The 68267-nt window shown below is 55.5% G+C and overlaps 4 protein-coding genes across 8 annotated transcripts; 2 read left to right on the plus strand and 2 right to left on the minus strand.

Annotated features, from left to right (window-relative positions):
• The first annotated feature begins 405 nt into the window (after nt 1-405).
• Nucleotides 406-10897, plus strand: FANCE (FA complementation group E). 5 transcript variants are annotated; one of them, XM_081140353.1, is made up of 10 exons: nt 406-887; nt 3539-4157; nt 4733-4777; nt 5081-5149; nt 5432-5575; nt 5953-6076; nt 6256-6334; nt 7565-7631; nt 8720-8845; nt 10351-10897. In XM_081140353.1, exons 1-10 carry the CDS (start codon nt 640-642, stop codon nt 10450-10452), a joined length of 1623 nt encoding a protein of 540 aa, XP_080996479.1. In that variant the 5' UTR covers nt 406-639; the 3' UTR covers nt 10453-10897. The 5 variants fall into 5 exon arrangements, 4 of the variants coding, with proteins under 4 accessions (XP_080996479.1, XP_080996480.1, XP_080996482.1 ...); XM_081140354.1 differs by having other exon boundaries at nt 5090-5149; XR_013999026.1 differs by lacking the exon at nt 7565-7631.
• A 707-nt stretch (nt 10898-11604) lies between these two features.
• RPL10A (ribosomal protein L10a) lies at nt 11605-14316 on the plus strand. The gene is made up of 6 exons (XM_081141617.1): nt 11605-11987; nt 12298-12372; nt 12470-12550; nt 12893-13041; nt 13647-13819; nt 14117-14316. Exons 1-6 carry the CDS (start codon nt 11983-11985, stop codon nt 14285-14287), a joined length of 654 nt encoding a protein of 217 aa, XP_080997743.1. The 5' UTR covers nt 11605-11982; the 3' UTR covers nt 14288-14316.
• Nucleotides 14317-18395: 4079 nt separating this feature from the next.
• On the minus strand, nt 18396-38726 carry TEAD3 (TEA domain transcription factor 3). The gene is made up of 14 exons (XM_081141608.1): nt 38704-38726; nt 29886-30136; nt 27901-27965; nt 24455-24517; nt 24192-24254; nt 23395-23406; nt 22680-22817; nt 22520-22569; nt 21872-21933; nt 20977-21110; nt 20666-20839; nt 20324-20464; nt 20090-20242; nt 18396-19913 (listed from the first exon to the last, which is right to left on the minus strand). Exons 2-14 carry the CDS (start codon nt 29890-29892, stop codon nt 19800-19802), a joined length of 1176 nt encoding a protein of 391 aa, XP_080997734.1. The 5' UTR covers nt 29893-30136; nt 38704-38726; the 3' UTR covers nt 18396-19799.
• Nucleotides 38727-40896: 2170 nt separating this feature from the next.
• TULP1 (TUB like protein 1) lies at nt 40897-53074 on the minus strand (the record flags this gene model as incomplete). Its single annotated transcript, XM_081140600.1, has 14 exons — nt 40897-41099; nt 42612-42783; nt 45229-45327; nt 45396-45510; nt 46079-46191; nt 46338-46508; nt 49532-49650; nt 49927-50043; nt 50119-50270; nt 50734-50836; nt 52011-52151; nt 52344-52467; nt 52814-52862; nt 53028-53074. 14 exons carry the CDS (start codon nt 53072-53074, stop codon nt 40966-40968), a joined length of 1656 nt encoding a protein of 551 aa, XP_080996726.1. The 3' UTR covers nt 40897-40965.
• Between the last annotated feature and the right edge of the window lie 15193 nt (nt 53075-68267).

The following is a 68267-nucleotide window of genomic DNA, read 5'->3' on the forward strand; positions in this document are numbered from 1 at the left end:
TAAAGTTAAAATTGCTAACCAGAGATGGAAGTGCCTGGAAATGTTTCAAGTCAATGTTTCTCTCCCTCTCCCTTCCTCTCTCTCTAAAATCAAAGGAAAACATGTCCTCGGGTGAGGAGTAACAAAAAACCGAAAAACAAATAAATGATGGGTTCGGTCCTGAAGTTCAACAGGACCCCTGACATCCATCCTGCGCCCTGTTTCCCAAAGCAGTGCCGGGAGGTGAGGGGCGGCAGCCGAGGACCCGCCCCTCCATCAAGCCCCGCCCCCGCCTCGATCTCGGATATGACCCCGCCCACAAAACGCCCGCGGGTTGTGGCCCCGCCCCGTCCAGGATTACGCGCCGGGCCTCACGCTCGCCTACTCCAATCCGCCGACTGCGGCTGGCCCCGCCCCTTCCGCCCCGCCCCGCCCCGCACCCACGCGCCGCGCGCGCCTTTCCCTTTGGGACCGCGGGCGTCTCTCCCGCCGCCGGGGCTCTGGGCGTGTTTTGAGCGCCGAGGCGGGAATGTGGCGGGCGCGGGGGGGTGCCCGCCGCGGCGACCGGGCGAGTACTGGAGTCCGCCTCCCTTTCTCCCGGCCTCGGAGCTGAGGCCCGAAACCCAGCGGGGGTGCGGTGGGGCGACGCGGGCCCGGGGCATGGCAGCCCGGGAGGCGGCGCCCGCTGCGGCGGAGAGCGCGGACCCCGCGCCCTGGGCCGGGCTGGAGGCCCCCGCGCGCCTCCTGCTGCAGGCGCTGCAGGCGGGGCCGGACGGGGCGCGGCGCGGCCTGGGGGTGCTGCGCGCGCTGGGCCGCCGCGCGGGGGAGCCTTTCCCCTGGGGCCGCGTCCTGGAGGCGCTGTGCCGCGAGGAGCCGGTCACCGAGGGCCCGCACTCTCGGCTGCAGCTGTAAGTAGCACCGGCGCCGCCTTGCTCGTCACCCTCGCTGCCCGCCTCACTGGGGGAGATGAAGGGCGTGCCCCGCGGCGGGGGGTCCCTGTCGCCCCCGCGTGGCACCTGCTGTGTGCCGGCCGGGCCGAGTCCCAGGGCGGGTGACGCGCCTTCGGCTGCGTGTAAATAAGTAATTGTAAGTCAGTGGACTCAATCGATTTTTTAAAAATCCTCACCCGAGGGTATGTTCATTGGTTTTAGAGAGAGGGAAGCATCAACCCATCGCCTCCCACACACGCCCCCGGATCGGGATCCGCCGGCAGCCTAGGCGTCTGCCCTGGTCAGGACTCGAACCCGCAACCTTCTCGGTGTGCGAGACGACGCTCCAGCCAACTGAGCCTCCCGGCCCGGGCGGCTCAAATAGATTTTTATTGCCTATTCTATATCCAAAAATATCGAACTGTGCCTTCAATATAGGCATACTTAGGTACAAAGTGTACCCATGTGTTAAAATATTTACATTATAAAGTACACAAAAATTAAAATTTAAGATGAGATAAATGCCAATAAACATCTGATTGTGGTGGCTTTATATTACCAAATTTTCAAAGCATAACACTTTTCTGGCGAGATCACTTTCCTTAAGGATGGTGTTCTTGATCATTTCTAGTTTTTTGGGTGAATTTGAACTTTTTTTTTTTTTTCCCCCCTCTTTCTGTGGCTGACAATTCCTACTAGGAGCAGAGATGTCAGCCCTGCCATTTTCTTGTTTCTTGGTTGTGCTTCTGGTAATGGTGTTCAGCTTCTTTTCAGGTGTCCTGTAAAGCCACGTGTCCGTTTTGTTAGGGTTCTGTTTTCTTAAAAAAATAATACCGCCCTGTCTGGTGTGGCTCAGTAGTTAAGCGTCGACGTATGGACTTGGAAGTCAGGGTTTAATTCCTGGTCAGGGCACATGCCGGGGTTTCAGGCTGGATCCCCAGTGCAGGGCATGCAGAAGGCAGCCAGTCGATTCTCTCTCATCATTGATGTTTCTGTCTCTCCCTCTCCCTTCCTCTCTCTGAAATCAATAAAAATATATTTTAAAAAAGAGATAATACTGTATTCATAAATGTACTTTACTATCATAATTAATTAAAATACACAGTAAAAAAAAGTGAGCGAGGTGCCATCTGCAGCCTAGAGGTCTGAAGAGCCTGCCTTCCACTCTCTTGGAAACCCCTAACTCAGAATTAGGCCAGAGACTGGAATATGGGGGGGCCAACCCATATATTAAAAAATTGTAATACTTAATATCTTGTGTTTTAGATAAGTAGAAACAGAAGTTGTTAACTTTTTTCCCCACACTCCACTTTGAACTTATTTCATGAGATGGGTCAGGAGAACTTTCAAAACTCCCAAATTGGAGGTTATAGAAATATTTTCCAGCTGCCTGGCTTTTTCTGGACAGAGTGTGTGTGGGGGGGGACTCAACCTAAGGTCTCTGAATAGAACTGGGCTTCAGAATCATTGGTTTCTTTTGTAATCCTATGTATTTTATTTTTAATATATATTTGAAGGTTTTTTGTTTTTTTTAATATATCTTTATTGATTTCAGAGACAAAGGGAGAGGGAAAGAGAGAGAAACATCAATGATGAGAGAGAGTCATCGATCGACTGCCTCCTGCACTCCCCCGATTGGGGATCCAGCCCGCAACCCAGGCATGTGCCCTGACCAGGAATCGAACCATGATCTTCTGGATCATAGGTTGATGCTCAGCCACGGAGCCATGCCCGGCTGCGCTAATCCTATGTATTTTATACATTTAACACATTCTGATAAGGGGGGGTTCTTGCACCAAAAAGAAAGCTAAAAGCCTTTAAATAGAGTCTTCCCCATCTCTTAGTGTTTGTTTTCCACAAAGAAAAGTTGCTTTCTTTTTTTCTCTCACACACATCCCAAGTCCCTCTGTGTGATGTTGAACAGCTCTGCAAAGTTGTATATAGAGAAGAGCAGAGGCGTGATGGGTGGTGGGCTAGATGTACCCAGGACTTGCTTGCCACCTGGACAAGCCTGAGGTCACACAGCATCTGTATTTGTGCCCTCACAACATTACACACAGCTACATTGCTCTCTCCACAGCAGCCCTTGCAGATATCTGGACACTTATTCTCAGAGTTAAGTCATTCAATAAATGTGCACCATGTGCCTGCTAGGGCTGGTGCTGTGCTGGGTACTGGGACACCAGGAGAAGACATACTGGCTTTGCCTCTCAGGAACTCATTTGGGTGACAGGAACATCTGAGCTGGACAGATGTCACCCTGTAACTTCCAGGGGAATGCCAAGTGGAGCACAGGGCCTCAGACAGCATTGCACAGCATCTTGGAGTATTTTTACGTAAAGTTTGGGAAAGAACTTTTTTCTTTTCTTTTTTTAACGTAAAACAAGGTTCCAGCATAAATTTTTGAGCCGAAGTAGGAAATGTCAAAGAGCAGGGCCCAGCTGGAATAGATGCTCAGTGAACACTTGTTGAATGACCCTCATGCTGTCTCCCTGTCCATCCACACTAACTCACAGGTGCTGCCTCCCAGCCCCCCATCTGTCCATTGCCATCTAGCCTCTAGCTCTCCTGGTCTGCCCGATGTTCCTCTCAATAGAACCCTTAACTGCTTGCCTCCCTCTGCTACCCAGGAAACCACTGCTGCTGCATTTGCCCCGGTTATGCCAGCGGAACCTGATGTCCCTGTTGATGGCTGTTAGGCCATCTCTGCCTGAAAACAGGCTGCTCCCTCTACTGCAGATCGCTCGGCAGGACCCAAGCCCTGACCCTGATGCCTGGCTCCAGGCCCTGGGGGAATTGCTGCGAAGGGATCTGGGTGTTGGGGTCTCCATTGAGGGAGCGTCCCCACTGTCTAAAAGGTGCCAGACACAGCTCCGAGACCTGTGTAGGCAGCTGGGCCCAGGAGGCAGGAAGCTGAAGTTGACCCTGTCTCCGGACCCTGAAAAGGAAAGAGAGGAGGAGGAGGACTCCCAGCAGCCTAGGAAACGTAGAAAGGAGCCGGAGGAAGAGCCTGCCAGTCCTGAGGGGGAGAGGGCCCCCAAAAGGTTCCGGTGTTCGTCAAGGGAAGAAGAGGAAAGTCATGAGGAAGAGAGAGCTGAACGTGAATGTCTGGAAACCCTGGCAGATGGAGGAGGCACATCACCCATTGAGAACCAGCCTGTGGTGGGGGTTGAGCCCATTGAGACTGGTCAGAGTCTGGAGGATGCTAAGGGATCGGCTGAGAGTTTGGAGTTGCCCAAAGCTGTCCAGGTACTAGGGTGAGGGCTGGGTTTAGAGTGATCCTTCAGGAGTGGGTGGTTTATTGGACAAAAGCCTGTTGGGACACTCTTTCCCAGTTGGGATGACTGTAGCCAGTGGAGCAAGGGGCAGAAGGGTGGGGTTAAGGGAATATAGTCTCTGCTCTACAGACTCTGGGGAAGGGAGTTATGGGAGGTGGGAAACCCTTGACCTAATGATCTATAGCATGAGGTTCAAGGGTACCAGTCAAGAGGAGAGGCTCCAGAGCCACCCCACCCCACCCCACCATCATATGGGAGGGTGGGGAGTGATGCCAGTATCCAGTCTGCCCTCCTAGCCCAAGGCTGGGTCTTCCCCCATCAGGGTAGATGCAGAGAAGACAAGTCAAGACAGCTGGATTTGCATGGCCCTTGCCTAGTTTGAGTTCTTAAGCTCTTCAAGGTTTAGGCTTTGTGTTCTTGGCACTTTTGAATCATCTTTGCCCAGCTCCCTCTGACTTGGGGCCTTCTCAGGAGAGGGAGCGGGGACTGGGCTTGGGGCCACGCTGTGGGGTAGGGACTTGGCAGTGATGGAGCTCTCCTCTGCAGGACCAGGTTCCCAGACTGCAGCAGCTGCTCAAGACCTTCGGGGAGGTGATTGCCCTGCCCTGCTCACCATAGCCCTTCTTCCACCTTCCTGGACCTCAGCTGTGCTCAGGGGCGCCCCGTGCAGTGAGGCACAAGCTGTTTGGGTGACGGGGGGGTTGCAATGAAGACCTGAAAAGTCACTACAGGGTATCTCTGGGCCCAAGTACAGATATGTCATCTAACCTAGACGAGTTCCTCTTCTGAAAGCACTTTCCAGTGTCCTCAGCCACCCACTCCAGTTGAAGGGATGGCCTCAGTGACTTGTCACCAAGCACTGTGCCAGCCCTGACATGGGATTTGCCTTCCCAGGGGTTGGAGGGGTTGGAGGATGCCCCCCCAGTTGAGCTGCAGCTTCTCCATGAGTGCAGCCCCAGCCAGGTGAGTCCAGAAAGAGTGGTTGGCCCCGAGCTTACATCCCTCTCCCCAGCCGTTTTCCATTTAACTGTGTTTCCCTGCTTCATGTGGCATTTTGGGAGCGGGTTTTGTTTTTGTCTCTTGGGCAAGGGTCACCCTGGATTTTTTTTCAGCCCTTGACTCTACCCCATAGGGCAGCTCTCCCAGCCTCACCTTCCCCTGGCGTGTCCTTGCCCTACCCCTCTGCTTGAGACAGCCTAGCAGAGACAAACCGAGTGTCCCTCTGTCTTCCCTCCTACTCGGTAGATGGACCTGCTCTGTGCCCAGCTGCAGCTCCCCCAGCTCTCAGACACAGGTCTCCTGCAGCTCTGTACCTGGCTGCTGTCCCTTTCGCCAGATCTTAGCCTCAGCAATGCTACTGTGCTGGCCAGGAGCCTCTTTCTTGGACGGGTAGGTGCATTGGGATAGGTGGACTCAGACTGCCAGGCACAATGGGGGAGCGTCTGAGCCCTCACAAGGGTGGTTGTTGGGAGGGGGTGTTCCCAGCCTCGCAGGCATCTGGCTTTCAGGCAGCCTGGGGCAAGGACCCCCAGGCCATCCACCCACTTGGCATCTAATTCCTCCTTCAACCTCAGGCCATTCCAGAAGGATCTGGGAGCTGGGGAAGGGAGCTGTGTCTTTTCCAGTGGCTGGGTCCATATGAGTGATGGAGAAAAGAACTTTTGTTCCCTTTATAACATATATCACTATCTGAAATATGTGTCTGATAAACATTTTTTGAAGGGAAGAAATTAATTAAATAGCATTTTCCTCCCCATCGGCTGTAGATTCTCTCCCTGACTTCCTCAGCCTCCCGCCTGCTCACAGCTTCCCTGACTTCCTTCTGTGCCAAGTATACCTACCCCGTCTGCAGAGCCCTCCTTGGCCCCGTGCTCCGGGCCCCAGAAACAGGTAATTCTGGAGCCAGCCTTCACCCCCGGGTGGCCCCGGCAGGAGTTGGGTATTCAGTGAGTAAAACCTGTTACTTCCCTGATGATGCCCCTGTAATGAACTGAGCATTCTGTTCCCTGCAGTCCTGTCCTCTCCTCCCGTTATCCCCAGACTTGTCCCCTCCATTGTCCCCTACCCAGGTCCAGCTCAAACAGAATTACTGTGTTGCCTTATGAAGGACGAGGCCCTGGAGCCAGATGCACAGGTTCTGATGCTGGGGTGAGTATACAGGCCTCCGTGCCCCCACTCCCACCTCCCCCCGGCCCAGTCTGTTCCTGGCATTCTGGAGTTGGAGCCAACTGGGCACCAGGCCCTGTGCCCAAAAGACAGGAGGTGCCCCCTCTCACTGTTTGAACCTGACTTGTGCCTTCCCACCTGGGCCCGTGCAAGTTGCCGTCCTGTGCCCCTTCCCAAGCCCGGGGTTTCTGTCTTCTGTGCCAGGTGCCTTGAGGAATGCAGAGAAGGGGCTGGTGGTCCTGGTCCGCTGAGTAGTTCACAGCATAGTTGGAGATTGGCACTGCGGCTGATAGCATTGGCTGTAGTCAGACAGACATAGTTTCAAATCTCAACCTTGCTTTTTGAAAATGTGTAATTCAAACAGGTTGTTCCCTATGTCTGCGCCCCTCAGAGCTTCTTCATATGAAAAATGGGGATAATATTCACTCTGTAGGATTTTTCTGGATATTAAATGTCCTCAGTGCAGTATTTGGCACTTAGTAAATGCTCAGAAATTATTATGAAATTGGTATTAAAATTGGGGAGTTGAGACAGACATGTAGAAATAATGAGCAGGAAAGACCCCATTGGACACCAACATGAAATATGAAATGCTGAGTGTAATACGAGAAGGGGACAGCCTCAAAAATAATATCAGCCGTCACATTTCGGGCACTGTCTCTGCCTTAGACTCATTATCTCAGTCCTCACACAATCTGGTGAGGTAGGTGCTGCCGCCTTAAAGATGAAGAAACTGAAGCTCAGAGAAGTAAGGCATGTGGCAAAAGGTCACAGAGCAAGCAAGTAATAAAGCCTGGGATCCAAACCCAACTCTGTGCACCCCAGAAGCCACACTGTCCCATGACAGGAGGCACAGCTGGAGCAGACCTCACTGTGGGTTGTCATCCATCATCATGCTCCCTGGGTCGCCCTCACCTTTTGTACTCAGGATATATTCTTGATTCCTGGTTATTTTTAGGGGACCTTTGTACATCCCACTGCCAAATCCTTCATTGTCAGCTCCCCTTGGGTGGCGGCCTTCCCAGCACTGAGTATGGGCTCTGCAGCAATGGCTACTGGGCAGCCGGCAGCATCGGGGGGCTCTGACCCCTTCCTCTAGTGGCTGGAGATCTTGGCTGTCCCCAGGCCTTGCCCTGCCTTGGGGTAGAAGCAGTAGATACCCAGGCTTGGGTGGGAGGCCAGGCCTTACCCACCGGGCCATGTGCTTTGCAGACAGATCTTGGAGTTGCCCTGGAAGGAGCAGACTTTCCTGGTGTTGCAGTCACTCCTGGAGCGGCAGGTGAGAAGGCTGCCCTGGGGAAGAGTGGACAGAGAAGTGCTGCAGGGCTGTGGGCAGGCACGGGGCTCCCTTTCTGATCCCTTTGGTGACGGAGGGGCAAGCAGGACAGTTGCCCTACAGCAGGCTGCTCCGTGACAGTGGGAGACTACTGGGGCTTCAAGGGCTGGAGCAGAGAGCTGACTGCATGGTAAATCCCATCTCTGCCCTTACTGGCTCGGTGGCCTTGGGGGGATGGGGGGCGCTTTCTGATGTGCTTGTATAAATTTAGTTTTATTTTTGAGTAGGTAATAAATTTATTTATATGTTCACCATTTTGGAAGCTCAACAAGGAAATAGTGAAAAATAATCCCCCAGCCATCCAATTGCCTCTCCCTGGGTGAATCAGTATTAGTTTCAGGGGACCCTCCCAGAGAGATATTTGTATCTAAAAGGACACGTACTTCTACAAGGAAATATACTTTTCCTTTGCTTTTTACACAGATGGTAACACCAAGCTCAGGACTCTGTATTTTGTTTCATTCACTTAATAGTATATTTTGGCAATTTTTCCATATCAGTACCTAAAAGTCTGCCTCATCTGTTTGTAACGTAGGTGTTGTCCTAACCTCTGTATGTCTCAGTTTTCTCATCTGCTAAAGGGGAGTGATGACAGCACCTACCACATAAGACTGGGGTGAGGTTTAAATGGGATAACTGGTGTAAAGTGCTCAGAATGGTACCTGGTACATAATAGTGTTTATTAGATAATTATTATGAAGAGCTCTTGTTATGCAGGCAGTACCACTGCTGAATATCTTCAACCACGAAGCCAGGCTGGGGATCCTTGGCCGCCCTCGGTCCTTCCCTGAGCCTTTGCAATGGTAGCCACCGTTTCCTGAGACCTACGTGCCCGGCTTTATGGGCGTTATCTCATTTTATCCTTTCACAGGCTTCAGAGTTCAGTGTTACGAGCCCCATTTTACAGATATGGAAACTGAGGCTTAGTTTGGTTAAGTGATGTGCATAGGGTCACCTAGTTAAGTGGTGGAGTTGGGGATTGAATACAAGGCTTTTTCTTGTGTTACTGTCCTATTTCCCAATGTGTGCAGGTGGAGATGACCCCCGAGAAGTTCAATGTGTTGATGGAGAGGCTCTGTAAAGAGGGGCTGGCAGCCACTGCGTCCATGGCCTATGCCAAGCTCATGCTGACTGTGATGACCAAGTATCAGGCCAATGTGAGTGTTTATAGGGCCACGAGGGCTGGTCCTGCTGCTCGGAACCTGCTGTGAGGGTGTACATCTGTTGCCAAGGAGAAAACCCTGACTGTTAGCCAGGGAAGCCACAAGTTCAAGCCCAGGACTAGTTATGGGACTAGTTAGGGAATGAGACTACTTAGTTCACTCATCCAGCCAACACCGCTGTGGGCCAGGTGCCCTGTGGGGAAGCAGCAGTGAATACATCACAGTCCCTGTCCTTGACTTGACCCTCTCCCCTAACACTGGGCTATCGAGAGGAAGAGAGATGACAACCAGGTCATTGTAATATCTGGTAGGAGCCAGGTGAGAGGTGTGCATAGGGCTTTTGATGATGGGAAGAGGTGGCAACTAAACCTTGTTTGTGGTTTTTGAATTGGGACAGGCTTCCTGATAAAAGCTGAAGGGTTGTCAAGGGCTGAGGTGGAGGAAAGGGCATTCCAGGCAAAGGAAACTGTGTAAGCAGTGAATGTGCGAGGGGTCTCTGGGTAGTTCATTGTAGCTGGGGCCTAAAAACATGGGAGTTGATGGTGGTAGGGGATGAGCTGAGCTAAAATGCCAAGAGCTGATACTTGCATAGCCCCTGCTACATCTCAGGCACTGTTCTAAGCCCTTTACAAATGTTAATTCGCTAGTTGATTCCATGCATTAGCACTATGAGAAGATACGTTATTATCTCCATTTTACAGATAAGGAAATTGCAACTCAGAGAGGTTAAAGTAACTTGCCCAAGGTCACATTGCCAGGCCATGGCAGCATCTTATGAAGGGCCATGCAAGTTATGGTGAGGAGCTTGGACTTTATCTTGAAGGCCAGGTATTCTTGGCTGTTGGCTCTTTACCCCTTTTTTGGGAGTCACAGGCCCATTTGATGACTTGATGAAAGCTATAGCTCCTTCCAGAAAAATGAATATATGAACACATCAGGAGGCCTCTGGATTCTGGAAGAAGGACCTCCAATCTGAGGCCTCAGGAGTTATCCCAGGACCTTCATCTGGAGTGACTTGGTCAGATTTGCATTTTATAAACCTCTGGCCTCTTTAAGGAGTGGGGATTAGAGAGTAAAGGTACAGGGTGGAGACCTATCAGGAGGTTGTAATAAAAGGTCAGGAAAGAAAAAGTGTGGCTCAGAAGAAAGGTGGCAGTGGAGTGTCTGAACTAGTTTCCTCCTCTGTAACCGGGAGGGTTGTGAGAATTATATGAACTGATTCGTACAGTGTGCTGCCTCATAGGAAGCACTTAGTTGTCAGCTGTTACTGATGTGGCTGACTTAGTGAGTTGTGCAGTTAGTATTTGGCCCAGGTCCTCCTGAATCCAAAGACTTTGCTTCACCGCAGTGAAATAATGAGGTTCGATTGCTCAAGGGGTAATTGCCTCCTTCCATTTCCTTATGTCATGGATTCCTCTCCTTTCTGAACAGAGCCCAGGGTCAGGTGGGAAGGGAGGGGTCAGCTGCTAGAGTCCTGACATGATTCTCTTTCTCCCTAGATCACTGAGACCCAGAGACTAGGCCTGGCCACACCCCTGTCACTCAACACCACTTTCCTGAGGAAGTCCCTGCAGGCTGCCCTGAGACATCTGGCCCCCTGACCTTCCACCAAGGGACCACTCTCTTAGAGCTCCCTCACTAGCTTCCTGAAGATGCTTCTGCCCTCACCCTGACCCCTTGCTTGGGGGTAAAGGCCAAGCCTAGCCATCCCAGGCATCAACTGCCTCCCTGTTCCAGGCTGTGGAGAGGCCACCTTGACCTCCCAGCCAGCAGGGAGAGTACCAGGCTAACTGGGCTGCATGAGCTGGATTTCCAAGGGCTGCTGACCTGCCTCCCTCCTTGTCACTTCTACCTCAGCCTGTGGCAGCAAACGTCCCATAAGCCCCAGTAGGGTCAGAGTAGACCCAGAAGAGATGAATGATGCTCTGGAGGACCTGTGTGCTCAGCACAAATCTCTTGTGCTCCAGTTTTTGTTATGATCCTCTGTATTGTTCTGACTTGAATAATAATTTATCAATGGTATTTAATAAAAAGTGGAAAGTTCAATCATGTGTTATTAGAAGCAGTGCCTGCCTTCTTATTAGTTTTGGATATTTGTTGAAAATTAACTCACCACCACACACTGCCACCACTCCACCCTGCTCAGTGACAAGGGGCATCTTTTTCCCAGTGAAGGGTTCTGTGAGAGGAAGGTGGCAGGTTCTGAAGTTCGTTCATTCATGTTCTGGGCCAGATCCTGTGCGATACCCCCCACCCTAACCCTATTAGCTGTAGGTTGAGTAGGTGAGGCGGCCGCGGCCACTGGTGGAGGGGGGCTTGAAGGTGGGAGTGACAGTCCGGATTGGGGAAGGCCTTGGGGCAGAAGACATTTGAGTAGGGATAGAGGGTTCCTGGGGTTCCTGTGGGCCTGTTGAAAAGGAAAGGGCAGAAAGGGTGTGCAGTATTGTGCGCACGTCTGCTTTACATCTTCATATTCCCATAGCACCTAGCTGGGCGCCTCCTTCCTGGTAATCACTGCACAGGCAGGTGCTATTGGGAGGCGGCTGTCGGGTGCAAGCTCATTAGGGCGCCTTTCCAGCTCTTCCCGGCTGCAGGCTTTGAGGGGCCAGTACGCAACTTTCCTGACATGTCCCTTCTCACAGCCCCCTCGGAAGCCGCGAGCCCCCGTAAGAGCACGAGGAGGACCGGGAGAGATCAGGACGGAAGCCTGCTTCTGAGGCGGGTGCGGGAGGGCAGGAGGGAGTGGGCAGGGCGAGTCTGGAGCCAGGCAGGAGCTGCACTCTCAGCGGCCACGGCAATGCTTTGCCCAGTGCGTGTGATTTCTGAAGCTCAAGCCCTGGACCTGGCCCCGTCCTTACCGGCCTGGCAGCTCCTGGCGCAAAAGGGATTGCCTTGGGGTGCCGGGGGGCGTCCGGGACTGCAGCCTCCCGGGGCGTCCCGGCGTTGAGACAGCGGCTCCACACGCGGCAGCGCCCTCCAGCGGCCGCAGACGGAGGCGCTCCCGGGGATCGCGGGACAGACCGCGCTCTGGAGGAAAGCCACAAGGCTTCTCTCGCGAGAACAAGCTCCCTATTTGTGCGCGTGCGCGAATTGAGTGAGTCTTTTTCCCGGTTTTTGCGGCGCCAGGAACTATGAGGTGAGTGACATTTGGGGTGCTATCCGTACTCATCCGCACCTCTGGACGCCCCCGAGGGGAAGAAGACCCTACGGACGGAATCGGGGGTCCTTGCCTTTGCTTCACTGCGGGGCATTTCTTGCCGGTCGTCCGCCTGCGGGCCCCGCGTTCATGCGCCAAGGTGGCCGCCAGTAGCCCTCTCTCCCGGGGCCTGCATCTGGTTCTTGGACTCAAATCTTCCGACCCGGTGTCCAGACGCCCCCAGTCGCTAAGCCTGAGGCTTCGAACGACGCCGAGGGTCCTGAGCGCTGGTCTTGCTTCTCTCTCGCAGCAGCAAAGTCTCCCGCGACACCCTGTACGAGGCGGTGCGGGAGGTCCTGCACGGGAACCAGCGCAAGCGCCGCAAGTAAGCGCGGCCCCGCGGGGCGCGGGCGGGAGGCGGGCGGGAGGCGGGCGGGCGCGCGCCGGGGCCGCGGGCGGCGGCTGACTTGTTACTTTCTCAGGTTTTTGGAGACGGTGGAGTTGCAGATCAGCCTGAAGAACTATGACCCTCAGAAGGACAAACGCTTCTCGGGCACCGTCAGGTTGGCACCGCTCTGACCCCACCCAGCCCTCAGTGCCCCGGGGCCCAGCCCTCGAGCTCCCGTGGAGCCCGCGGTGGGCAGGCTCGCGCGGTCCTGAGGCGTCCGGGGAGTTCAGACGCCCTGCTCTGGGCAGGCGCGGCTGGACGGACCCCCACCCTGGGTCTTAAAACAAGAGGGGAGGCGTGGGGAGGCCTTGGCCGAGCCCGCCGGCTAGTTTGAGAAGCCAGACTAGCTGTTGGTGAACGCGGACGCTCTGGGTAAGGCTCGGCCGCAGCGGTCCCAGGCCCGTTCACCTGCCTGAGACCCAGGGCTCCGCATGACCTGTCTGTCTCCAAAACGCAGGCTCAAGTCCACTCCCCGCCCCAAGTTCTCCGTATGTGTTCTGGGGGACCAGCAGCACTGCGATGAGGCCAAGGCCGTGGATATCCCCCACATGGACATCGAGGCGCTGAAGAAACTCAACAAGAATAAGAAACTAGTCAAGAAGCTGGGTGAGTGGGGTGGGGGTGGGGCGGGCAGGCAGTGCTCGTGGCAGCGGTAGAAAAGCGGTACTTAAGCCATTTGAATTTTTAAATGATAAAGGAGGGTAGAATTGTGCAGTGGTGGGTTAACGTGAGTTAGAGTTATTTTTATATTGGCTTTGAGGATTGAATTTTAGAAGGAAAAGAGGCTAAGCGTGGTTCTCAGCAGGTGAGGTCAGTTGACTAGTCGGGTGCTGGTGTTCTGAATTGGAATTCCTACTTCAAACTCTTTTTAATCTCTGTGGTCTGAGCATTGTACAGGTAGGAAGCGGATTCCACAGTTGTCATGTAGAGAGAAAGTAGGAAGGCGGGATTAGGCAGAGTGTTTTCCATTGCAACGTGGGTTGTGGGTCACCCTGGCTTCCGATACCAGGTTTTCTGTGAATGTTGGACCAGTAGAAGTCCAAAGGGTGGAGACCACCAAACTGGAGTGAGGAAAGGAGTAAAAAGGCTTGGTACCTGGAGAGCAGTAGAGTGTGCTGGTCAGGGACCACTTCTGTGGCTCCATCGTAGGGTCCTGTTTGGAGGTCGGGCTTCAGGGTCCTAAGCATCCAGTGGCTTTCTTTCTTTACCAGCCAAGAAGTATGATGCCTTTTTGGCTTCGGAGTCTCTGATCAAGCAGATTCCACGAATCCTGGGCCCAGGCCTGAATAAGGCTGGGAAGTTCCCTTCCTTGTTGACCCACAATGAGAACATGGTGGCCAAAGTCGATGAAGTGAAATCCACAATCAAGTTCCAGATGAAGAAGGTAAGGAAGTCTGGCTGGTGGTTAGGTTAAGCCGTGGTGGTGGTGGTGGTGGTGGTGGTGGCAGGGCCCTGGCACTGGCCCACGTTCTTAAAATGGTAGCCCTCGTTTGCATGTCTATGATGCTTTGGACATGCGATTGTCACAGAACATGGTTGGAGCTTTTCAGGGCCTGGGGCCAAAGCACTGCTCACTATGTCACTGGGAGGGATGAACGGGCCGTCTGCCTTGTAGGTGTTTCACTTTTCCCATGTTCTCTTCCATCTGGCCACCATGATTTGACCTTCCTCTTCCCCACAGGTGCTGTGTCTGGCAGTGGCTGTTGGCCACGTGAAGATGACAGACGATGAGCTTGTGTACAACATCCACTTAGCTGTCAATTTCCTGGTGTCATTGCTCAAAAAGAATTGGCAGAACGTCCGGGCTTTGTACATCAAGAGCACCATGGGCAAGCCCCAGCGCCTGTACTAAGGCACAAATAAACCATACTGCTGCAGTTACCTCTGTCTCTCTCTGACTGGGGGAGGCGGGTGCCTTGTAAGTTGGCACTGCATGCCACAGCACAGTGATGGGTAGTCACTTTACCCATACTATAAACCAGGAAGGGTTCTTACTGCCCTCAAAACCATGCAGTTTTATTCCAATCTCTTGGATGTTTATAACTCGTCAAAGTGCAACAGCTAACCAGGACTGAAGCTTTTCTAATAACCCTGAGAGAGGGCAGGTCAGGACCAGGACTCCAGCCTGTGTGCTCCTGTTGCTTGCGAGTGGAGAAGCTTCACATGGGGACACTGACTCGGCACCTTGCTTAATGGAGGCCTGGGGTTGCTTCCCTTTATATCAGGTTCATAGTGTGAGCTTTTTGTTTCGGTTTTTTTAGTCCTTTAAATCATGCATCTGAGGTCTTGGTCTATAGGATCACCAGGTTGTGACAAATGAAGATTGGGTTCCTAGGTGCTGATGGGAGTAGCCCACAAACCCTGAGGGATTGGTCTAATGTTTGCTTGTCTGACCTCAAATTGAAAAACCTATGTAGGAAAATACAAGTAGAAGATCTGTGCAATATTGTAATTTGTGGGCCTTGCTGGTCTTTTGAGGGGGAGCAAATGGGTAGAATTTGGGCTGTTAAACTTGCAAGCTCTGCCCCCTTCCTTGACCTGAGGGGACTTCCCTTTTGCAGTTCTTCCAGTGCTGGGCCCTGCAACAGTGGCTGGGTATACTGGGAAACACCTGTGATTTAACCTTTAACATGAATCTGCTTCATTTAACATTGGTAAGCGAGGGAACCAGCTCATCCCACCAGTTTCAACAGCTGAAAGGCTAATCCAAAGCATAAATAAAAATGCTGCACCTCAAAACAAACTTTATCTGACCTTGAATCAAGAAGTGTACAAGGTTCTCACCATAGAGCTTGACTGGTTTCTTTGCCATTTTAGTTTTAAGTTATATTTGAGTAAAGCCTGGCAGGTGTACTCAGTAGTTAAGCATTCACCTATGAACCAGAAGGTCAGGGTTCAATTCCTGGTCAGGGTATATGCCCGGGTTGCGGGATCAAACCCCAGTGGTGAGGTGTACAAGAGGCAGCTGATCTATGGTTCACATGATTGATGTTTTTATCTCCCTCTCAAATCAATTACAAAAAACTGGGTAAAATACCTACAATAATCAGATGAGCAATGACTTGGTTCTCAAGGTACATCTGGCTTGCTTTTTTCTCCAGTCTGTTCAGTATTAGTAATAAAATAGGCTTGTTGAACAATGTTCCCTTACCTACTGGCTGTAAAATTAGGACCCAGTTTTATTGAAGTGTTTATGCATAGTAAAAACGATTGCAAGCTTACATTAAATTTGACCATGTTTAACTCGAAGTTAAATGATTTTGGGGAATTTCTGAAGTCCTATAATCTGTAATCAAGAAAAAAAGGCAAAATAGGGCAAGAAAATGTAAGGTTTGGTGACTAGGAATGTAATAGGAAAGTAACAAGTGTGAATATATTTTATGCCTTGTCTCTGCCACAAAGCTGCTTACAGGGCACTGAGTACAGTTAAGAGAAAATAGAGCCATGAGTTAAAGGCATAAAACGAACAGGTGGGGCCCAGCTGCACCTGTGGCGGCCATTCCTGAGGGCCTTGAGGGGCACCCAGGTGCAATCCACCTCTGTGAGCCTAAGGCCAGAAAGCCATCTGCACCCACAGGGGTCCTGTCGTGAGCAATGTCGTAGAGCCAAGGGGTTTTGGAGGTTTCTCGTGACCTCAGACGCGCACTCCATTTGTTGGGTGCAAGAAGACCAGCCATGTGACTGCCTGTGGGCTGAAGGTCCCCCCACTGCCCGAGTGAATCCCCAAACTGTTCACGTCTCTAAAACTCTTGTTTTGTTTGGAAGTGCAGGCGATGATGGTACCTACCTGAAAGACAGTAGTGCCAACTTAAAAAGCATTACGTGCCAGGCACTTAGTGCTCAGTTAAACAGCAGTGAAAAAATGGTAAATTCTTAGAGCCACATACATAAAGTACTGGACCTGGTACACGGTGTCCGTCGGGTGTAGGACAGTTGAGTAGGGGCAATCCACAAGGTAAAGGGGTGTGTTTTGGAACTAGGGAGCTTGAATCTTCCTCCATTATTGATATGAACACGGGATTTAAATCAAACCTCCACTTTATAAATCTGAGCCTTATGCATTGGGCTGAGTCCTTAAAAACCAACTCTCCACTAAACAGACTCACCACTTTCGGCTGGACTCGGGAATCTGTTCAGACGCGGTGGCTGCCCTTGAGAGGACCCAGCACCACAGGCAAGAAAAGATGGGAAAGCAAACACGTGGGGGGACAGACTCTATTGTAAATGAGGGTTGAGCTGTTTTCATCAAATCCCAGCCTCCAGGATGATTAGTCCAAAGCTCAGTGTGCACCTGAGTTAGAATTCAGGGTTCAGATATCTGGGGACCCCCAGTTTTCCAGCAGTTGTGCTACAGAGAAATGAGGAGCCCTCATGAACCCCCAGGACAGTGCTCTGGCTTTGACTGTGGAATTGACAAAAAGATGGTAACCCTCCCCTTCCCCAGGAAACATCAGAACAGAGAAACAGAAAAGCAGGAGACAGAACTACAGGCCCCTTCTTTGGGCTCCAGCTTTGTTGGCCCTTCCGTACAGCTTCCCAAAGAACACGAGCAGGGGAGAGCCACTTCCAGGAGAGGTCTGGGCTCGCAAGGCTCACCATCTTCTTCTTCTCTTAAATATATTTAATTTTTATTTATTGATTTGAGAGAAAAAGTATTGATTTGTTTCGCTTACTTATGCATTCATTGGTTGCCTCTTGTATGTGCCCTGACCAGGGATCGAACCCACAACCTTGGCGTAGGGGGTGACGCTCTAACCAACTGAGCTACCCGGCCAGGGTAAGCTACCTTCTTATCCTGGCTCCTTCCCTACTCCGCAACCTTAGATTTTCTGCATGAGAGAACCACATGATTCTTAAAGAAGTTACCTGAAGGCTAATCAGGAGTAGCGAAGGCAACAACCCACGTATGTGATGACGCTTGAAGCACCCAATAGATGTCATCGCTTATTAGTGCAGACATTAGGTTTTGCACCCAGCCCCAGGCCTGGCACACGGTGTGTCCTTCATAAATCAATTTCTGCCTCCAGAGCCCCTTCCCACCTGGCTGGAGCTCCAGTTACCCTCCCCATCCTACCAGTGACAGTCTGGAGTCCCTCCAATGCAGCGGTCCAAGAAAAGGCCACCTGATTATTGAAGTAGTACAGCAGGTGTATGGACTTGGAGTCAGGCAGAGCAGGTTCAAACCTGGTGTTGCCACCGACTGGCTGAGTGGGAGTAACCTCAATCTGTTTATCCCATGTCCACCGAGGATGTGGTCTCCCCACCACCACCCTGTGGTCCGTGGCGTGTGCTTTTCCAGGAGGACAGGGGCAGCTTGGAGCCTGACCTCCCCTGTTAGCCACCATCCACCTGGGAGAGCACCCACTGTCCTTGAGGCTCTTTCCTCAGGAGCAGAGGTCAGGACGGTGAGAACAGTAGCGGACACTGGAAGACTGGAGCCCATCTCAGCAGGTGTGTGACGGGCAAGTCACTTCACTTAGAGACAAAGCTATTCCACCCATTTCACTTTCACATTGATATTTCTCTCTCCCTTCCTGTGTCTCTAAAAATCAGTAATAATAATCATCATCTTTGGGGGGGAAAAAGCTATTCCATCCAAGTAACTGGTCCCCCAAAGCAGAAAAACGCCAAAGGTAGTCCTTAGTTTGAATTTTAGATCATAAGACAAAATAAATGGCTTTTCTGTAAAAAGAGAGAGTGAGAGAACAACAGGAAAGCTCAGGGCAGAGCTCGGCGCTGGGCTCAGTTCAGTGCGCAACTAATGGCAGGAGGGGTGTGGAGAACCGTCGGAGCTGGAAGCTTTCATGGGACCCCAGCATCATACCTATTTTGACTGTAGGTAGAGCTTAGGGTCCCCCAGCAAAGATGGGAGAGGGAGGTGACACACCAGGACCTAACCTAGGAGAGCCCGCCTGAAGCTGTTCCAACCCAGAGGCCTGGCACAAGACTGGTCACATGACTAACCCACAAACAAATAATTTTAATTTCTTTTTTGAGCAGGTCTTGAGGGCGCCTGCCCCAGCCCTGTGCCACATTTATGATATAACCCATCACAGCTGGATTTAAAAAATACACAAAAAATATATAATATACATTATAAAACCTAGGTTGGGTATGGAGGTGGCCTGAGCAATATGCAAACTGTGAGGACCTTCAGGAAGCTCAGGGGCGGGGCAGGGGGAGGGAAGGAAGGGAAGGGCACAGTACTTCATATGAAACTCATAAATACCCGGAGGCTGGAGGCCGAGCGGCGGGGCCTGGGTGGCGGGAAGAGGCAGCAGGCAGGGTTAACCTTCAGTCCCAGAACGGGGTCTGGGGAGCTGCTGCTCCCGCAGGGAGACTGGCGAGGGGAGGAACACAAGGTCGTGGCACCCGCGGAGGGCTCACCGAACCATAGTCTTAGGCCAGAGAAAAGATCAGAGGCTTTGCTGCCCCTTGTCCCAGGGCCACAGGTCTGCCAGAGGCTGGGACTCCACCTTCCTACCTGACCCTCCAGCCTATTTCTGAGCCTGGGCCTGCCCCCGGAGGCTGGGGGGCTTCCCCCACCAGGAGGCCGCTGGGGGACTTGGCAAAGGACCTGGGCCAGGGCAGCTGGGGAGGTGGAGCAGGAGGCTCCCAAGGCCCCGGCGAGATCGTGGGCTGACAGAGGGTGCTCAACAAGCGCCGAGTACCTGCTGCTCCCCTTCCCTGCCTGGTCAGAAGCAGCTGCTTCCCCCGTCAGGGGGCCCCACCCCAGCTGGCCCCAGCGCCTCAGTGTAGAGCCTCTCCCCACCCGCTGGGGCCGGCCTGAGGCAGGGAGGTAGTGTAAACCTGGGCCCTGGGGGAGAGCTCCAACTCTGCCCCCCGCCCACAGGTTCCTCGTCTGAGACACCGAGACCCACGCTTGCCTCGCAGGGTCAGAGGATGGCACAAGGCACACGGGGGCCTGGCACACAGCAGGTGCAGACAGTGCGGGCCCCTCTCCTCTCAGCCCAACTCCAGCTCCACATTCCTTCCTGCCTCTATACTCTGCCTCCCCTCCAGTCTTCCCTTACTTGCCTGTCACACTCCCGAGGGGCCAGTGGCCACACACACCGGGGCCCAAAGGTGTATTCCCATTCAGTTGAGGTTGGGCAGAACCGGGTGATGGTGGCTCAGCGACCCAGCCAGGCTGCCCCACCGCTGAGCCCCCCCCCGCTTCTCCCACAATTAAAGCGCAGAACAGTGGCAGGGTGTGTGTGCTGGGGGTAGGTGGGGAGGCCTCCTGGGTCCTGGGCCTGAGGCCTGGCAGGCAGATGAATCCTCAATCCTGGCCCCCAGGGGTGCCAGGCAGGTGTGTGAGAAAGATGCTCCTCCTGGATCCTGGTGGTGGGGCAGAGGGCACCCTAGTCTTTGACGAGCTTGTAGACGTGGTGCTGGGCCCCATGCTCACTGGTGGAGACTTCGAAGACAAAAGCAATGACGAGGAGGGTCTCCTGGGAGTCTCGGCTCGTGACCACCTGGAGGCCACGCAGGAAGATTCAGGGGGTCAGGCAGCACAGGGTGTGGGGGCTGAGCAGTCCCCGCTCCCCCCGGGGCTCAGTCTCTTTCTCTGAGAACTGGGTCTGGCTACCTCCCCTTTGGGTCCCCTATGCCTGGGGCCCTCCCAGGACCCCCACAGCTCTGCGCCCCTCACCTGCAGGATGGTGAAGTTCTCCAGGACGCTGTTCATCATGTACTTCTCGGGCAGGTGCTTCAGCTTGTGGATGAAGTTGATCATGTACTCACACATGGGCGAGCGGTGGATGCGGTACACGAAGCGCCCGTTCTCCAGCCTGGCGTACTCGGTCTGCAGGGAGCCGCCAGGCCTCACTCCACCGGCCTGCTCCTGGCCCCCCCACCCCCCCACGCCCCCCGGGCCCCCACTCACCTCTACCTTCTCCACCACCTGCTTGCCAAAGGAGCACACCTTGGTGGAGACGCTGATGGTCATGCTGTCGGCCGAGCTGTACTGGGAGCTGACCCCATAGAAGGCTCCCGGGCCCTCCTGGATGTTGCTGTTGAGGTCGGCCTGCAGGAGGGGCATCAGGCGGGGCATCAGGCAGGGCATTGGGTGCTGGAGGACTGAGGGAGGCTTCCTGAGTGTCCTGCCTACGCCCCATCCCAGCGCTGCCCCCAGGCCACGGGAGAGCAGTGGTCAGTGAAGTGGGCCCAGGGGCACTGCACACCTGGGGGAAGGGCTGCCGGGGAGGGAGGGGCCGGGGCAGCTCACCCAGAACTTGACAAGGAAGAAGGCATTAGGGGGGCCCTTCTCATAGAGCTCCTTCAGTCCACCCTTTTTCTCCGGGAACTTGTCGTAGATCTGACGCACATCAACTGCCTCCAGGGGCGGGTCCGAGAAGGCGGGGTTCGTCTGGCCGATGTGCACAAACAGGTGTTTGCTGTACTGTGGGGAGGGCCCAGTACCGGGTCAGGAGAGCACCTGCCAGTGCGGGCCCAGGGTGGGGGCTGCACAGGGACAGGACTGCCCACCCCCCGAGCCTGAGCCGGGGCCTCCCCTCGCCCCCACCCCGGCCACATTACCGTGTCAGGGTCTCGCTGCACCTCCATGAAGGCGGAATACTCGAGGAGCCGCAGCCGGGAGGAGGCGATGGTGCGGTCCTGCCACACGGGCACAGAGGCGGCGGCTGGGGGGAGCGGGGCCAGGGGCTCGTAACCTGGGGGAGAGGAAGACCCTTGTGGGCATGGTCACGTACAGAGCTGCCCCTTCTGGGTAGGACGCCAGGCTGGATTTCCACTCCCCTGCCAGGCGTCCTTGAACAGTGTACAGCCTGCCTGCCTGCCTAGGTGCGGTGGCCCTACTAGCAGACATCAGTGGGTTTTTCCTTTGTCATTATAACTGTTCAAACAGAAAATACAAACATGTCAAAAAGGGAAAATAAAAATTATCCAGCCCTGGCCAGTGTGGTTCAGCTGATCGAGCGTTGGCCGTGCACTGAGAGGCCTCTGTTTCAATCCCCAGGCAGGGCACATGCCCAGGTTGCGGCTGGGTCCTCAGCAGGGGGCACGTGGGAGGCCGCCGATGGATGTTTCTCTCATCCATGCTTCCTCCTCTCTCTCCCTCTCCCTCTCCCTTCTTCTCTCTCTAAAATCAATAAAAACATATTTAAAATAATTATCCAGAATCCCAACACCTAGAGAGAGTGACACTCTAAGACTTTGGTGTATTTCCTTATAAGGAACTTTACAGTCTGTAAGTGTAATACTGTTGGTGGTGTGTGCTTGTCGCAGTTGTGGATGCAACGCTGTAAAAGTTAAGGGGACTATCCTCGGTCTGTCCTGATTCCGACAGATGCCACCCACTCCCCTCTCCCAGCACAAACACACACACACACAGCTGGGCCCCAGCTCTTCTGAGCAGAGGGTGCAGGTGCCAAGGGAGGGACAGGTGGTGGTGGCAGAGTCACGGGGAACTTACTGTTGAGCGGTGGTGGCAAGGGCGGCTGGATGGGGTAGGCTGGCTGTGCAAAGGGCTTGATGCTGCGGACAGGAGCACAGCCTGGTTAGAGGGTCACCCCTCCCTACCTTCCACCTGGCCTAGCCACTTGGGGTCTCATCTGGGATCCCACAGGGAGCCCCCCAGCCTTCCCGCAGAGGCCCAGAAGTGCACGCTGCTAGGCTCACTCGCAGCTTTTGTTTCCTTCACGCTGTAACGTTTGTGAAATCCTGCCGCATCTCACAACGGACATGCCCATGTAATATAGTGTTTCAACCCCACCCTGAAGAGTGGCTCTTAAACGGAGGGCGTGTCTCGGGAAGAAAGTCATCTTAGAGTTGAGGGAACGGGTATCTCTGACTACTTGACGTGTTGACTGTGAGATGAATTCAGAGATTAACTGAGTGAAAAATAACTGAAGGACAGATGACAAGTGGATGAGTGAGGTGATGAATGAACAGACACATGAATGAACAGACAAATGCCTTAGCCCTTACTGGCGCTCTCCATCCCTCTGTCTTTGAATTAAAACTTTGCTCAGCTGTTGCTGGAACCCAGGCAAGAGGGGAAGTCTAGTGTGGCTGCCAAAGGAAAGAAGAGGGTGTGGGAAGGATGCGCCCCAATACTCACTCCTGAGAGGGTCCAGGCTGCTGTCCCAGGAGAGGGGGGCTGCTCCAGAACTGCAGAGATGGGGCAAAGCCCAGAGGCCCCTCAGTATCCATGACCCTCACCACAGCCCGGCCCTGAAGGCAGTCCCTCACCCCAGCCCCACTTCCCAGGACCCCTGTACCCGTGAGGAAGTGGAGAAGACGGCCTGGGGCAGAGGGGAGGGTGGGCTGAACTTGTTCTGTAGGACGCTGGCGGAGACAATCTGGGCAGAGGACATGGACGCCATGCTCTGGAGGGCTTTGTCCTTGGAGACTTGGTCCTAGGGAGGGGAGGGGTCACACGAGGCCTGAGCCAGGCCAGAGGCAGGACAAGGGCTTGCCCCAGGGGCCCCCTCCCAGGCAATCAGGGCTCTGGAAGCCCAGGTCTGGATTACAGCCCCAGCTCTGCTGCGTGGGCTAAGGAGAGCCTCAGCCCCTCTCTGTGCCTGTCTCCTAAGTGTACATTACCCCACTTACCACAATGCACAGTTAAGAAATACTTTTATTTTATTCTATAACCCAGTATATACCAGAATATTTCCCCTTATTTGTATCATGCACTGTCAAATTTCCAATTCTATTTCATCAGTGGTTCTCAAAGTATGGTCCTGGACCAATAGCACCAGCATCACCTGAAAGCTTGTTAGAAATGCAAATTCTCAGGCCCCAGCTCAGACCCACTGAATCTGAGAGTCTGGGGGTGAGGCCCAGAAATATGTCTTCACAAGCCCTCCAAGCGCTTCTGATGCATGCTAAAGTTTGAGAACCTGTTAAATTGACTTACAATCCATAATTTGAAAATCTTATATTAGGTGCTCTCCCTCCAAGCTCCCCTAGGGGAGGGGCAGTGCTACTTACCAGGTTCATGGCCTGTGAAGGAGAGGAAGGGAGAGGGGTTAGAAGAGGCACAAACGACGGCTGCATGGGGTGGGGGACGGGTCTTTTCACCTCCCTCCAATCAATGCCCACCTGGCTCTCAGCTTCTGAGGAGCCCAGAGAAGCTCAGAGGCAGCTGTGGACCTTACCCCCGCCCCACTGCCTCCCCCGCCACCCCACTGCCACCCAGAGGGAGTGCTTGTAAGCTGGGGGTGCCCTGGACAGGGTAGGATGATGGAGGACAGGCTGGTGCCCCTCGGGTCTGTCCACGTCCTCCACAGCTGTGCTACAGGCACGGACAGCTGGGCTGGGAGGCCCAGTCTGCTGGGCAGCTATGGGCGCAGAGAAGATGTCACAGCCTGCGGGGGCCCTGACGAGGGCCCAGGTCATGAACCCCGGGCTCTGAGATCCTCAGGCACAGAGCAGCCAGGATCGAGTGTCCAATGCAAGGAACAGCCATGCTCACCACAATAGCTCTGCCAGCCAGCACCCTCCAGTGTCCCCTCCCTGCCCCCCTGAAGTCCCCATGCAGTTAGCAAGTGGCAAGTAGGAGGAAGGAGAAGAGAGGAAAGCGGAGAAGAGCGGTGGGCCGCAGTGGCCCCCAGAGGGCCTTCCTCTCCTTCCCTGTGGGCTGGCTTCCTGGGGGGCTCCTGCCCAGTCTCCAGAGGCCCTGTGTCGCCGGCAGCGGCCTTTGGGCCTCTTGCTCCCTGCCCTGAGCTGGGGTCAGAGAGCAGCCACAGGCCTGGGCAGGGCCAGGCCAGGCGGCAGGGACCCCGTACCTTCAGCTTGGACTGAATCTCCCGAGATTTCCGCCTGGCTAGAACCTGCAAGTGGCTAGAGACCTGCAGAGAGAGAGAGAGAGAAAGAAAAAGAGCAGAGAGAGTGGAAGAAGACACAAGAACAGAGCTTCAGCCGGAAAAGAGGCACAGTGGGGCCGGAGCCGGCCGAGGCCAAGGCCTGAGCCGTGCAGATACAGTGGTGCGGGCGCCGTGGGGAAGGGGCCCAGGAGGGGCTGGAGGCCCCGGTCAGGCGCCCAACATACCTTGATGCCAACCTGGTACTCCCGCACCTTCTTCCGAGCTAGAACCTGTATGTGGCTGGACACCTAGGGGCCGCCCCGCGCCCAGCCAGAGAGGAAAACAGACAGTGAGGAGGCAGGGCACGGGCGGCCGCCGGCAAGGAGCAGCGGCCCCCATCTCTGGGGACACATGTGGGGGAGCTCAGGGGCCCCCGGGGCAGGCCCTCCGCAGCCCTGACAGCTCTGCTTCTTCCCTGGCCCTGTTTTGATCAAGAGCCTCCGGTGGCCTCTAGCACCACCAGGTGTAGTTGCACAGGTCGTCCACCCGGCCCAGCGGGAGCTAAAGTCCAGCCCAAGCTCTGCCAGCCGAGCCCTGCGCCCGCTGCAGGACTGCACCCAACCCAGAGCGAGGGGACGCGTGTCTTCCTTCTCACTGGTACCCTCAGAGGAGACATCTCTAACTGGCTCCACACGGGCCAGCAATGCCAGCGCTCCTGCTGGCCGTCAGGCTATACATTAGGCCATATTCTCCACGAAAGCTCTCCCCCTGTACCACTGTCTGTCTTCCTGTCACCCCACCAGCTCGCCGGCCTGGAGACCCGGCCTGTCCTGCTCCTGCGTGGCTCACGCAGCTTCTTGTCCTCACAGTAAACACAAACCCGCACGGTGGGTGCTCTTAATTGTGTATCTTCTCCACACCTCCTCCCTGAAGCCTCCCTCTCCGGGAAACCTGAGCTAGTCATGGTCAGGATGTGTATGCCATGGGCTTGTCCAATAGGCCCTAGACATTGTCAAGGATCTGACCCTGCGCTTCAGAGAACCTAAAGGTCACTTTCCCCTGAAACACTGGGGAACACATGGCTCCTCTGGGCCGCTTCCCACTTCCACCGTCAGCGACTGTGACTGGCTTTCTCTGCAAGTTGTTTTTATCCCCAAGAGAAACAGCTTCTTTTTCTTTTTAATCATAGCCTGTAAGTTACTATGTATGTGATGCTGGGCAGCCCCCATTCCACTTAGGACCGCGGTGGGTGCTCCTGTACTGCCTCATTGCCTCATGCCGCACAGGGACCAGACACAGGTCCAGCAAGATTACCGATCACTTCACGTCACGACAGTAAGTGACGTTCACTAGCACCCCTCCTGTGTTCTCGGCACTTCACCCACGACAACTCATCTGAGCTTTACAGCACCACTAAGAAGGCGAAACCAATATTATTTCCGATTTACAGACGATGAAACCAAAGCACAGAGGGGTTAAGCAGCTTATCCAAGGTCACACAGCCGGAGGCCAAAGCTAGGAACTGAACCCAGGTGGCCTGACTCCGGAGCCCGCTTGCTTCACCGCCAAGCTATGCTACCTGGACTCTTTCAGACCCACCTCCAATGGTCAGCTCTGTGACAGTTGAAAGTCACACAGAACTTAATCCTAATGTCATATTTAGCTGGGGTTTTTTTCAATATGAAAACATTGTACTTGCTACTAATTGCTGTAAATATCTGTAAAAACACTAAGACTGCATTTTTAAAAACTAAAACAACCTTGCCTGTTAGCTGCTTGCCCTTTGACACACAGAGAGACACGCCTTGTCCTCAACTATGGGATGGGTCCCCTTTCAAGGAGCTGTTAGATCCCGGAGTTATAAGAAAAATGAAGTTAGAGGAGTGCCACCCGAGTGGAATGACAAAGGCCAGCGGTTTTTACAATTCTCAGCTTGCCGACAGCTGGTTTTGTTTATAACTTTATTTTATAATTAAAATAAAACCTCATTGGCCATCCAGCCTTTATAGGATACCTGGCCAGGAGCAGTTATAACGCTGGGCCCAGAATGAAGAGGCTCTGCTACCCTCTCTGGGCCTCAGGTCCCTCTGCCCCTTCCTACTCTGACAGGACTCGCTGAGACAGTGCCTTTTCTTGTGTCTGGGGTGGCCTTCTGTTTGTAACGACAGTAACAATATGAGCAACAGCAGGGATAAATTCTGCACAGAGTGTCCTTTGCTCTAAGTGTCTTCACATATTAGCTAATTTAATGGCCGAGGAACAGGCTGTAGGCAAGCACCGCTCCCGGCAGGTAGGGAGCAGGTATGTGAACCTGGAGGTCTGAGCAGTCAGTGTTCCGCCTGCAGTCCCAGGCTCCAGGGAATGGGGCCCTTGACTGTCGGTTCCCTGCTGCATCCTTAGTGCCTGGAACATAGTAGTAGCTCAATAATTTGCTAAATAAATAAATCTGTGCCACATGAGCTGGCCGGGGACAGTTGTTCATAGGTGCTCCCTCATCTATGGAGCATCTATAGCGGGTGGGTGGACTCAGAATCTCCCTTTGAGACTGTGGGTGGGACAGGTCAGGCCTGTCATATGCACACGGGGGGACCTGGAGAGATGGATGCAAGGCCCAAACCCCATTCAGACGCCAGGGCCAGGGAAGTTGGGAGGGCTGAGGGTCAGAGGCCTCCAACTCCTCCAAGGACCTGCCTCCAGCCTGCCTCTCTCTCAGGTACCCCACAGGCAACCCAACCAAACCAACTCCTTTCAGATTTCCTGTGACCATACTGCTATCCTCCCAGGACAGCAAGCCACCCGATCATTTCTCAGATCATCATGTCTTCCACCCCCCACACCCCACCACTATCCTCACCATTGCCACCACCCGGCCACCATGCTGTTGACCTAGGTCCCTGCCTGGCCCTAACCCATTGCCGACAGCTCCAAGGCCAACATTCCTGCCACCTGCCACCAGCCATCCCTGCTCCAGTCCCTTCCTGCCCCCAGCTGCCCCTAGGGGAAACCATTGGCCCTCAGCTCTTCTTACCCCCCACCGCCCACAGCCTCCCCCACTGACTGAGGCTCTTCCCTGCTTAGTGGGCTGAATCCTGGATCCACCACCTACCAGCCAGGAAGTCACTTAACTTCCCCGCGCCTCGGTTTCCTCATCTGTAAAATGGAGATAATTACTATACTCCCTAGTAAGGTTGCTCTGAGGACAAAATACAGGAACATCACGTTAACTCCGTACGGATTCACACTTATTATTTGTGTGTCCAACTTCCTCAGCCTGGAGGAACCCCCTCTTTTTCCCACCGAACTCCTACTCCTTCCTGAAGATGCGTGGAGTGCCACCTCCTTTAGGGAGCCTTCCCAGCGCTCCCCTCCCTTGCCCTGCCCGCCGGGTTAGATGCTTGTCCACAGCACACGGGCGGCCCTGGGCCCGCTCTGCACTCATCGTCCGGCCGCTGGCTCCACCGGCCAGCGGGCCTCCAGGGCAGCGGCCAAGCAGCTGCCCCAGCTGTCCCGCGGGCTTATCTGTGGTCACTGAGCCAAAGGTCTTGGGCGGGGTGGTGGGTGGTCAGAGGGAACAGTGGGAAGAGTGATGAAGCCACCAGAGGGGGTGTGAAGTCACACGGAGAGGGCAGGGCGGGGCAGGAAGGGCTGAGAGCCTGCGGGCAGAGGGGCCGGGCACAAGCAGCCTCTTTACCTGCTTTCTCGTCCGAGTCTTGCCCGTCCGCAGTTTAATGTAGCGTGCGATCAGCTCATTCCGACCTACAGTGCGCGAGAGGAAAGATGATGATGGTGGCTGGAGACTGGAAACCACGCCGGCCCCTCCCCACCCTCTGCACTCCAGCCCCACCCCAGAGGCACGACCCGGGCAGCTAAGGGTGCTGGGGAGGCCCCGGGGCTGCCCACCACCTCCAGGACCTGGGGGCTGCCCCCTGGGGGAGGGGAGGAGGGGCGGCAGAGGAGGAGGGAGGTGGAACGAAGTCAGGCTGGCAGGACAGGTTTCCGGCAGACAGACAGGGGCAGGTGCGGCCCAAGGGCAGCAGGACAGCCGGGCCCCTCACTCCCAGCCCCCAGCAGCGCTTCCTTCCTCCAGGGCTGTCACCAGCTGCGAATGTCTGCGTGTACGTGTTCCTGTGAGTGCAGCCTGGCCCACGTGGCCGATGTCTCTGCGAAAGTCGCCATGTGTGGGAAAGAGCTCTGGACTGGGCCCGTCCTAGCTGTCTTTGCCATGATGGTAGACCCTGGATAAGTCCCTTCCCTTCTCTGCTAAAACAGGCAGGAAGGACCGGGTGGGCTCCAACACACCTCCTCCACTGAGAGTCTGTGCCTAGGTGTGTCACTGAGCATGTCACTGTGTCCTTGAGCCTGTCACCCCCATGTCACCCGCTACCAGTGTCTCTCCCGCCCTGTGAGAGAACCCAACTGCTTGTCAGCCTTGGTGACAAGGTGGGGGGACTACTCAGCACCATGGCCCTCTAAGGACCCAGAAGCTGGCCAGCACCTAGGGGGCTTAGCCCTGGGACAGGGGTGCTTGGGATCCATGGCTAGTTGTATGTCAGCATCTTCAGGGTATCTACTTATCCCCCAAATCCAGGACCCCTGCCCCTAACCTCACAGCCTCCCCAAAATGGTCACATTCTCCAAATTCCTTTTTGATGACAGAACCGGCCCACGGCTCCTCCCTTCCTGCCTGCTCCTCTCCACCCCACTCCCTCCACCCCATCTAAAAATACCCTGTGGGGCTGCCCCAGCCATCTGGGAGGTGGCAGTGGGGGCAGGCAGCTCCCGCCCTGTGGAAGGCGCCTGGAACATCTGCCTGCCCCGTGAGTGGCGCTCTGGTGCTAGGGATGGGTGTGGCAAGTGGGTGGGGCAGGGGACATGGGGCAGCCCTTAGCACTAGCCCAGCTGCCTCCTTCCTGCACCCGCCATGGTGCTGGATGCTGGGAGGGGACAGGCTGAGGGCCTGCCTTACTCAGCCGTAGGCTGTCAGGGAGGGTTGGAGGGAGCTGGCAAAGAGCCAGGCAAGGAGGGTTGAGTTATCCAAAAAATGCAGCTCGGGGAGAGCCCTCAGAGCTGGACAAGAGGGGGACACTCCCTTCTGGAGGCAGGAGGTGGGCAAGGTGGCAAAGAGGGGAGCCAGAGAAGGAGTAGACTTGGGAGGGGGTCTGAGGAATGAACCAGTCTCTCCAGCCCTCTTCTCAACACAGGCCCTTGTCCCAGTGTGGCTTCCCCCCACCCTGCAGGCCTCCCCTCCCCCACTGGCCGGAGGCACTGGCAAGTGGGAAACCCTGCTCTGCACTGGGATTCCCACCCTAGGCCTCACCCCTCAGGCTCCCCCACATCCTGCCAGGGGAGGGACCCTCTCCCAGGCCTAGCCTGGAGCACACTGGACTGACCCAGTTTCCTGGGCCCACTGAGTCACCCCGAAACCTCCAGGCCAGCAGTGGGGAGGAGAGAAGCAGATGAGTGTCAAGGTGTGGGCCAGGCTCCGGTGGAGGGGCAAGCCGGGCTTGTTTACGAGGTGGAGAGACACACGGGCTTGCACGCACAGACTCGCCCCTGGCGGGCTGTAGGACTTGGCCAAACCGGTTGGGTGAGGGGGCAGAGAGCAGGGGGAGGGGCTGGGGAGGGCCAGGCTGCCTCCCCACCTTGTCCAGTGTCCCTCTGTCTCCCCACACGCACCGTACATCTTGCCCTCGTCTGACAGGATGATCTTGCGGCGGCCGCAGGGTGGGTAGATGGCCAGCGCCTCCTGGAAGCTCTGCTCGATGTCCGGGCTCCACACTCCCTCGGCATCGTTGTCCAGCCCCTTGTCCAGGCCCTCGGGCCCATCCTCCCGGGCCTCCCCGGGGCTGCTGCTGGCGTTCCAGCTGTTGGACGCTATTGTGCTGGTTACTCTGGGCTCTGGGCCTGAGCCCACCGACAGCCTGTGCCTGGGGGGCAGACGCGGCGGGTGAGGGCCAGGGTCCTCCCGGGCCACAGCAATCTCCCTCCCCAGGGGCAAGTGCTCTGGGCCAGGTGGAGGTAACCAGAGGTTAACTTATTCAGCGCTGCGTGACCTTGGATGAATTACTTCACCTGCTCGACCCTCGGTCCTATAAAATGAGGAAAGGGTCTCCTTGAGGTGGTGAGGGTTGAAATTAAATGAGATCCTGACCAGTGCCAATCACAATTCCTGACTCGTAACACTGTGACAGTACTGGTAGGTGATTAATAACAATAATGCCTTCTATCTACACAGGGTGTCTGTGGGCAAGAACACTGTCATATTCATTCAATCCTCAAATCTAAGCAGGGAGGGCAAGGAGTGATGCCCATTGTTCAGGTGAGGAAAACTGAGGCTCACGAGGTCATGCGGCTGTCAAAGGCAGCGTGAGGAGCCAGGAGAGGAGGGTCACAAGGGGCAGGGCCCAGCATGTCTGCAGCTCTCAGGGGGGCTCCTGGGCTCACTCTGCCAGCTTCTCCTCCCTGTCTTCGGGATCCCCACCCGTTTCTCCCCCGCCCCAGCATCAGTACAACTCTGCTGAGGACCTGCTGTGGGATGAGGAAGGGTGAGGTTTTGCCTTCCCCAAAAGATAACCCTCGAGAACCCTGCCAAGGAACCTAAACGTGGGGCAGGTAGTGCCCCAGAAATTGCAAGAGAGAGACGCTGGCTGGCAAGGGAGCAGCCGAGAAGGTGCCTGGCCCACAGCCTTGCTCAACCCCACCCGCTCCCCCATCCCACTTCCGGTTCCCGCACCTTTGGGCCTACAGCAGCCCATAAACCACCCACACACCCGCCCCTGCCCTGCCCACACTGTGGCTGGGCCAGGGCCCTATAAACTCTGAGTTCCCTGCAAAGCCGGGCTGGGTTATTCATTTAGACCAGTCCAGTCCCCCCAACACACACAGCCCCAAGCCCCCCATCTCCCCATTGGCCTCCAAATCTGCATGCCCAGTGTATACCAGGGTGCTGGGAGCCTCAGAGCCCAAGATGGCTCGATCCTGGGACTTTGCTCTGGGCTGCAGGGCAAGCAGGGGCAGGGTAGGAAGGTGGGGGACCCCCTCGGAAACCAAGGAAGGGAATTCTTTTCCCTCAGATATGAATTCCAGGTCATGCTGAATGGGTGGAGGATCTCCCCGTGGGGACACGTGTTTGCTTAGGAAAGCTTGAAGGGGGTGGCTAGTGGCATGGAATGAAGGGCCTGGGGAGTTTAGACTTAGTATTACTACTAATGACAGCACCTGCCAAAAGGCAGGCACTGTTCTGGTATGTTACACACATTGACTCACTTAATTCTCACAATAACCTATGGGGTAGATACTATTATTATTCCCACTTTACATACGAGGAAACCAAGGAACAGAGACATTAAGCAACTTGCCTAAGAACACACAGCTAGTAAGTGCTAGAGCAGGCTGAACTCAGGCAATCTGGCTTCAGTCTCTTAACCAAGGGGATGGGGCTGGGCAGCTCCACCACCTGCGCTGGAAAGGACAACCACCCAGAGTGTGCCCAGTGGGGTCCAGACCAGGGAGCACCCTTCAGCCCAAGTGGCTGGAGCAACTTCAAGGACCCCAACACTGCTGTACCCCTTTCGGCGAGGCCTCCAAGAGCAGCAGGAACAGCTCTACTATGCCAGGGGGTAGCCACGCAGAGAGGGAGCCATGCTCCTGACCAGTCGGGGTCTGAACACCTCCACTCCCGCCCGTCTCCACCCAGGGAGCTGTATCCCCATCGCATCTTCTCCTCAACCTCCCAGACCAAGTTCTTGGAATAAAAATGTGGGGGACAGGGACTCTGGAGGAACCAGAGACTCCTATACTGAAGAAATTGGGATACAGGGCCTCCCCCCAGGTCTGACACTGTCATGAGCTGTCAGAGGGGAGGCAGAAGAGGGGCTACAGTGAGTTGAGACCCTTCCCGACAGAGTCTTCAACACGTATTCCCCCAAATCCTTGCCTGCAGCCTCCCTCTGAGCAGTGCAGGCCCAGTGCACAGGGGGCCTGGGCAGCCGGCTTTTCAAAGCAACTTTCCTGCCTCCCCCAAGTCTCTGCGCGCCTCCCCTCATCCAGGCGGCGGCCCCCCTTCCCGGGTGATGTCAGCCCCGCCCCGCCCCCCGCAGGAGCACTGTGGCCAAATATGGCGAACACAGCGGGCTTGGGAGCTGGGACAGACTGGGGGGGTGGGGCGGCCCCTGGCTGGGACCGCTGGCAGCTGGTGGGGGGGAGGGGAGCCCAGGGGGTGGCTGCAAGGACAGTCAAGGAGAGAAGGACCACCGCCCGGTCCCTTCCGCCGGCTCATGGGCACACTCAAGTCTCACTTTCTAGGAACACTGGTGTGGGCAGAGGCACCACACGGTGCACAGGTGACCCCCATGCCACACAGCCATGCACAGGAGCACACGTGCAGGTACGCTGTGTGGATGCCAGGGTGACACCCAAACGAGAATGTCTGCCCCCAGGCCGAGGCATACCCCCGGGCAGTCGTGGGCAGGCGCTGCACCAGGCTGAGCACCGGACTGGGGTTCCGTCCGAGGGGCACACCCAGGAGGGGCAGCCTGAGGGGGCTGGGCTGGCTGCTCTGCTCCTCCCAGAGGCACTGCTGTGGGATGAGGGCAGAGACTGTGTGCCCACCCTCCTCTTCTTGGACCCCCAAACACTGGGACCCAGCCGGGGGGGGGGGGGGCTACAGGCTCCTCAGACAGCTGCCCCGAGGGACCAAGGCAAATAGGAGGCCGGAGCTTGGGGCAGGGAGAGGTCCCTAGAGGGGGCTGCCGGGGTGAAAGGGTAGGCCTCCCGGGATGGGAGCCCCAACTCAGGGTAGGGTATCATCTCCCCTGCATAGGGAGGGGTGGCAGGTTCCCCACTCCCACCCCCAGCCCCCAGATCCTTGTTCACACTTGCCCAGGTGTCTGCCTTGCTGGGCTTTGCCACCAAGAGGGGAGAGAGGAAGAAAGACCCAAGTGAGGGACAAGGGGGTTGGAGCTAGAGACCGACTGGAGGGGAGAGGGGAGACAGTCCGGGGGAGGGCCGGAGGGTGGGGTAAAGAGAGGCTTGGGATTAAAGGGTCAGGAAGGGGAAAGATCAATAAACTCAGATACAGCCCTGCAGGGAGGGAAAGGGCAGGCCAGGAAGGGGATGGAGAGAGAAAGGAGAGGGGTGGGGAGGGGCGGGGCGCGGAGGGGAGGGGAGGGGAGGGGAGAGAAACAAATGAAAGAAAGACCCAGAGGCCAGGGCAGACCTAGAAAGAAGGGAAGTCAATGCTGGGGGCTGGGGTTGGGCGCAGCACCATGCCCAGGACATCCGCACTCCTGCCCCATCTCTCCACCCACCTCCTCACCGACGACCTCCCTCGGCAGAGGCCGTTATCACGAGAGGCTGCGGACCTCCTGTGGTCTCCTCTACCTTTAACCTCAGTCTGACCAGCCAGGGCCCTCCCTCAGGCTTCAGAGGGCCGAAGGTGCCTCTGGGTGGTGGCAGGGATGGGAGCTAGGAGGCCCAGTGAACAGGCTTTGGGGCCCTGAGGGAGATAAGGGGCACCTTGCTGCCCACTCCCTGTCCTGGGGCCAGGCCTGCTGGAATAACTGGCTGGACAGCTCCAGGGATGGAGGCCAGAGCTGGGCTGCTGCAGAGGCTCCAGGCCCCCACCCCCATGCTCCCCCCCTCCAGACCTGAAGCTTGGGCTCCCCCAGAGCCTCTACCCTGGTGGGTGGGGAATGTAGACAAGGCAAGTCCAGGCAGGTGTCCCCCCACTCTTATCCCTCCCCCTGCACCAGCCCCACTAGGAAGACAAACAGCCTGGAGACCCTACTGGGGCCAGTGGCCAGCAGCTGGGACCCCAGCCCCTCAAAGTGTGGGAAGATTTGTGAAGTCAGCAGTTCCATCCTGAATCCCACCCCAAACCCAGGCTGGGCCGGCTGGCCAGGGGGTTGAGGCTGGGGAGGGCAGTTGATGAAAGCTAAGGGAGCCTCCCACCCCCTTTCCCCCCTTTCTCCCCACCCGCCCCACAGCGAGGCCAGCTGTTCTCCAGCTGTCAGAGGCTCCCACCCTAGAAGTGGCCCTGCTCTGGTTGGGACCCGAGCTGGGGAGGGAGGGGGGATGGTGTCTGCCTCCCCCAGCTCCAGTCCAAGGACCCCTGAGGGACCCTGCCAAGTGGCCACACCCTCCAGGCTAGGGGGGGAGCACCTTCTACCCTGGAGCTGGGTCGGGATTTTAACAGGAGGAAGCAATTTGCAGAGTCAACTAGGAGGGAGGTGGGGGGCCTCCTCCCCTCTCCCCCGCTTATTAATGTGCTTCCAATTTGGGAATCAAGACTGTGCACCCCACACACACACACTACCCAGGGCACAGGCTTCTCAGGGAGCAGAGGGACGGGGCAGCCCCCAAGCCCCCTTCTCCAAAGCTGGCTCCCACGGTCAGCTCCCTCCCCCAGGGTACAGGCAGGTGGGAGGGTAGAGACCCCAAGACCTCAACCTCCGCAGAGAAAGGGGCCCAGTTCCTAGCGCTCCCTTCACCCCCACCCTGAGATCCTGTCCTTTCTCATCTTGGCCCGCTCCAGCCAAGGCCAGGTACCCAAGTTTAGGAGGAACAGATACAGCTAATGGGTAACTTGGGAAACTGGGTCCCACAGGTCTCAATCCACATGTCAATGTCCCCCACCTCAGCCTGCCTGCACCCAGGCCCCTAAGTCACCCACCAGCTGCCACCAGTCACCCAATCAATTCCCCACCATGAGACCCCACCGTCTTCTATAAACACGCGGCGTTCTCGCCTCCAGCCTCACAAACAATCCTCTTCACACTGTCCTGCTCATTTGCTGTTACCTGCATGTCTCTCCTTTCTGTTTTTCATTTTTTATTTTATTGTGATAAAATATATAGAACATAAAATGTACGATTTTAACCATTTTTTAAATCCCCACCTGAGAATATGTTTTTATTATTATTTCCTTTTAGAGAGAGGGGGAGGGGGAGAGAGAGAGAGAAACACTGATCAGTTGCCTCCCATGTAAGCCCCAACTGGGAATCGAACCCATGACCTTCTTGGTGTATGCGACGATGCCCCAACCGACTGAGCCATCCAGCCAGGATGGATTTAAACCATTTTTAAGTGCACAATTCAGTGGCATCTTTTGATGGTCCCCTACATAGATGCCACATGCTTTGGGATCACAGGCCCCAAATTCGTCACACACAGTCCTACGCCACGTCTGGCACAGCCCTGAAGGATGTCACCCACACTGTCCTATAGTCCCAAACAATCCCAGATAGTGACCACCCACGGAGGCAGTCTCAGTCACACCCCAGTTTCTCTCACACGCAGGGAGCAAGCCGTTTCCTTCTGGTGCTGTTTCCCTACACACCTTACCTCACACAGCTCAGCCAACAACTCCTGAGTGCACTTCCACGGTACTGGGTGCAGCCCAGTGGTCTCTGCCTTACACACCCACACCCCATACTGAGTTTTTCTCATACAGCGTCACACACAGTCACATACACAGACCAGCAGAGTTTCTATAATCCTGAGATCACCCCATACGCTGTTCACACACATACAGCGTAAGTAGCACCCCACAGGGTCGCATGTCACACTGAGTGTTATTCATTCTACTTCTGACACACACAGGATCACACAATCGCTGTGTCCCTCACACAGGTGCAGCACCAAAATCCCATCCAGTGTCAGGGCTCCCACGGATGGGCCCGTTTCATCATAAACATACCCCGTGTGAGGGCATCACAGTAACACTGAGAACGTCATTCATTCAGTTTCTCTCAAATACATGCAGCATCAGCCACGCACAATGTCAGTTTCTCTACTGCATCAGCCACACACACACAATGTCACAGTTTCTCTCACATACAAATGTTGCAAAGTCACAGGCAATGCCACATAGTTTCTCCCGTGCATCTGTCCAGCCTCGCATGCAGTCACACACACAAACTGGTTTTACCTGGTTCTCTCGCACACGCACCCACCCCACACAGGCTCGCCCACACAGAATGTCCCACTCAGTTTCTCTTGCACACATCCAGCGTCACACAGTGGCATTCTCGTTTCCCTCTATCGCTTCCTGTCCTCTCGGGCCTGGCAGGGAGTACAGGAAACAATCAGCACTCTAGGAAACCTCAAGGGCTGGGCTTCGGGGATCCCAGAGAGATAGGGTTCCCTGGCCCCTGCCTGCAGCCTCCTGTGGGACCCTGAGGGGAAAGGTAGAGCCCTCTCCCATCCAGTGTCCTCCCCAGAGGGGCAGCACCTCTCCTACAGACAATCCTAGGCTGGCACAACACTGGGAGGAAGGGAAGGGCAGGGCAAGGCCATGCGACAGAGCCGAGGTCATGTGCTGACCTCTGCTCCAGCTCTGCAGAGAAGCTCCTGTCATGGCCCCAGGGCTGCCCCAGAGGTCCTCAGAGACCTGGGTCCTCAAGGCCACCCCTGGGTCCTCAAGGCCACCCCTGGGACCTCACGGCTTCTGCAGCCTCCATGTGGGAAGAAGAGAGTGTGACCTCCGAGCCATCTCCACAGAAAGCTGCAGTACTTAGAGCCATCGCGGCCCCCCAGCTCCCTGGGGCCTGGCACTAGCAGCACCCTTCCCCACCATCCTCACTGTGAGCTGAGCTTCTGCTCCCCTCCTCTTCTTGAGCGAGGAGAGGGGCAGGGCTGATAGAGTCTGAACCCTGGCAGCTTAATACCAAGCCCTAGAGAGAGGTCCGGAAGCCAGGTGCAGGGGCCCACCACCCACGTGGCCTCTGAACACCACTCATCCCATCCGGCTTGCCAGACCCCATCGCCACTTCAGTGGGGAGGTTCCCCCAACTCCACCTGGTCCCCCTGCTGCCCACAACTATTTTAGCCATGCTCACCTGGCTTAGCTACTCCTCAGTCACCCCCTGGTTTGTCCTCACTTCTTCCTAAGACCACTGGATCACCCACTCACCACCTCTCCAGACCCCACCAGGTTCAGGTTCCACAATGGGAGGGGAAGGAAGGCTGACTGACTAGGAGACAGAGACTCCCGGAGGGGCTCAGAGAAAAGGGACCTGAGAGGTCATTTATTCCAAGAAGGGAGACTGAGGCCCAAAGAGGCCCACCAAGGTGACACAGCTGGTTAAAGTCCAGCTGGGACCTGACATCTAATTTCTTGACCTCCTCTGTTGAGATGTTTCCTTCTAGTTTTAATAGTTCTTCAACTGGCAGAATGGACCGGGTTCTGGTACATTCTGAGGGTGAGGGCAAGAGCAGGGCCCAAGACACACAGACACACAGCTCAGTCCTCCCAATCACTGACCACCCTCCTCTGTCGTTTCCCAGCCCAAATGCACTAACTGACACTGATGACTGTTCCCTCCCTAGGGGGCTAGGGGGAGGCCCACGAGGGCAGACTCCCCTTGGCTCCTAGCCTCTCTCTGAGGAGGGGGAGTCCAGGACCCACCAGAATCCTGTTTCCTAGAAGACACATCCGTCCACCCCCTGCACACACACTGAGCAGGGATCCAGAGGTCCACAGAAACATGTCCTGGGATGGCAGCCCTTGGAGAAATATCTGGAAGGGAGGAGTACATAATTCTCCCAAATCTCCAACTTTTGGAGACTTTGGATCTCCCTCCTTGCTCCAGGCTCCCCCCCACCCCACCCCACCCCCAGCATTCGGGTCAAGGAAGTGTCGCTCTGGGGTGGAACATGTGTGTACAGAGCCAGGCCACAGAAGACAGGACACAGCCGCCATGGGCACCAGCCCCTCGGGGCTGTGTCCAGCCCCCACCCCTATCCCCTGATCTCCTGGGCTACAAGTCCAGGCCTGACCTGCTTCTGCCTCTACCTGGAGAGAGGAAAGACACAGAGGGAGGTGCCCCCTGAGAGGCCTCCCCCAGGGCCTCATTCTCACTCGTCCAGAAAGAATCTCTCAGGCCTGGATCGGGCCCCTCTCCTAGAAAGGTGACAGAGCGGGGTCCCAGTGACAGCGCCTGGCTAGGCTGGAAACCAGATGCAGACAGGCAGTCCCCGCCTCCCCTGCCCGGGCAGGAATAAAGGGCAAGACAGACAATGGTGGTGGTGGACGGACAAGCCGCCTCCAAACCTACAGCCTGAGCGAGGGCTCCGAGGAAGCGCGGCGAGAAGGCCCCAAACCCAGCCGCCCGCGGAGCGGGGCTAAGGCGCTCGGGGCAGGAACCCGAACCGCCGCCCGGCACCGGCGGCAGGACTGGAGGGACCCGGAGCCCCCGCGTCTCAGGGGCGCACGCAAGGGGCGCGCAGCTCGGTCCCGGCGGCCGCGGGCAGCGCGCGGAGCCGGCGCGGGCGCCCCGAGGCCCGGCCCGCGGCCTGCGTGGAGCTGGGGCCGCGCGCGCCGGCGGAGCGCGAGCCGGAGTCCAAAGGGCGGCGGGGCCGGGACTGGGCGCCCTGGGTTCGAGCGCCTCCGTGGCAGGCCCCCCCGCGCCAAGCCGTGCAGCCCCCAGACCCTGCCTTGACACCCCAAAGGCGGACGTTGGACGGCACCGGGGGCTCTCCCCGGCTCCCCTACCTCCCCGGCCGACTCGCCCGGGTCGCGGCGGGGCCGCGGGGGTGGGCGGGGCTTCCCGGAGAGCTTTCCTCCCCCCCTTCCCTCTAAACTTCCCGGCACCCAAATCCGGGGCTCCGGCTCGGGCTGGACAATAGTTAGGGGACCCGGCCTCCCTCGAGCACCCCCCATTCCCAAACCCACAACCGACCAACCGGCCGGCCGGCCGGCCGACCCACCTCTCCCAGCGGGGCCTCCTCCGGGTGTCCGCCCGGCTTACCTGGTCCGAGCTCGCGGGGGCGCTCCGGCCGGGCCGCTCCGCCGCGCCCAGGGAGCCGCGAGGGGGGCCGGGGGAGGGGGTCGTGGGGAGGGGGCTGCCGGAATGTGCGGAATGAGCCGGGCGGGAGCGGGAGGCGCCGGGCGCGGAGGAGGGAGCGAGCGGGACGGAAAGTTTGTGTTGAGGATCCCGGCGGGGGGTGCGGGCTGTGGGGAGGGGGCGGGGCGCGCGGGGGGCGGCGCCGGGCGGGCGGGCGGGCGGGCGGGGCGGGGCCGCGCGGGGCCGCCCCCACGGCGCTCCGCCGTCCTCCGCCGCTTCGCTCCCAGCGACCGCGGCCGCCTGCCCGCGCCCGGGCGCCCCGTTCCTCGCCCGCGGCCGCGACGCTCCCGACCTCGCCCCGCACGCCGGGCCTAAGCCCAGGGCCCCACCGGAATTGGGGCTCCGGCCTGGGAGGCGCCGAGGGCGGGGCTCCCGCCTGGAGAACGACTCCCGTCGGGGCTGGGGTCGGGGTGCCGCGTCGCGAGGAGCCCCGCGGAGCCCGAGCGCACGGGCCCCCGGGCCCCCCCCAGCCCGGAGCCGCCGAGGCGGGGCTCCCTCTGCCGCCGGAGGGCCCGCCCCCCACTCCGGGGGCCCAGACCCGGCCCCGCCTTGGCGGCTGCGCCCGCCCTGCCCGGACCCGGTTTGTCTGGTTCTCCCCGAGAGGCTTGTTTCTCGAATTTCTCTCTTTCCCCCTCTTCCCGGACCTCCGGGCCCTCCCTCCCGGCCCGGCTCCCGGGGCCCCGCGGGGGACGTCTTGACGCGGCCGGTCGCCGAGTTTCGGTAGGACCGGCGGTGGGCAGGGGGAGGGGCCCGGGGCGCGGGCCGGGCGGGAGCGGGGAGGGAGGCCCCCGCCCGCCCGCCGGACCTCCCGCCGCCTCGCCCGCTCGCGCTGAGGAAACACTGCTCCGCTCGGCCCGACGCCGCTTTATTGGGGGGCGCGCCCGGCTCCCGTCCCCAGCACCCGCCGCCCCTCCGAGCCCTAGACGGCCCCAGAGGGGGTTCAACGGCCCCGACTGCTGGTCCCGGACAGGAAGCGACTGGGGCGGGGGCGGGTGTGCGTGTGCGTGTGTGTGTATCTGTGTGTCTCTGCGTGTGTGTCTGTGTGTGTGTCTGTGTGTGTCTCTGTGTGTCTGTGTGTGCTTGTGTGTATTTGTGTGTGTGTCTGTGTGCGTGTGTGTCTGTGTGTCTGTGTGTGTGTCTCTCTGTGTGTCTGTGTGTCTGTGTGCGTGTGTGTCTGTGTCTGTGTGTGTCTGTGTGCGTGTGTCTGTGTCTGTGTGTTTGTGTGTCTCTGTGTGTGCGTGTGTGTCTGTGTGTTTGTGTGTCTCTGTGTGTGCGTGTGTGTCTGTGTGTGTCTGTGTGTTTGTGTCTGTGTGTGCGTGTGTGTCTGTGCGTCTGTTTGTGTGTCTGTGTGTGCGTGTGTGTCTGTGTGTGTCTGTGTGTTTGTGTCTGTGTGTGCGTGTGTGTCTGTGCGTCTGTTTGTGTGTCTGTGTGTGCGTGTGTGTCTGTGTGTGTCTGTGTGTTTGTGTCTGTGTGTGCGTGTGTGTCTGTGTGCGTCTGTTTGTGTGTCTGTGTGTGCGTGTATGTGTGCGTGTGTCTGTGTCTGTGTGTGCGTGTGTGTCTGTGTGTTTGTGTGTCTCTGTGTGTGCGTGTGTGTCTGTGTGCGTCTGTGTTTGTGTGTCTGTGTGTGCGTGTATGTGTGTGTGTGTGGAGCAGCGCAGGCTAGCTCCGCGGCCAGATGTGCGGCTCCAGCTCCAGATGTTCTTCATCTGCTTCGGCCCCGCCGTCTGCGCCCCTCCCCCTCGGCCTGTGCCGGGCTGGGGCGTGGGTGGAGGTCACCTGGAGGCGGTGAGGGGCCGGCTCCCGACCCAGGAGGAGCCTGCGGTGGGGGCTTTGGCGAGGGACCCTGGAACCCGCCACCGCATCCCCTCCCGACCCCGGCGGGCTCTGGGGGCTCCGGGGGCGGCCCGGCGTCATTCGCACGCCAGCTTCCCGTCGAAACTGGAGAGGGCGATGGCGAAGGCCTGCAGGGCGCACAGCGGGTACCGGTAGTCCAGGCTGAAGGCGTCCTCGGCCACGCGCCCGAACTGCAGCACGATGTAGTCGGCTGGGGACGGACAAGCGCGGGGGTGTCCCCGCACTCCTGGTCCCGGTCCTGGCACCAGTGCCCTCAACGCTGGGGAAGTCCCCTCCCCTTGCGTTGGGCCCCGGTACTCAGCCGTCTTCTCAGCGATTCACCCGCCACCCATCCCCCTCCTCTTGTCTCGGCCCCCCTGCCCCACCTGCCCCACCTGCCCCACCTGCAGCTCTGCCACCCCCGCCTGTAAGCCCCTGAGGACAGGGACCCTGCCTTATCTCCTGCCGCCCAGGGCTACGCATACAACCGCCACTTAAGCATAGGAACCTGTCAGACTTCCCCAAGCCTAGATTCCTCCCTTGCCAACTCTTCTGTAGTCTCCTGACCCCATTCCTTCTCCCCATCCCCCACCCCAAATCCCATCTTAGACCCTCAGGCTCAATCCCCTGACTAACCCCCTGGTTCCCTTCCTGAGCCAGCGGCCTCACTCAGCCCCCAACACCTCCCCCAGCATCCATAGGGACAGGAAGTTGCTAAAAATACCCCCAGCCTCATCAGACCAGGCTCCACCAGAAATGTGATCTGGAGAGCAGTTATCCAAGGCTGGGGACAGGTGACACTGGGGGGTACATCTCTAGGATTGAGTGGGGGGTGGGGAAGTTGCTCAGTGTTAGCTGGCCCTAGGAACCTGAGTCCCCTGGGAGATACCCCTCCGCTCCCAAGCTTCCTTACCCTAGTGCAGGCCTCTCCCCAAGCTTGTAACAGGGACATTTTTACTTAATTATGTTATGGGTACATCTTGTTTCCCTAAGTCTTCAAGTGTTTCACCTCGTTTGAGAGAAGACGATAGAGGAGGCGCTCAGAAATGCTTGATTAACAGTCCCTACCCCTAAAGGTCTCAGGGGTTAGAAAGCGGGCACTGGCCAGACTGCCTGGGTTCCAGTTCCAGCCTCACCTCTTACTAGTTGTATGATCTTGGGCAAGTTACTGAACCCCTCTGTTCCTCAGTTTTCTCATCTGCCACATAGGGACAATAACAGTAAGTACCTTTCTCACAGGGTTGTTGAGAAGATCTAATGATTCCATATCTGTAAGGCCCTGAGAGCAGTGGCTGGCACACAGAAAATCCTGTGTGTTTGTGGTGGAAAATGGAGGGCCTGTGTAAGGCATGGAGGAGGTGAGAGGCTGGGTAAGGGCTGCCTTCTCTGAGCCTCAGCACCCTGTTCGACCACAAAGGGGTCGGGCTATCATTGGTTTTCAAACTCCAACAGCTTAACTCTCCCTTCTTATCCAGAATAACCCAGTTTCTACCCCAGGACTCTGGTAAATGCTAGACTGAGGGCCTGGAATAATGAGCCCAGACACCTGCTTGGAATACCTGAGGCTCCAGAGAGCACAGTGTCAATGCCCCTGGAAGAGAAAATGACCTTCCTAGATGTTCTGGCTCCAGGAAGAGAGAAAGGTGGTGGGGAAAGGCCTGAGTGAGGGTTGGGGTCCTGGAGGTGGCAGGGAACAGCCTTGTCTAGGCCCTCAGATACTCACGGTCATCGGCATGGACAATCTGGAAGTTCTTGACCGAGGCCTGCGTGACTCTGCCTTGGAAGTTGAGGGTGTAGGAGCCACTGCCTTCGTTCCAGATAGGTGGCTTGTTGTGCAGCTCAATGAGGCTCTCCAGTGTCTTGTTCTGCCAGCGCACCAGCAGCCCATCGCTGGCCTGGGGTGCCAGGGGAAGTATTGGGGAGAGGACAGTTAGGGGCAGGTGAGATATCTCAGGATTGACAGGGGAAGGGGCCTGGGGACCTATGTGGGTCCTTGCACAGCCTGGTATCAACATCCACTCAGGGTATCCCTGAGAGCATGCCTGGCCTCTGGTGTCCTCGTGGGCAGGGTGTGCGTCTGTGAGAATGGGGCTGTGCTGTGGGGTGCCAAAGTGGAGGGCGGAAAATGGAAAGTGGCACCTGGCACACAGTAGGTGTTCTGTGCCATTGGTATCCAAGGGTTCTTCAGAACAGCCACATGCTGGCACCTGATTACAAGGATGGGCCAGACATTCTAGGACCTATAAGGAACCCACAGTTGAGCTTGGGGACAGGAACAGGTAAACAGTGGTTAAAATAAAATGTCCTGGAAGAGAGTTCCTGGGAGGAAGGAGCAGCCTCTGTATGAGGTGCTCTTGAGATATTTCTTTCCTGAGTTTTCTTGCCACCTGTGAGGTTCATGGTTTGGAGTGAGTCTACTCAAGATCATGTCCTCCCACCCAGCCGGTGTGGTTCAGTGGTTGAGCGTTGACCCATGAACCAAGAGGTCCCCTGTGTCGATTGCCGGTCAGAGCACAGGACACATGCCTGGGTTGTGGGCTTTATCCCCAATAGGGGGTGTGCAGGAGGCAGCTGATTGATGTTTCAGTCTCACATTGATGTCTTTCTCTCTCTCCCCCTTCTTCTCTCTCGAAAAAAATCAGTAAAAAAATCTTTTTTTTTAAATTAAAAAAAAAAAAGAGATCATATCCTCCAAGAAGCCTTCCTGACCCCATGTGGGATTTAGCTATCTTAGCTCTGAGTTTCCATGACACCATGCTCTTATTTCTCCCACCATGCTGTAATGGACAGAGTTAGATACTCTAAGGGCAGGCACAGTATTTGAGTAAACGTCTCTGTGCCTCAGTTTCCCTCAGTTGTAAGGATTAAGTAAGTTAGCAGCACATGAAGTGTTATTTAGATCAGTTCCTGGGGCAGAGTAAATGCTCAATAAATATCAGATAGTGGGGAGGGGGATGGGACGGGGTGGAACGGGTCATTGGGGAGAAAAGGGACATCTAATATTTTAAACAAAAATAAAATTAAAAAAAATATATCAGATAGTGTTTTGATGGTAACTGCTGTGTTGATTTTTGATCTCCAGTGTCTGGTTTTAATAAACAGTTCTGGGGTGAACTGAGATGGTGAAGAGAGGCCCAAAGCAGCACTGGGTAGTTCTTACTGAGCCCAAATGCCGGGGACTCACTGCCTCTGAAGGATGTGTGTGTTTATTTCAGGCATAGAAGGAGCAAGATGGGGCCTACAGGATCTTCTAGACCCGGACCTCCCATGGGTAGTGCCCCATGGGTGGGCTGGGCCTGATTACCTGTGACTTTCCAGCAGGGAAGGATGTGTGTTCAGCTGATAGGGATATTATTTTTTCAGTGCAAATGAGGAAAGTGATATCACTGTGAGTTTGGGGCATGCCAGTCGTCCTGTGTCTGAAATCCTGGGCTCAGCCCAGCTGAGGTGCTAAGGAGCAGGGTGCAGGACTGACTCTGAAGGAGGCCGCCTTTCTGTAGGACATCTCTCCACCTTACTCTACACATACACACAACCTTTGCTTTTAAAATATAAATCAAATCATGTCACTCCTTTGCTCAAAGCCCTATTCTGGCTTCCTGTTTCTCTCAGGGTAAAAACCAGTTATACAGGCCCTATCTGCCCCTCATCTCACCCCTTACCTCATCTCCCTCCAGCCACACTGGCCACCTGCTGTTCCGCAGACGCATCAGGCACCCTCCTGCCTCAAGGCCTTTGCACTGGCTCTTCCCTCTGCCTGGATGATCTTTCTCCAGATATCCTCAGGCTCGCTCCTGCACCTCCTTCAAGACTGCTCAGATTTCACCTCAGTGCAGCCCACTCTGACCACGGTATTTAACGCTGAAACCTACGCACACACTTCTCATCTCTAACCCCACTTGACTTTTTTTCCCCTCCATAGCCCTCATCATTTTCTCACATGCTACATGATTTACTTATTTCTCACAATTATTATCTGCTGTCGTGCTCCCCTAGAATACCAGCTTCCTGAGGGCAGATCTTTGTTTTTTGTCCACTGACGTCTTCTAGGTGCCTAGATTCATACTTGGCACTCCATATATGTGTGTTGAATGAATATATAAATGGATGATTTGGAATAAACTTAAAAACAACAACAAACACCATTGTGCTTGTTTCTGTGAATTCAATTCCAAAAACCTCGAATTCATTCCACAAGTTGCCAGAATGAATTTGCACTGGAGGGTGGAGTGTGCTCGAGAGGCAGGGTGCTGGGCAAGCTGACCCCCCCCAGTTCCCCCAGCGAGTCCGGTCAGGAGTAGGGCCCTCAGGGAGAGAGACCAGGGAGGTGCAGGGCTCACATTTCGGGGCCGGATGGGGACCCTCTCGTTGTCCGAGCTCATGCCCGGGATGATGACCGTCATGCGCCGGGGACCTCGGAAGCCCAGCACGTTGGTTTCCTGGGGGGAGATTCGCGTGAGGCAGGCGCGGGAGGAGGGGGGCCCGCGGGGCGCAGGCGGAGCCTCACATAGATCACGGCCGCCAGCTCCTGCCGCAGGCTCCGCGCGTCGGCGCCGCCTCCCGCGCGGTGCGGGTTCTGCCCGTTGTCGAAGACGGTGAAACGGTTCCCCAGGAGGTTGGACCTGCGAGCAGGGCGGGGCTGGGGGCGGGGCCAGGGGACCCCACGCCCCTCCCCCAAGACCCCCCCCCCCAAGTCGGGCCGTTTGGAGAGCCCCTTGATCCTCCAGGGCGAAGGTGTCTTAGGTCGGAGCAACTCACACTCCCTGCCCCCGGCCTCCCCCATGAAGTCTTTTCTAAAAAGATGGATCTAGGAGGCCTGGCAGCGTTCAGATCTCAGCTCCGTCTCTTACTGGCTGTGTGACCTCTGGCAAATTACTTAACTGATCTGAGCCCCAACTTCCCCACCTGCAAAATGGGTATAAGAACAGTATTTACCTCACTTGGTTGATAGGATTAAATGGGTTAATATTTGGAAGTTACTTAGAACTATGCTGGACAAGTGTGGGCGTCACCGGGGTGGCCATCAGAACCGCAGAACCTCCCCCGCCCCGCCCAGGCCCGGCGAACCACTGAACAAGGTCCCCACGTGGGCTATACAAAGTGTGAGCGGCCCTGGGCCAGTGTCCGCTGTGTGGGCACCCTGCGGGCACAGGGGACAGAGAAGGCTGGCATGGCCCTCTGCTGCCCCACCTCAGCTTCCCGACAAAATTCTCCCCTCCTCGGGACAGGTTGGTAGGGTCGCTGGACACGAGGTAATTGGCTGTCTTGCTCCGTTTGCGCTTCCTGCCGGCCAAGAGGAACACCTGGGAGGGGCGGGGCAGGCGGGCGAGACGGGTGGGGGGGGCCGGGGACAGAGGAAGGGGGAGCCTGTTTGCCTTGACCCCAGACTCGCCCTCAGCCTGGGCCCCGACACCGCCACCCTTCCTGACCCCCGCTCCCCCTTGCCCACCTTTTTCTCCGTGTCCAGGTGCAGGAAGTAGGAGGGAAACAGGCCCCGGTCCATGCCCTTCTTGTCCCGCGTGAGCCGGCAGCGCACAGTCCGGCCCTGAGGGGCAGGCCGAAGCACGAACTCCCGCGGCTCGCCCACGTCCACGGGCGGGGACGGGGCCCGCTCCGCCTTCTGGGTGGGGCGGAGGTCATCAGCCCCAGAGCACCTCTCCCCTGCCCTCAGCAGGGCCCCGCGTGGGGACGCGGGTGGGCAGGCAGGACAACTCACCGCTTTCTGTGCGGGGAGAAAACGAAGAGGCCCGCTGGAGGGTGGCCCCCGCTTCCCCAGCAGCTTAGGGGCTGTTAGGGGGCTCTGGGAGGCTCGCACTTAATTATTATTTCATTTTGCTTGTAGTACAGCCCAAGCTCTGGAGCCAGAGAGCCTGGGTTCAAGTCCTGCTTCCAGCACTGTCTGTCGGGTTTGCTAAACACCCTGACTCAGTTTTTCTATCTAAGAAGTGGGTAGACTGGGGGGAATCCCTGGGACAGAACCTATTTAATTTATACATTTAACAAACACTCATAAAGTCTACCAGTGTGCCAGGTATAGTTCTAAGCACTTTTCAAATACTAGCTCATTAATCCTCTTATCAATATCCACTGAAGTAAGTAACTGTCCTATTTTATAGATGAGGAAGCTGAGGTTTAAGAGATTAGGGACCTGGCCCAAGTTCACATAGCTAGGAAGAGGTGGAGCTGGGATTTAATGCTGCCCGGTTTCCTGTTAGACCTAGAGCCTTTAGAAAGACCTTCCTTCAGGCAGATACATTCCGGGGTGAACGGAGGTGAGGCCGGAGGTGTCCGTTGCTGTGTTCTAAGCCAGCGAATTTCAACCGGTGAGCCGCAAGAATTTTTAAAACATGCAATACCTGCCTGGTCGACGTAGCTCAGCGATCGAGCAGCGACCTACCATCCAGGAGATCGAAGTTCGATTCCCAGTCAGGGCACATGCCCGGGTTGCGGGTTCGATCCCCAGCAGGGGGCGTGCAGGAGGCAGCCGATCAATGCCTCTCTCATCATTGATACTTCTATCTCTCTCCCTCTCCCTTCCTCTCTCTGAAATTAATAAAAATATATTTTTAAAAAAACACATGCAATCCCTGACTATTTAGTCAGGAGCACTGATCTCTTTTCCCTCAGACTGTCAAGTAAAAAACTGACAACAGCCAACACAACAATGGCCATCCAGTGTGAATTAATCCAAATTCTACCTAATAACTTTTGTCAGACCAGCAAAAAATATATTTTTTGGTGTGCCGCAGAATTTTAGAAATTAATTTACATGCCGTGAGACGGAAAAGGTTGAAAATCGCTGCTCTAAGCACACAGCTCAGTGGAACTGCGAGCTACCACTGTTACCATGAGCACACCGTGAATACTAGCTGCAGAAGCCAACCTGAGGATGGCCCCTGATGGCTCCTGCCTCACCTCCGGGAACTGACCCCCTCGTGTAGTCCCTTCCATGCCTTACCGGGGTTGGTCTTGGTGACCAATAGTTATGGCAGAAGTGATGGGGTGGTCAGTTCTAAGGCTAAGTCATAAGAGATACTGTGGCTTCCATATATATATATATTTTTTTTTTTTTTTCCTCTCTCTCTCTCTCTGGCCATTCTTGGGCTCGGGGGGAAGTTGGCTGCCATGTCAGAAACTCAAGCAGCCCTGTGAGAGGTCCCCAGCCCACAACCAGGACAGTGGCCATTTCAGAAGTGGAGCTTCCATTTCCAGTCAAGCTTTCAGGATGACTGCGGACCCTGATGACATCCTGACAGCAACCTCATAAGACCCTGAGCCAGAACTACCCTGCTAAGCTGCTCCTAGATTTCCAACTCACAGAAAAACGAATGATTTGGTTGCATTAGGTTCTAGGGTGGCCTGGCCTGGTGACCTACACTGTCCCTCTGTTCTCACACACCTGGTGCCCTCTGCCTTCATGTTCTATCCCTCACAATAGGGGGAGCGAAGATTCTAATCCTAACTTTCCCAAGAGGAGAGAAGGGACTAGCAGCCTGGGAGTGTACACTTGAGGCTCAAGTGCTCTCTGTGGGCTCCGATGTGCTGCAGTTGGGCATTTTTGCTGAGGGCAGGTTTGCAGTGTGCATGAGGCGAGGCTGGTGGTGGAGAGCGGGCCCTTAGCCTGTGGGCCCGTGAGCATCTCTTTTCCACTCTAGAAGAAGAAACTTGTGAAACACAAGAGTATGTTTGGAATGTGGTCTGGAGAAAGCCAGAGTATATTCAAACATTTCTACAGCTGTGAATTTCAAGGGCCGACTGTACTGATGGCTGGCTGTACTTCCTTCTGTTCTGTTCCTCCCGGGACAGAATAAACTGCCCTTTCAGTTTATACATCAGTATCTGGTGATCTTGGCTAATGTGAATCAGCCCCCAAGATCTGACCATGCCGGAATAAGCAAACCCACATAGCAAAGACCCCAGCCCTGCCCTCATGGTGATCTCTCCACCCATGGAAAGACTCTCATTACTTTCTCCAGTTGGACCTCTCCAGTTGGACCTCTCTCTCCTGCTTACTTGAGTTTGTGCTTGCTGGTGCCCGAGTTTGTAAGAGCAATATTCAAAACATTTAACAACCCGCTCTGCCCACGGAGAATGCCTGGTCTGAATGGGCACTGGTAGGCCTGGGGGAGGATCCGGGAGGCCCCTGACAGCCACTGTTAACCCTTTAGTTGCTGGAAGGTTGGGAGGTCCTAAGTGGGGTAGCAAAAAGCACTTGGGGAGCTCAGAGCCCTAGGGTGGAAATATTTTAACACCTCGTACAGCTGGCTCTCAGCCAGTCGGTGTGCTCAAGGGCTTGCATGCACACACGTGCCTGCTGGGTGCGTGCTCCACCTCCCTGGGCCAGAAAAAGCCTGCCTCTTCCTGAGGCGGCTGCTCTGGCTGCAGAGGGGTGGCTTAGAGACCAGAGGACAGAAGGCCCCTGGTGGCCAGTCCCAACCTGGCGACCCCACACTGCCTCTTCTGCTCTCACCGGTCTGGTGCCCTTCGTCCTCATATCCGGTCACCGGAGGGGAAGCCAAGAGTCTAACCCTAAGGGACTCCATGGCCCCAGCTCACGAGGTCCCACACGCTAGTCCCCCAAGCCAGGCCCCTGCCACTAGCTCCCTGTAGGGACCTGAGCCCCCTTCCTGTCTGAGACCCAACCTTTTTGCCTTTTCCTTTCGCTTTGCCCTTCCGATTGCTGTTCTTGGTCACCAGAGCTGCCACCTGTTCCTCCTCGCTCTCTTCTTCTTTCCTCTCCTCCTCTGAGCCTTTGGGAGTGCCTGGAACAGAGCCGAACAAGCCTCTTAGCCCTGCCGGAGTACTTCACCGGACAGCTGTGTCTCACTGGGACCCTTCTCACAACCACAGGAGAGTGACCCCATATTCCTATGATCAGAGCCTCAGAAAGTGAAAGACACCTTCCCGAGGCCACACAGCTATTGAAATGGTGGTCAAGATGCCCTCCGAGTCTTCTGTCTCTAGAACCCGCTGTGCCCAGCTCTGCACCCCCAGGACTGCCTCTCGACGTTGTGGCACCAGAGGCCACTGCCACCCACCTTTCTTCTTCTGAGTTTTCTCAGCAGGGCCCTCATCCCCAACCAGAAACATGGCTGCTGGGGTCTTCTGCACCCTGGCCGGGCTCACTGAGGGGTCCTTGTCAGCTTCCCCAGACCCTGCGTGGGTATGTGAAGGGGTCACACCCCTCACCACACCCAGAGCCCCCCCCTTCCTCCAGACACCAGCCTCACCTTTCTTCTTTGTCTTTCTGATCTTGGTCCCTTCCCCAGCTGGCGCCTTCTTTTTAACTCGCAGAGGTTTTGGTGGCGGGACAGGGCTTCCCAGGTCCCCTGGAAGTGAAGGGTGGGGGTTGGACAGTCCCCAGGGAGGCAAAAGCCCTGACCTGGGCACAGAGTCTGCCTCCTGCTGGGCTGGCTTCTAACCCTGAGTACAAAGGGGCACTTTAGCGGGGACCCTGGTACCTGGAGGATGGGGTGCCCAGGCCGCAGAGCCAAAACAGCGTATTTCCATTGATTGATTTTTACTGTAATCACTTTGTTGCTTTTATAAAAATTATAACAATAATTCATAATGGGTTTTAAAAAGAATTAAATAAAAATCACAAAGAAAACCCCAGTTCTCCGCCCTCCCCGGCTCGTGGAGCACTTGGGGTGGGGGGAGCCCATGCTGAGCTGTCTCCCTGAGGACCCGGGGAGGGAAGCCCCAGGACGAAGCTCGCCCGTCCAGGCGCTGGCTCACTCGGAGGCCTCAGCTGTGGCCCGTGAGGCCCAGGCCCTGCGCCCGCCCTTGGGACCCCGGGCTCTCAACACCCACCCTTCGGACCCTGGGCCTGGGCCCTCCGCGGCCTGAGGCCAGCAGGAGCCTTCTCCTTGGGGGGCTTCCCGGGCGGCAGGGGCGCTCTCTTTCCCTCCGCCGCCTCTTCCTCTCCATGGCCCTCCTCTTCCTCCTCTGTAGGCAGAAACCCCTCTCAATGGGGGCCGGTGCGCCCCGTTATCCCGGGAGCCCGGCCCCTTCAAACTGGTGGAAGAGCTGAGTGCGCGCTGGGGGCGGGAGGCTTTCCCTCCGGAACAGGAACAGGGGAAGGAGCTCCAGGACCTTCCTCAGGGAATGGGGTCACCCCAAAGTCTCCGGGGAGCGGGCTGGAGGTGGGGGGGCTGAGGCCTGGCGGTCCTGCTCTGGGAACACGCCCTTCTCACCAGGCCCCCCTCTCTCCCTCTCTGGGACCCTTGCCTCTACGCGGGGCTCCCGCGCCTCGGGGTTCCCGCCTCTACCGCGCTCTCCGCACCCGCGCTCTCCCCGCACCCGCGCTCTCCGCACCCGCGCTCTCCGCACCCGCGCTCTTCCCGCACCCGGGCTCTCCCCACCCGCGCTCTCCGCACCCGCGCTCTCCCCGCACCCGGGCTCTCCCCACCCGCGCTCTCCCCACCCGCGCTCTCCCCACCCGCGCTCTCCCCACCCGCGCTCTCCCCACCCGCTCTCCCCGCACCCGCGCTCCCCGCACCCGCGCTCTCCCCGCACCCGCGCTCTCCCCACCCGGGCTCTCCCCACCCGGGCTCTCCCCACCCGCGCTCTCCGCACCCGCGCTCTCCCCGCACCCGGGCTCTCCCCACCCGCGCTCTCCCCACCCGGGCTCTCCCCCCCCCCCCACCCGCGCTCTCCCCACCCGCGCTCTCCCCACCCGCGCTCTCCCCACCCGCGCTCTCCCCCCCCCCCCCCCCCGCGCTCTCCCCACCCGCGCTCTCCCCACCCGCGCTCTCCCCACCCGCGCTCTCCCCACCCGCTCTCCCCGCACCCGCGCTCCCCGCACCCGCGCTCTCCCCGCACCCGCGCTCTCCCCACCCACGCGCTCTCCGCACCCCCCAGTTCCTGGCCTGTCTTGCTTCTGACTTTGAGCCAGACCCACGGGCTACCTTCGGCCCCTGGCTGTTGTTTAAGGCAAAACTCTTAACCTCCCTGTGCCTCAGTTTCCCCACCCCGAAAATGGGGCAAGAACAAGAGAATAAAGTTTTTTTCTGGCTCGAAGGAGAGGCGGGGCTGTTCCCCGAGCTCCCCGCCTCGGTCCCGTCCCGCGCCCTCCGTCTGTCTGTCCAGCGCCCTTCCCGCTGCCCTCGCGCCCTCTCACCGTCCTCGGCGCCCCGGGCTCCGGCCACCAGGAAGGTTTCTCGGGGGTCGCGCTTCTTGGCCTCGGGGTCCCTGAGGAACTTGGTGTAGACGGTGTCGGGGGCGGGCTCCTCCCGCGGCCTCCCCCTCCGCCCCGCTGAGCCTGAGCCGAGACGCGGGGTCAGGCAGCGCCCCGACCCCTCCGAGGGCGCCCAGGCCCCGGGCGCCACGGGGTCCCCCCCCTCTGTTTCCACCGTCGATCCCCCTCCCCGCTCACATTCTTCCCTCCCCGCATCCCACCGCTGCCCCGGCCCCGCTCCCGCCCGCCCTCAGCTCCCTGCGCCCCGTCCCGCACCCTGGGGAGCGCCCCGGGGCTCGGGCCCCCGCCTGCCTCCAGGTCTCCTGGGCTTGGGCCCCGCAGGGCGGGGGGACGCAGGGTCCTCGGTCCTCTTGGTCAACTTCTGTCCCCGGGCGGGTCGCTGCGGGCGGGGGTGAAGAGCGGGAAGGGGGGCCGGCTGGGCGCCTGCGGGTCACCCCCTAATCCCTTCAGCCGCCAAGAATAACGGGGATTACGGGGAGGGGAACTGCAGCCTCCTTCCCGGGGTGAGGAAGGACGGCCCCTCCCGCGCGTGGGGCCACCTCCAGGGCCCCAGGGCCCGCCGCCCTCCCCCGGACACCCCTGTCCCCAAACACCACTTTCCTCCAAATAAACTCCAGGGACGCACCCCCCCATCAGCTGAGGGGTCTCGCCCCCCCACATCCCCTACTCGGCGTCGGCTTATGGGCGGGGGTCCTTCTGCCTCCTTTCCAAGCGGGGTGACATACCTGCCTGGGGCGCCGCTGGACCTCGGGGCTCCCGCCTTCCTCGTGCCCGCTGAGGGTAGCAAAGGCGTCAGTCCGTCTCCCTCCCCTTTTCTTGCCCCTCCCAACCCCCCATGGTTCAGGTGTGCAGCCCCCTCTGGCCCCCCCCCCCCGGGCTCAGGTGCACAGCCCCCTCTGGGCCCCCCCAGGGTTCAGGTGCGCAGGGGGACCCCCGCACCTGTCGGAGGCCCACACCTCCCGGAGGGCGTCGTCCTGCAGCGGCATGGCCCCTCGCCGTCCACACCCCTCTGAGGCCGCCCGCAGCTCCGGGAGCCTCGCCCGCTGCACCCCCTAATCCGGGCTCAAGTTCCCCCCTCCCCCGCCGGCTCAGGAGGGCGGGGCAGCAGCACTGCGAGGGTGCTCCCGCCTGCGGACCCCCCCCCCCCCCCCCCCCCCCCCCCCCCCCCCCCGGGCCCAGGCTAATGAGCGGAGAGGCTGGACCCCGAAGCTCCGAGAACCCCGGAGCCGGACGATGGCATCACTGCGCAGCTACAGCTGTGTAATGTGTCCGTGGTCAGAGGGCTGTGGGAGGAAAATATTAGAGCAGGCTCTGTATCTTTATGTTTCATTAAAAATTGATAAATAAGAACTAGATACATATACATATGTATATACTAGATACAATATACCAGAACTAGGTACAATTGCATAATACTTAATACATATGGATTGAAGAAGTAGGGACATATACTTTACAAAGAAATATGTCTCTACGGTGGTGTGCACCCAAATAAGTATGCTTTACAGGTAGGGGCATGCTTTTTGAAAAGTGTAGAGACCAGAGCCCTGGCCAGTGTGGCTCAGTGGTTGGAGTGTCCGCCGGTGGCTGAAAGGGTCTCTGGTTTGATCCCTGGTCAAGGGCAGGTACCTAGGTTGCAGGTTGTCCCCACCCCAGTCAGGGCGCCTGGGGGAGGCAACTAATTGATGTGTCTCTCCCATCCACGTTTCTAATCTCTCCCTTCCACTCTCTCTGAAAAAAGCAATGGAAAAAATATCCTCGGGGGAGAATTAACAATAAATAAATAATAAAAGTGTAGAGACCAGAGATACAGTGTTGTGATAATATCAAGGGAGAGGTTTAGGTTAGGTGTGCGGAAGCCCAGAGGATGGCCAGAGGCTTCCTGAAGCCTGGCCTGGAACTCAAGATGAGGAGGAGTCCCACAGGCAAAAAAAAGGGGGGGGGCCAGGGATGCTACCTCGAAAAGGAGCAGGGAGATAAAGGCTCGGAGGTTGGAAATAGCCAGACATACCCAAAGGTCTGTCATCTCTGCACGGTTACCCCTGAGCCCAAGCCCTGAGCTCTGCCACTTAGGAGCTGACTGTCCCTGAGTGACTCGGCTTCTCTGGGCCTTGGTTTGTCATTTATAAAATGGGTTTAATGATAGTACCAACCTGGAAGGAGTATTGCTCAGGCTAAAGGAGATGACCGGTGGAAAACTGCATGCAGCGAGCACTCAGTAATTGGTATTATGAACCCCAGGTCCACTCACTCTGTCTCCCCAGCATTTCTAGCACAACTTGACACACGACTGGGGTTCATTTTTTTGAGGGAGGGAAGTAATGAGTGCATCTTTATTTCATTTGTTTCTCACAAGAGTCCAGTGAAATAGGGCAGAGATTACCTCCGTTTTACAGGTGGGGAAATTGAGGCTCAGGGAGGTGAACGGACTGGCTCAGTGTCAGCCAGATCATAATGGTGCTGAGCCAGGGCTTGAATCCAGACCTCTGCTGTCAGAGCTTTGCCCCTCCCCCCTGCATGTTTTATACTCACAGGATTAGAGGTGGGGATTGTATGAAAGGGCCAGGCTTTCTGTCTTTCGTCACTTCCCTGGCCCACCTGACCCAGATTTGCCATAAGTAATCTTTCTAAAATGCCACTTCTTCAGTTGACACCTTTGCTCAAAAACATTCATTAGCTCCGTGCTGCCCAAGGTTCAGGTTTAAATGTGCTGGGTTGGCATTCAAGGCTCTTCCTGATCTGGCCCCCATCTGCCATTTGAACTACAGGGATGTGTCAAACCCCACTCTTCAGCCACATAGGGTCACTTACACTTCTTCCTTTCTCTCTTCTGTGCCTTTGCCTGAGCCGCTCCTTCCTGGAATCCCCTCGCTGCTCCACAAAACCTACCCAACTCTGCAGAGCTCTTAAGCCCCCTCCGCCAAGATTCGTCAGTCCTCAGCTGCCTCTGAATGTATAATAATAATACTAGCATTTATTGACCGCCGACTGTGTGTCAGGCCCCTTCCTGCCATCTCTCCCCCCCTCACGATAATATTTATGAGGCGGACTGTAACATGGATATTAAAGGGGAGGAAACTCACAGCTGAAAGCTGGTCAACAGATATTTCCCAGGCACCCTCCGTGTGCCAGTCACTGACCACTCAGTGATCCACAAAAGGATGTGGCCCTTGCCCTCGTGGAGCTCACATTCTGTGAAAAAAGAGAGTAAAGACATAAACAGACAAATAGTCATAATGATCTCATTATTATTAATTATAATAAATGCCAAGGACCAAAAGAACTGGATCCATGAGACTAGCAGGAGGGACCAGTCTGGCTTTAGAAGACAAGGCTCCCTGAGAGGGGAATTTTTAAACTGAGACCTGAAGGATTTCAGGATGTCCCAGGAACAAGGCACAGCTTAAGCAAAATGTTTCCAGGCAGCAGAGAGCCCGGCACAACAGAGCAGTGCAACCCCTTGACCAGCGCGTGTGGCCCGGAGGATCTGAAACTCCAAACACTTCACTAAGAACCACAGGCGCGGGGCCTCGGGCTGGAACCTAAAGGTCCACGTGGGGACACCGCCCAGGCCCCACACCTCCTGCCCACTCTTCTCCAAACCAAAGGTGCCTGTCCCCCTGGACGGCAGGGATGGCCACGGCTTCGGGGCGTGGGGAGGAGAAGCTCCTAAATGAAAGGAAAGATAAACTCCTTGCTCAGATCTTCCTCCCAGGCTGCATGGGTGTGACAAGTGCCCATTTTCTTGCTTCTTCCACGTTGGAAGGCTCTCATGAATTGGCACGGTATTGATAACAGTGCCCATGGCAGGCGGGGGACGTTTATCCGATTAAAGGATTCATACGGCTGCTCCGTGTGTCTACCTGTAGGTCTGGGCCCAGCGGGAAGATGGTAGCTGTTCTTCCTATTGGCAGCTAGGGGGGCATTGGATGCTATTTTGGGACTAGTTCTAAAATATTTAATAAGGTGGAATTAAAATTTTCCAAACCACTTAAATTTGATTAAATTTTTGATATTCACTCATTATAAACTATATTTGCCTTTTAATTTTAATACATAATTTTGAATATATTAGAAAAGTCAGTTTTATTGCTTCTCGGCCTTTGGGCTAAGAGCAAGTGTAGAAAAGTCACTTTTGAAAAAGTGTGAAATACTTACCTGGCAGGGGAGATACAATGATCACGAAGGTGGTTTTCCCAGGGCGAGGCTTACCCGTCGCACTCTGGATGTGCTGACCCCTGCGATTTCCCCAAACGTGGGAAACTCGCCCACATAATTTGTGGTAGTGGGGGACTGTGTTTGCGCTCCCCCCTGTTTAAAAAAAAGAAAAGAAAATGTGAAAAATAATTTTAATTAAAAAATCTTTTACATTTACTTTTGTTCCTTAGAGGAGAATGTGTTCAAGTTTTATATGCTTTGAATGCAATTACATTTAAAAAAAAATCCTTTGAGGATTAGGACGGATCCAGATCATGACAGGAGCAGAGAGTAGCCAAGTGCAAGTCAGAAATAAGAAGAAACTCCTGGGTTCGGGTGGGGCTGAGTAGTGAGCACGTGTGGGGAACTGAGAGGCAGTAAATGCTCAGATTTGGGTAGGGGTGGATTTAAGATCAGGTGTCAAGATTTGGGTTAAAACAAGAGTCAGGTGAGGGTAAGAGTCAGAGCAGGAACACGGAAAACCTCTAGCACCTTCTAGTCTGACACCAGTACTCCAGGCCTTTCTCCAAAGGAAACCAGGCTTGGGGCTCTGTGTTTGGGTCTAAAAAGGACATTTCTCAACTTGATCACTGGCGTTAGTCACCACACTCAGTACCATGTGAATTTTAGCTGTTTGCTAAAATTAAGTCCACTTTCAGAAGACAGAGATTTGCCACCACCAACGACAACAATGCTGGTAAATGACTCCTTCCACGTGCCTGGCACTGTGCCCAGGGCTTTCAGCTCATCCTCACAGTGCACTTGCATGTCTGCTGCTCAGAAAAGGTGAGTAACTTGGCCAAGGTCACACAGCTGGTGCTTAGTGGAGCCATACCTCTGACTAAACACCTACTGTGTGCCTGGTATTTACCTGTGTTATCTTGAGTCCCCAGGGGAACTTTGAAAGGTGGATGGGCCCATTATTTCTCCTCTCTAGGCTTCTGTTTTCTAGCCCGAAAAGTGGTGACAATAATCGTACCTGGCTTTATGGAGGCTGTGAGAATTAAATGGTTTGACACCTTGACAATGCTTAGCATGGTGCCTCACACAAAACAAGTGTCCCGTCAACTTTAGCTGAAGGTGTATCCAGGCTCCTGCAAAATAGAAAATAGTCCTGAGCTTGGACATGGCACTTTCTGTTGCTTTATTTTGTAAAGGTTGTTTGGGGTTCTCTGGTTCATCAGAGTTCTCTTGGTGTCCCCCAGCCCCCAGCAGACTGTTCTAGAGGGAAGTTCCTCTTAGCGAACCTAGACTTGCAGTGCCAGTGTCCTGGTCGTATCCTTGTTTCTCAGAAAAGGGGAAGGAGGCTCAGAAAGGTGAGTCACTGTCCAGGGTCTCACAGGTGGGTGGCCAGCAGGCTTCAGGCCAGCTGTCTGAGCACAGGTCCTGGAGCATCACGTGGTGGCCCACCAGGGGCTCGACTGCTTGCTGGATGAGGCCCTGGGGGCCGTTGGGTGCTGGCTGCAGGAGCTGAGATGGGATTCAAACCCACCCTAATGGAGCTCATAGTCTGGGAAGAGAGGATTGCTTGTGGGGGGCACAGAGAATGAAACAAGGGTACTGATGTCTCCTCTAGAAAGTAGACTGTGACCGTTGATGCTATTGGGGGACTTCGTGGCTTTTCACAGAATCAATGAATCTGAACTAGAAACGCCTGCCAGATCCTGCACTGTGTGGCCTCCAGAGGAGTCAGGAATGCTCTTCTACACACAGTCCGCAGCCTCTACTTACACACCTCCAGGCACAGGCCGCTCACTGCCTTCTGAAGCCACCGTGCCACACAGAGCCAGGAGACCAGATCTGTTTCTGGCCAGTCTGCCACATGGACCAGGGGCAGGAAACCCTTCAGAGAAAGGGACTGACTGACAGGAGAGACAGATGAGGGCTGGAGCCTTCGGCCATTAGAGCCTTCTATGGGGCTTGAAACTCTCCCTCTTTAAATTATGCCTCTCAGTAAAGCAGTGGTTCTCAAAGTGCAGTCCCCTGACCAGCAGCATCAGTGTCACTTGGGAACGCATTAGAAGTGCAGATTCTCAGACCTCACCACTGGCCAGGGGAAGCTCCGGGGTGGGGCCCAGCAATCAGCATCCTAGCACACCTGCCAGGGGCCTCTGGTGCCCACTCAGGTGTGAGAACCCCTGCTGCACCCACTGAAGGGAGGAGGCCTGCAAGAGAAGGCTGACAACATCTGCCCCGTGGCTGGTCCTCCGCACCTCTCCGAATGCCGGAGCAGGCCGCCTTCGCTGTGGATAGCAAGCCCATGAGGCCAGGGACTCTGTCCCCCTGTTCCCAGCTGTCTATCCAGGACATGGCCCAGAGTGCGTGTTGAATAAGTGAATGAAGAGAGAGACACACAGAGAGACAGAGAGAACTACAGTGAACTGGGAGAGGAGACCCTGCCGCTCACTTATTGTCCTGGCCCCACAACATGTGAGTCCAGCGTTCCTAGTGTCTAACGATACAGATTCCTGGCACCAATGGGCCCTTCGCCGCCTGCCTCCCCACCCGGCGCTGGTTCAACCTCCGAGTCTCCACTGTGGTGCGGGAATGCAGCCCGGGTACTCTACCCGACAAGCAATTTACGAGATTTTTTTTTGTTTTGAAACAATTTAAATTTTACACATAAGCTGCAAGAATAGCATAATAACCTCTGGAATACCCTTGGCCAAAGACCCACTCGCGTTTTGCTAATTGTCCCAATAATAGCTTTTATATGTCTGGGACCTCACTTTGCATTCGTTGTGTCTCTAGTTCCCTTTAGTCTCTGGGGGGTTGTCAAAGGCAAATTTCCTATATGCGCTTTTCACCTGTGGGCAGTTAATGTGACTTGAAAGTTGCCCTCAAGGACCCAACCTCCACGTAAAAAGCCATTCACTGGATATCGATGCTCAGCTGAGTCCCCAGTGGCCCTGAGGGGAGCAGGGACTAAACCTAAAGCCAGGCAGGACTCTGCTGGTGGCAGGTGACAGGAGTTCAGTGCAAACCAGCATAAGCTCAAAAGCTGATGGCCCCGTAACTGGGCATGGCTGTACCCAGGGCCCAAAGGTGGCCTCAAGCCTCTCACGCTCTCTGCTTTCCTCTGCGCTGGTGGGACAGGCGGCCGCTGACGGCTCCCTGACCCCATCAGTTCCTCCAAGGGGGAGGGGAGGCTGCAAGTGACCGCCCGAGTCACTTGCGAACCCCCAGATCAGTCTGTGGAGGCCAAGAAGACGGGGGCACTCTGATTGGCCAGGTCGAGTTATGTGCCCGCCTCTGGGCGGGGCTCTCTGTGATTGACAGCCCTGTCCTGCGCAAGATGGGCAGTTCTAAAAAGGCAAACGGGGCTTCTGCTACTCTTTTTTTTTTTTTTAATCCTCTCTGGAGGATTTTTTCCCACTGCTTTTTCAGAGAGAGACAGAAATGTCGACGTGAGAGAGACACACCGGCTGGTTGGCTGGCGCTCGCGCCCCTCCCGGGGCGGGGATTGAGCCTGCCCTCGGCCGGGCTCGAACCCGGGACCCTTCCGTCCGCGGGCCGACGCTCTCCGGGCCGGGCCCTGCTGCTCTGGATTAATAGGCGAGTGGTCCAGGTGGGGCGCTATGTCGGCGTCAGAAACAGTCACCCCAGCAGGCAGAGCAGCTGCAACGGTCGTTGAGCGCTTGCGGGGCTCCAGGCACCGCAGTAGCTGCTTTACGTGTCTCAGCTCCTCGAATGCAGCCGTTCTACGCGGGGGGCGCTCTCACGCCTGTTCTGCGTCGGAGGCACCTTCACAGAGAGGTGCAGTCCCTCGCCCCAGGCGCACAGCCGGTGCCCCCAGAACTGCGGGTCCCACATTCCCCAGCCTCGCTCCAGGGCAGACGGTGGCTTGCTCGGAGCACACCCTCCACCCGCCTAAGTGCAGTAAAACCGGGTGTCTCCCCCGGCGGGGAGCTGCCCCGGGGCGCCCCCGGGGCTCCTGTGAACTCGGGGTGGGGATGGGGGCGAACATCTGGGTGCAGCTCGCTCATCAGACGTTGTCGTTACTGCCAGAGCCAAGAGCAAGCCTCAAGGTACAGAAAACCGAGCGGATGCGCTTAGAGCGCCCCCTAGAACACCTACCTGGACTTGACCAAGCCCCAGTGTCAGGCCGCACCCCAGGCCGACTAGCCCAGGCACGGGCCCTCTAGCACTCCCCAGGTGAATTCAGTGCCCAGCCCAGGTGCGAACCACTCGTTTAGAGGCCTGAGGTCTTACCGCAAATAGTTGTGGGTTAAGGTCCACCTGGGTTCGAGGCGCGACGCCGTCATTGCAAACTGTGCGCCTTTGCGCCAGTCACTTAACTCCTCTGAGCCTCCATTTCCTCGCCTGGGGGAAGGCGTCACTAAGTCCCTCTGCCTCTCAGGGGCTTAGGGCCGACCGAGCCGACGTCTGTAGGCCCCTGGCGTGGACTGGCCCTCACCTCCAGCATGGCTGGGACGGGCGGACAGAGCAGCCCGGGTCGCTTGCAGGGTCGGGCCTGCGCGGGACCACCCAGGGAAGCGACTGTCGCCAACGACCCACCACCACTGGGATGAGACTGTGGAATGGACTTTAGGAGATGCTAGGACCCTCGGACCCCCGGCCCTCCTACCTTGGGCTTCCACCTTCACCGAGGGCCTGGAGGCTTCTGAATGGGGTGAGCTTGGGATGGGACAGGGGTGAGGGAATTGTGGTGGGTGGGAGCTGGGTCAGAGTGGGGTGGGGGAAGGGGAAAATAGCTGTGCGTGCAGTGGCCTAGTGCCACCACCAGGTGGCGACAGGAACCCACCCACCCACTGGGGAGGACAGGGAATAACACATATTAGACGATTTTTTTTTTTTTTTTAAAGCACTAGGTAGTATAGGCTAAAACTTTATTTTCTTTTATTTCCATTTACTTCGTGCGACAGTCCTGTGGTAGGTGCCATTTCTCTCCTTAAGGCCGTGAAGAAGTTGGTGCTGGTAACGGGCACCTAGGGATTGAAGCCAGTCAGTCTGACTCCAGATTAATCTCTTAACCCCTGAGGTCACAGAAGATCAGAGCTGCAAGGGATTTTGAAAATCCCCAGGTCCTGTGATTCCTAAACCTGTTCCATGATAAAAATCACCTGAGGCTCTTTTTAAAAATATTCCAAATTCCTGGACCCTAGGCCAGGCACTGAATTAGAGCCTCCCAGTGAAAGGGGCCTGGGGACATGGGTGGTTAAGAAGAGTCCCTGTTTGGAAACATGGATCTGATCTAAGAGAGGGAAAGTGACCTGCCCAAGGTCACACAGCTAATTCTCTCCAAGTTCCTAATAATCTCTAATCGAGAAGTCAGACCACCCTCCGGTGGAACATTGTTTGGCCTTAAAAAGGAAGGGGGTTTCGACATGTGCTATAACATGGATGAGCCTTGAGGACGTTATGCCGAGTAAAATAAGCTCATCATAAAAAGACAAATTCTGTACGAGTCCACTTATACGGGGGCCCTATGGTAGTCAAATCACAGAGACGGAAAGTAAACAGTGGTTGCCAGGGCTGAGGGTCAGGGGGCGTGGGGGTTACTGTTCAACTGGTGCAGAGTTTCAGTTTTGCCAGATGAAGAGTCTGGATGGTGGTGATGATTGCACAGTAATATGAATGTACTTAATACCACAGCTGTGCACTTAAAAGGTTTAGATGGTTGATTTTGTTATGGGTACTTTACCACTATAAAAAAGAATTGGGGGGCGGGGAGACAATACATGCCAAGCCCTGGGGGGTAATAGTGCTGAGGACTGAGAATGTAAGTGTGATTTTCTTCATCTTTTGAGTGGTTTTGTATTATATGGAATTTGATGAATTTGTCAAATCGCCTCTCTGCTCGAAAAAGATTATACTAATAACGTATGGAGATACTCCCCCACCCCCCAACAACTTCACCAACTTTGGAAGGTCCAGAATCTACCAATGTCATTGACAGCCTCAGACTAATCCCTCCCCCCTCGAAAATGTTAATTCCCAATTTATTATACTAAATAAAACAAATCCATGTTTACTGTTAAAGTAAATCAGTAAAACTACTATGTCTGTTACCGAGAGGAGAGAGTGGCCGCTGCTTGAGTTTCTGCCTCGATAGCTCCTGCTTACTCGGCGTGGCTCCTAGGATCTCAAACAGGCCCTGAGGGGGTGGGGGCCACACGGGTGAGAACTCCTGTTCCATTGCTGCGCCCGCCGCTTGCCCTCGCAGCGGCTGTGTAACTCCTAGGCCGCCCTCCCTGTGATAGGACAGAGCGATCAGGGACAGGCACAGACTCTGCCCCCCTCGGCCCACCAAAAAGAGCCCTGAAATTGCTAGTCCAGTTTCCCCATCTCTCTTTCCTTCCTAAGATAGACTGGTGCTGGGGGCGGGGAGTGGCTGAGATGAGCTGGATATGGGGAGGAGTGTTTTGCTTTGCTTTTAAAAAATTATTACTATATATTTTTATTGATTTCAGAGAGAGGAAGGGAGATAGAGAGAGAGAGAGAGAAACATCGATGACAGTCATTGACCGGCTGCCTCCTGCGTGCCCCTTGCTGGGCATCGAGCCCGCAACCGGGCCATGTGCCCTGACTGGGAATCGAACCTCGATTTCCTGGATCGTAGGTCTATGCTCAACCGCTGAGCCACCTCGGCCGGGCTTGTTTTGCTTTTGATTGTGTTTGGTGGGAAATGGAGATTGAAATGAGCAGCACAGAGTAGCTTCAGGGCAGGAGAGAGAGGAGAGGGGATGTTAATGAGTGTGGCTTTGAACTGTGTATACGAATCCCTTTAAAGTCCTTTGAGAGTGTGACAAAGAATGAAATTGCTCGTTAATTACTTTAGGCTATTGGGCTGTATTTCTTGTGTCAGGTACCCTTCCGAGACCCAGTCACATGCGACTGCGCTTTATTAGGGTTCCGCCCTTATTAATGAACTTGGGCACTGGCTCCGCAGCATCCAACACCCTGGTGTCTGCCACCCACCGCCAAGGGCACACCCTGGACCCTGTCATCACCCGAAACTGCTCCACCTCTGAAATTACATTTCAGACATCCCACTCTGTGACGACAGTCCCCTCCCCTCCCCCTTACCCACTTTCCTCACCACACCTCTCCTTTGACCCCATTGGGATCCCAAGTCGGGTGCCAAGCATCTTTTCCCGTTTCTCTGGGTAATGGCACCCGCTTCTCCCCTGAAGGGAAATGCATCGCTCCTTCCATAGGAAGACAGGACTCAGCTGAAGCTGACCCTGCCCCCTCCCCCCGGGACAGGCACGTCTGGGCGGTCATTTCAGACCGGGAGCCACAGCAACGGTCAGGGCCCCCGGGGCTGTTGCTGAGGCTCCAAGGAGGGGGCAGCTCCCTGCTGCTCAGGGGGCTCCCCTGGCAGGACACCCCTCGCTGGGGGCCGTCCTGGGTGGGGAGCCCCCAGGATGGTGGGCCAAGCTGAGCAAAGGCGGGCTGGGCTCAGGCGTGTGAATCACCAGCTGGGACCCGTGAGTCAGGGCTGGATTCTGTCACCCGCAACAGGCCTGACTATGCCGGCGTTACTCCAGCTGGGCTCTGGATCAGGGGGGTCCCTAAATGTGGGGCTCATCAGAATCACGTGGGGAGATTTTCTTCTTAAAGCCTTGATGGGAAGGAGAACACAGATACAGAGAAACACACGCAGCACAAATGTACACGTTGTGGCGTTTGTTTAAAGCTCCCTCCGCGTCACCTCAGCAAGGTCAAGAGACAGGACAGTGTCAGCCACTCCCTGGCACAAGCAGCCTCGGCCTTGCCGCCCCGAACACTAAGGCTGGAGAAATGGGATAATCTATTAATCTTAATGAAACCAAATTCCTCAGACTTTTCACTTAAGGTTGGTGCTTTTGTGTCCTGAAAAGAAATCTGTCTCCCCCTAAGGTTCTCTCTCATCCTCAGTCTTTCATCTTTCAGAATCCTTATTGACCTGCCCTCCCTCGGGTGACAACCTGCCCAGGATTTCTTTGTTCTGGGTGTGAGGGGAGGGTCAAGTTTCATTTTTCCCCTTGTGAGCACTTGATCTGTCTCCTGAAAAAGCTCATCTTCCCTCTGCTCTTTGGTGCCACAAGACTGGGGACCCAAAGGCCCATCTCGATGCCAGTTTCTCGCCTTTTCCTCATTTCCTCGCACGAAACCTCCCTCTCTTCATGGCTGTACTTTTACAAAAAGTCTTGATATTCACTTGAGCAATATTCCCATATGTCCTTTTTTAGGAAGCTATTCTCAGCCCTTTCGTTTCCATATGTATTTTAGAATCAACCTATCACATTCTCAAAAAAACCCAAAACCCTAGAGTTTTTTTAATTTGACTGCATTGAATCTATAAATCAATAAATTGTCAACATTGAGTCTTCTAATTCCCTTATTTATTTTTTATTTTTTGGAAGAGATGCATATATTAAGAAAGAACATGGAGGATGGGGGACCTAAAGGAACTTATTTTTTCCCCAGTGTTATTGAGATACAGTCGGCACCACATTGTCTGAGTTTAAGGCACACAATGCACTGACTTGATACATTTCTATATTGCAAAACCCAACCCTTCCTCCTGTCACAGAATTACTATTTCTCTTGTGTGGCAAGAACATTTAAGATCTACTTTCTTAGCAACTTTCAATTGTATAATTCAGTATTATTGGCTATAATCACCATGTTGTAATTTAGATCCCCAGAGCTTGTTAACCTTATAAATGGAAGTTTATCTTCCAATCCTTGAACATGGCATAAATGCATGCGTGTGTGTGTGTGTGTGCGCGTGTGTGCACTCTGTGTATACTCACATACATGCGTTTATTCAGTTAAACATTTTTCTCTCTGTGCTTTCTGCACATCTCTTATTAGATGTATTTCTAGACAAATGCTGTATATTTTAATGCTATTCGCGGGGCTTATCTGAAGTCCAGATTCTTGGCTCAACCTTTGGAAAGTCTGAGTGGGTAGCTCTGGGGTGGGCCCAGATGTGGCTGCTGAGAAAGCTGCCGGGGGATTCTGCTGTGCAGCCAGGCTTGGGAGCGTGGGCCTCTGGGGCTCCCCTCTTATCTCTGTTCAACCCCCTCCCCCGGCCCAGTCCCATAAGCCTATGAACATGCTCAGCTCTGTTTCGGAGTAAACCCCCGAGTCCCCGATAGCTCCCGCCATCTCCTTTCTCCCCCGTTCACAGCCACACTTACAGAGGGATTGTCTGCACCTGTGACTTTGCCTTTCTATGCTCGAATACTCCTCCAAGCAAACGTGAAAACCCACGCAGCCCCTCACACACTTACAAGTGATGCCTGATTCAGACCACCCTTCCCCATCGTGGGGGCCCTTCTGGCCTGCCAGGCAGCCTCTCCCCTCCCCACCCCCGCTCCGCCACCCTCTGCAGTACCACTCTGGTGCCTGGGTGCCACTAGTCAGTGTCACTGAATTGGGGGGCAGGGCCAGCCTTCATCTTTCTCTGCAGCATTTGAGGCCCTTGACATCCCTTCCTCTTTTCTGGCCCCCACCTCTCTAACGAGCTACTTCTGACTGTAAGGAGTGACTCAAGGGAACAGGCAGGGAGAGAGAGGGGTGGAGGGTGCCCGGGGTGGAGGGTGCCCGGGGTGGAGGGTGCCTGGGAAGAGGGGTGGCTGGGATGAGGGGTGCCTGGGATGAGGGGTGGCTGGGATGGAGGGTGCCCGAGCGTTTCCTTGGCTCCACCCTCTTGGTGCTAATCCCAGACCTGCTGATCATAACCTCCTCACAACATTGTTTCCCAAGAAGAAAAAAATGTTGATCAATGTAAAAATTTAAGCATACCATAAGAAAAAGAAAGAAATTAACATCGCCTGAAATCCCCCTATCCTGGGAAAATTCACCATCGTGATGTTGGTGCTTGTCCCTCCTTGGTCACTCTATGCATTTATATAAGCCCGCATGTGTCAGTTTACAAAGTTGGTAAAAATGGTTATTATCATAGATGCCTTTTTAAAAAAAAAATTACTTATTTTTTTTTACTTTTCTTTCTCAGAAAAACAGTGTTAACAGTCTGGTGTGTGGCTTTCCAGACTTCCTGCTTGTTGACAGAATCACACACAGAACACTGGAACATATATAGAATTAAAAAAAAAATGTCTTTATTGATTTCAGAAAGAGGAAGGAAGATGGAGAGAGAGAGACAGAAACATCAATGATGAGAGAGTTATTGATCCCCTGCCTCCTGCAAACCCCCAGCTGGGGATCGAGCCCGCAACCCGGGCATGTGCCCTGATGGGGAATGGGACCCCGATCTCCTGGATCCTAGGTCGATGCTCAACCGCTGAGCCACGCCAGCTGGGCAGGATTCTTTTTGTTACTGTTCTTATGTAAAAATGTGATCATGTTATATACACACCTCTTCTTCTTGAGCACTTAACTTAATCCTTCAGATCAATCAGTATAGCTCTGATTCACCCTTTTCATGCCTGTATAATATTCCACAGCATGGATGCAGCACCATTTATTCACTCATTGTTTCCTTGTTTTCAGTATTCCTTGTTTTTCAGTTTTGCCTTGTTTTGTTTTCACCACTGTGACTAATGCTACAATAAAAATTCTTGTACGTATCCATCCTTACCTGCTCTTGCTTTTATTTTTAAGGGGGTTGATTCCCAGGTGTGAATTCCTGGGTTAAAGAGTGTGTGTATTTCAATTTTAATAGGTATTTCCAGACTGTTTTCAAAAAGACTATAACGAAACACATTTTCACCAGCAATGAATGGGAATAGAGCCATTTCCCCCAAATCCCTACAACCAACAGGTATCATTAGTGTTTTTATCTTTTGTTGGTCTGTGGGTATTGACTGATAGCCCACTATTACTTATTTTATTTTTAAAAAATATGTTTTTATTGATTTTAGAGAGAGAAGAAGAGAGAGGGAGCGAGAGAAACATCAATGTGAGAGAGAAACATTGATCAGCTGCCTCCTGCGCCCCCTACTGGGGATGGAGCCCCCAACGGGGCGTGTGCCCTGAAATGGAGCCGGCAACCTTTGGTGCCTGGGATGGTGCTCGACTAACTGAGCCACACCGGCCAGGGCAGCACACTATTACTTTAATTTACATTTGCCTGACAACTAGTAAGACTAACCATCTTTTCACATGCTTATCAGATACTTTCCTTTTTCCAATGGATTATTTGTCTTATCAGTTTGTAGAAGCTCTTTGTTTAATACAGTAATTAACTTGTCTCTCACATGGATTTAAAACTGTTTAATATTCTATTAATTCCCTTTTGGCTTTGGTAAGGTTACCTTTTGCCATAAACAATGTATAATTTTTTAAAATCCTCACTCGAGGCTACGTTTATTGATTTTATAGACAGAGTAAGGAAGAGAGAGAAGCATTGATTGTAAGAGAGAAACGTCAATCAGCTGCCTCTCATTGTGCCCCGACCAGGAATGGAGCCCACAGCCTAGGCATGTGCCCAGACTGGGAATCGAACCTGCGACCTTTCAGCGTATGGGGTGACGTTCCAACCAACGGAGCCACACTGGCCAGGGCACAATTTATAATTTTTATGTAATGAAGTGTGCTATCTTTTCTGTTAGAGCTTCTGGCTTCCTGATCTGGTTCAAAAGGTCTTTCGGAATATGTCTAATATATTCTGAATATTGTTTACATTTAGATGTTTAAACCATTTGAAATTTACTTTTTATTTGGCTCAGGTGAGGGGTAAGGCTCTACCTCATTTTCTTCCCGGTAAGATAGCCAGCGGAATTAGCATCGCCTATTAAATAAGGTACCTTTCTTTTCTCAACCAATTGAAATTCCACCACTATTATATATTAAATCAAATCTATATGGGGATCTGTTCTTGTGCTCTCTTCTGATTCACTGATATTTTATTTTTTAAAATATGTTTTTACAGATTTCAGAGAGAGGAAGAGAGTGAGAGAAAGATGGAAACATCGCTGAGAGAAAAACATCAATTGACTGCCTCCTGCACGCCCCCTGCTGGGGATCGAGCCTGCAACCCGGGCCTGTGCCCTGACCGGGAAT

Source organism: Miniopterus schreibersii (genome assembly GCF_964146895.1).
Source record: "Miniopterus schreibersii genome assembly, chromosome: 6".
NCBI lineage: Eukaryota > Metazoa > Chordata > Mammalia > Chiroptera > Miniopteridae > Miniopterus > Miniopterus schreibersii.

Bases quoted from the DNA above. Each gene is read 5' to 3' on its own strand.
- RPL10A (XM_081141617.1), top strand. The intron at 12,551-12,892 runs GTTGGCACCGCT...TCCAAAACGCAG, and splicing joins CGCTTCTCGGGCACCGTCAG to GCTCAAGTCCACTCCCCGCC. The intron at 13,042-13,646 runs GTGAGTGGGGTG...TTTCTTTACCAG, and splicing joins GAAACTAGTCAAGAAGCTGG to CCAAGAAGTATGATGCCTTT.
- TEAD3 (XM_081141608.1), bottom strand. The intron at 20,840-20,976 runs GTAATGTGGCCG...CCCTCCCCACAG, and splicing joins TGCAGCGAGACCCTGACACG to TACAGCAAACACCTGTTTGT. The intron at 20,243-20,323 runs GTGAGTGGGGGC...GGCTCCCTGCAG, and splicing joins AGGTGGTGGAGAAGGTAGAG to ACCGAGTACGCCAGGCTGGA.
- FANCE (XM_081140353.1), top strand. From the start codon at position 640: ATGGCAGCCCGGGAGGCGGCGCCCGCTGCGGCGGAGAGCGCGGACCCC. The intron at 5,576-5,952 runs GTAGGTGCATTG...CATCGGCTGTAG, and splicing joins GGAGCCTCTTTCTTGGACGG to ATTCTCTCCCTGACTTCCTC. The intron at 6,335-7,564 runs GTGAGTATACAG...TGTGCTTTGCAG, and splicing joins GCACAGGTTCTGATGCTGGG to ACAGATCTTGGAGTTGCCCT.